At 38.9% G+C, this 63,216-nt stretch overlaps 2 protein-coding genes across 3 annotated transcripts in view; one reads left to right on the top strand and one right to left on the bottom strand.

The window, feature by feature from the left end:
* Nucleotides 1–5,217, bottom strand: part of XB17329844.L (hypothetical protein LOC100497492 L homeolog) — a 12,919-nt gene extending 7,702 nt beyond the window's left edge. Inside the window, exons 1-2 of the mRNA XM_018254904.2 lie at nt 5,121–5,217; nt 1,607–1,699 (exon numbers count right to left, since the gene is read on the bottom strand). Coding sequence (XP_018110393.1) covers nt 1,607–1,661 — 55 coding nt within the window. The 5' untranslated portion in view covers nt 1,662–1,699; nt 5,121–5,217. The remainder of the gene's footprint in view (nt 1–1,606; nt 1,700–5,120) is intronic.
* A 5,266-nt stretch (nt 5,218–10,483) lies between these two features.
* On the top strand, nt 10,484–62,163 carry palm.L (paralemmin L homeolog). 2 transcript variants are annotated; one of them, XM_041572108.1, is made up of 9 exons: nt 10,484–10,670; nt 48,615–48,660; nt 51,177–51,257; nt 51,973–52,103; nt 52,674–52,767; nt 57,617–57,638; nt 57,745–57,804; nt 58,578–58,709; nt 59,273–62,163. In XM_041572108.1, the coding sequence occupies exons 1-9, from the start codon at nt 10,666–10,668 to the stop codon at nt 59,791–59,793; spliced, it is 1,092 nt and encodes a 363-aa protein (XP_041428042.1). In that variant the 5' UTR covers nt 10,484–10,665; the 3' UTR covers nt 59,794–62,163.
* The last annotated feature ends 1,053 nt before the right edge of the window (nt 62,164–63,216 follow it).

Genomic DNA, 63,216 nt, shown 5'->3' with positions numbered 1-63,216 from the left:
TCGACCATTCGATAATCGAAGTACTGTCTCTTTGAAAAAACTTCAACTTCAATATTTCGCCAAATTAAACCTGCCAAAGTGCTATATTAGCCTATGGGGACCTTCTACAGCATTTTTCTAAGTCTTTAGAAGTCGAAGGAAAATCCTTTGATCAATCACTGAAATTGTTCCAATCGTTAAATTCGAACAATTTAATCGTAACAAATACTTTGACTTCATTATTCGAAGTCGAAGTATTTTAATTCGAGGGTCGAATTTCGAAGTAATAAATACTTCGAAATTTGACCCTCAAATTAAAATACTTCGACTTCGAATACCCTTGATAAATCTGCCCCTAGATTATTTCCATGATTTCATATTTATATCCCTTGTCCTGCTAGCTAGCTAAATTATTGTTCTAATTCCATGAGGCAAAACAGCTCGCTAATAAGGCCGTTTATGGCTGTAATTGCAGTGTGCAAAGTAAAACTTTGGACACAAATTGTCCTGTTCTTTCCAAATTATTCCAGTGTAATTGTGGTGACACGGGGAGTTGTGCCCAATGACATTGTTCCTGATGTGTAAAAACAAATGCTATTGTGCATGTGTATGTATCAAATTGGATACAGGTTGTGGATAACATTTTTACAGTTGGTATTGCATCAGTTCTGGTGCTCAGAGTTAAAAGGATTTCTGTGACTAATTTGGTGCATATACAGTATAAAATGGTCTCGCTGCCATCCTTTTCTAATATGCCCTGTAAAATGACTCAGGAGAGCTCTTAGTAGGGCAGCCTAAACCTGCTTATTTGGGTGGAAGAGTCTATAGGAGGCTAGAAGGTTGTCACAGTAAGGGTACCATGATTAAACTTAAAAGCACATCATTGTTGCAAATATTTATAATATAATGTGGTCTTACTTTTGAGCTTGGGTTTAAATTTCACTCAAATGTTCCCTTTTTTATCGTCCTTTTACACAGGACAAATTTACCTATGCAACAGTTTTCTGATATGAATTTCTCCTCAGCCTTCATCTTATGTCTTCTCTATTTTAACACCCTGACTATTTCAGCACTGCTGAATCCAGTATACACCCTCTTTACATGAGGAGATTCAACTAAGATTTAGAGCATTACTACTTCCACCTTGTTCTGCTATATCTGTTATCTCCAGCTCTCCCTATCTACAACTACTGCTCTGCAAGGTTCAAATATGTGTATAGCCAGTTGACTCTAAGGGCTAGTCCACACGGGGAGATAGCGACGCGTTTGCGGTCGCGGCGACAAAGCGCCGCGACAGTCGCCGCGACCGGCGCAGACGACAGTTTTGTATGGGCGCCTATGTAAAAACGCCTGTGCTAACCACACGAGGCGATGCGCTTTTCAACAGTCGCCTGAAAAAGCCTGGCGAGGCATTTTCAGGCGACTGTTGAAAAGCGCATCGCCTCGTGTGGTTAGCACAGGCGTTTTTACATAGGCGCCCATACAAAACTGTCGCCTGCGCCGGTCGCGGCGACTGTCGCGGCGCTTTGTCGCCGCGACCGCAAACGCGTCGCTATCTCCCCGTGTGGAATAGCCCTAAAGAGCATGTTGTGTGCAGTAATAAAGCATAAAAATAGCATAAAAATACCTGAGAATGGTAGAATGAATAGTACTGCAGTCAAGAGAACCAGATGTATCATCATGTTGTAAGTGCTCCACTAAGTCTTTTCTTCTGTGTTATCTGTTTAGAAATCAGAGTTTGGTATATACTCTATGTAATTTAAAGTGTTGTATAGGCGTGTGACTTTAAGTTCCTCATGTTTTAAACCCTAATATATTGCCCCATGGGAAATGGGATTCAAGAGCTTCCTCTTAAAAAGAATAAAAACAAGCCTTATATGGAAGAAACTTTACTTGGTAACAGTGAAACTTGCACTGTTTTTTTGCACTTTAACCAAAGTTAAAATTAACACCACTAAAGTTAGGCCCATAAATATTTGGACAGACAACTTTTTTTCTAATTTTGGTTCTGTACATTACCATAATGAATTTTAAATGAAACAACGATGCAGTTGAACTGCAGACTTTCAGCTTTAATTCAGTGGGTTGAACAAAAAGATTGCATAAAAATGTGAGGAACTAAAGCCCTTTTTTAAACACAATCACTTCATTTCAGGAGCTCAAAAGTAGTTAGACAAATTAATAAACGTAAAATAAAATGTTAATTTCTAATACTTGGTTGAAAACCCTTTGCTGCCAATGACAGCCTGAATCTTGAACTCATGTACACCAGATTCTTGGTTTCCTCCTTTTTAATGCTATGCTAGGCCTTTACTGCAATCGCTTTCATTTGCTGTTTGTTTGTGGGCCTTTCGTTTAGTCTTCAACAAGTGAAATGCATGCTCAATTGGGTTCAGATCAGGTGACTGACTTGGCCATTCAAGAATATTCCACTTCTTTGCTTTAATAAACTCCTGGGTTACTTTGGCTGTATGTTTTGGGTCATTATGAAATGCCTCCCAATCAATTAAAGGGCACCTATCACAGCCAAAATCAAACACATATTAACAATCTGACCAGTACAAGCTAAACACGTCTAATCAAACTACATATATCGTTTTTTGAAAAAACCGCAGGTTTTAAAAAAATCCCTTACTTTGTCAAGTTCTTTCACTGAGGGAGGCCATACTGTGACTATAACAGAGACTCTAATATGCAAATTTCAGGAGCATGCTCAGATTGTAACACTGCTTTGAGTATTCTACCCAGAATGCCTTGTTTAAGTAAACTCCTCCACTACAATTATCAGGATATTTCCCTATGTTGTCCCCTGCTGGTAAAGTCATTATGCAAATGAAGGGCACACACTAACTTCCAGCAGGTGGCAGCACTACTGAACAGCAGCTAACACAGAGGTTTGGCTGATTTGAAACTAGCTTAGAAGGGTTGATAAACAAGCAAGGAATTTCAACTGAGCATGTGCGAGATTTCAGAGCTACAGTTGGCTGGGAAGATATAGGTAGGAGGAGCCAGTGAAATCCAAGATGCCTGCCTCAGCTAGAACTGCAGGGGAGATAGGGGAGATCTTGCAGACGGTATAGTGAGCTGTTTATACAAACAATTCTTACTGTTTTAAAAATCTGATTTCTTGAACTTTCACATAGTGTATTTACTAAGTAAATGATTTTGGTCATGATTGGTGCCCTTTAAGGATCACTTGTTTCACCTACATGGAGAGCTCCTTTGACTGCATGTTGTCTGTTCACAGCAGAATCTTCCACATACAAGCACCCCCCTCAAATCAACTCCAGGGCTTTTATCTGCTTCATTGATAATGAAATTAAGAAGGAATTGCCCACACCTGCCCATGAAATAGACTTTGAGTCAATGGTCCAATTATTTTTTCGCCACTGAAATGAAGTAATTGTGCTTAAAAAAAAGGGCTTTTAGTTCCTCACATCTTTATGCAATCTTTTTATTCAACCCACTGAATTAAAGCTGAAAGTCTGCAGTTCAACAGCATCTGAGTTTTCATTTAAAATTCATTGTGTTAATGTACAGAACAAAAATTAGAAAAAAAGTTGTCTCCGATCAAAGATTTATGGTCCTAACTGTATGTAGTTATTCTATATTTTGCTGGTGTAACTATGGAATCTCAAACCCAGAACTAACTCCAAGGTTCCGGTCTAAGCCCACTCTTCTGCCGGTAGCAGCAGCCTTTGGCTTCAGGTGGAGCCCTCCACTACTCAGATACCACCAGGTCTTAATGCAGGAGAACAGGGAGAGAGTTCTGGGCAAGCAAGGGAACCGTACGTGCAAACAGGAACAAAGAATAGAAGTGTGGTCAAGAAAAGGCTGGGTCAATACCAATACAGGAAGTGCAGTAGAAAATCTGAGGCGGAGGTCGTAGTTGGGGTCACAGGCAAAGTTTGTACACGAAATGGCAGACAAAACGGAATCCAGTAGAATATAGTTACATAGTTAAATCGGGTTGAAAAAAGACAAAGTCCATCAAGTTTAATCCCTGCAAATGAAAACCCAGCATCCATACACAAACCCCTCCATACTTTCACATAAATTATAAATATACCCATATCTATACTAACCATAGAGTTTAGTATCACTATATCCTTTAATTCCACTGGTGCAGTGATCCTCTTTATGGGTAAAAAGGTCTCCTGCTATTTGTCTATAATGTCTTCTAATGCATACCTCCCAACTGTACCGTTTTTAGAGGGAAAGTCCCTCTTTTGACAGCTCATCCTGCAGTACCTCATTTGTACTGGGAAGTCCAGTTTTTCTCTCCACTGAACAGCCAGAAAAAGAAACAAAGTATCTAACTTAATTGGCTTTTGTCAGAGAACCCAGAATAGCCACAACAGAAGATACATTTGTAACAATTCAAATGTATCTAGAAAAGCAATCTAGATAAGCAAATAAGTAATTGTAACAATATAAGATAACAGGTCCCTTAAAAAAGTTAGACTCACAGCTTAAAGGGCAATTCAACTTCATTAGCAAAACTGTAATAACTGAAATATATTCAAACTTTTATAACCTGCAACATTTTGTAAAATTAACATGGCAATTCGGGGGTGTGGCCACAAAACAGGCGTGGTCAAAACATTTTGCCACACTACGCACGGCAACATTTTTGGCCTTCTTTATTTCCAAAATGTTGGGAGCTATGTTAATGTACTTGTAAAGTATAATCATGTCCCCTCGCAAGTGCCTTTTTTGGAGAAAACAACCCCAACTGTGACAGTCTACCCTTGAAAAAGTGCCCAGTGTGGTCTGAAACATTGTCTGCCTTACAATTGGAAGGCTAAATAAAATTTGTTCACCGCTTTGCAATGATTAGTGTGCCGCTAATTCTTCAGATTGTCTATGAATACGTCTCCGGTTGCAGGCTACTATACCTGCATGGGTAAGAGCACTCTAATTCTGAGTTATATTACCCTCATAAATTAAATCTTCCATCCCTCTAAACAGTTTAGTTGCACGTCTCTGCACTCTCTCCAGCTCATTTATATCCCTCTTAAAGGAGAATTCAACCCTTTACCAAAACAAACCCTACCCCCCCACCCCACATAGACCCACCTCCCTCCTCCCCCCACAGCCTAGCTGCCCCCCGGGGGAAATGCACCTAACTTTTTACTTACCCCTCAGTGCAGATTAAGGGATTGCAGTTGACCGCAGCCATATTCCAGGTCTTTGTGTCTAAGTAAATCACATCCACTGCCATCCCAGAATCGAGGTCCCTCACCTTCTCATAAAAACAAATAAAGTTAGTCTGGCAAGATCTATTACACATAAAACCATGCTGCCACAAACTCTTAGTATTATGATTTGTTATGATGTCCAGTATATTATCCTTTATTAACCATTTGAAAAGCTTTCCTAACACTGACGTCAGACTAACTGGCCTATAGTTTTGAGACTGAGAACGGGATCACTTTTTGCGGCACCCTATTAGCAATTCACCAGAATTGCCTCTACAACAGAATCTTAAAGGAGACCATGTTATGATCACTATTCCCTAAAATGCTCACCCACACAAATGTTAGAGATGAGTTCAGTATTGAATAAGCTGGAATAAAAAGTTGTCATTGAGCATATTTACAAACCTACTAACTTTTTATGTCTTGGCAACCCCATTACCCCAGTCATTGGAGTATATTTATCAAAAAGTGAAGTTAGAGATTGTCACAGTCCTCTAGAGTGAAATTCCACCACTCTCCATTCATTTCTATGGGATTTTTAAAAGAGTATTTATCAATGGGTGAAACTTCATCCTTTCTTAAATACGCCTTTCAAAACTCCATAGAAATGGAGAGTGGCGCAATTTCACTCTAGAGGACTGTGGCGATCTCTAACTTGACTTTTTGAAAAATTGACCCCAATGTCTGGATAATTGAAGTCACCCATAGTAATAACTTGACCTAGTTGTGAAATCGCTTCTATTTGTAAAAGTAGCTGGGCTTTATTCTCGTCATTTGTATGAGTATATATGCTATATACTCATGGTTTATAGCATACACCAACGATAATTTTCTTTGTAACTTGCCCAGTAAAAATCTCTACCCGGAGGGATTCCACTCCCTCACCAGTGCCAGCTATGGCTATTTCTTTAGTGCATGGCTTTAATTCCGGCTTTACATGTAAACACATTCCTCCACCCTTTTTAATCCCTCTGTCCCTCCTAAAAAGGGTGTAACTATTTAGTCACAGTCCAGCATGCATCGTCGTGTTGTGTTGCATCAGATCAACGCTGCAACTTCATCCAACAATGCATTCACTGTCCTTATTTCCATTGCATGCGATTTGTCACTGGCGTTTTGTCGCATCGCCGCCGAAAACATCCACGTAGTACTTCCCAAACAGGAAAAAGTGTTGAAGCAAAAGACAGAACTCTATCTGTTAATTGGTTTATGTGACCTAACAAGTATGGTTTGTTTGTATGTTTGTGTGCACAGTGAATCCTACGATCCCATGGGGCGTTTAGCAATGGTGGAAACTGAAAAAAGGCTATATGGCACCGGTTAAATAATGGATAACAGACACCATTATGTTCTACAGAGCTTATCTGCCTTTTCTCATTTGAATGGCTGCACTGATGGCTACACAGCAGCTAATTTACGGTATGAACAATAGTAGTGATTCTAAAGCAAACACACCAGTTTTACCACTGCAGGGCAACACTGCATTATATTTTTATTACTTTAAAACACTTTCATTTTTTGACGTTACTGTTCATTTAATCTTAGATCCTAGATCCCTGAACTCACTCTTTAAGGTCTTCCATCTACCATTTATTTTGTCATTAGTACCAATATGTACTAAGTCAGTTGGGTCATGTCCAGCCCCACCCAATAATTTGTCTACCCAATCAAACACATGTCGAACCCTGGCACCAGGAAGACAGCAAACTGGTTGTAGTGATCCAGACGACAGATTACCCTATCCAATTAATAATTGAATCCCCTACAACCACAATCTGCTTAGGCCTGACTCTACTCTGCTCTCCTCCCCACCACTACTAGAGTAACTGGTCTCCCGGTTGTTAGAGAGATCAGCCCAATCTAGAATTGCCAATCCAGAGTTCACACAGCCATTTTCTTCATACAATCTGGCAAATCTGTTGGGCTGGATAAACCCCAGATCAGCCTCCATTTTCCTTTTACCCACCTTAGATTTTCTAACTGTCACCAAACTAGCTGCCTCAACTTCCTGCTGCTATTCGGTTCCTACCCAAACTATCTGACCCTGCTAGGTCCTACTCAGTGAGCCTCCTTTCAAGATTGTCAATTGACCGCAGTGTTGCTATTTGTTGCTCTAGTGCTCTAACTCAAGTCTCCAAAGTGGCAATTTGCTCACAACCACCACAGAGGTAAGCAGTTTGGATCTCTTATTCCAAATCTGCATACATATGGCAGTCTGTGCACTAGGTGAGACCTTCAATCTTGCTAGTGCTCATTATCCCAATTACAGATCAAAACAGGAATAAAAAATGAGGGTTTAGAACAAACTTTTCACATAATTTGAACCTCCTTTAGTTTGAAGCTCCTGTAGCTCCACGCCTCACCACCACTGGACCACAAGGGTTTAAGCCAGGTACTGTGACAGCTGGCTTCTTTAGAGATAGTCCTTCTATAAAGATATTACCTTAAACTTCCGCAATTGCTATACTTATTCCTATAGTTTTGGTCAAGCTGTCAAGGGAAGTGCTTTAGGAAAAAGAATTCAGGATAAAGTAGTCAGTCCTTTATCTACATCTCTGTTTCTACTTGGGTATACTTGGGAACTATAAATTTCAGCACGATAACCCTTGATTTTATATAAAAAATAAAAAAATATAGGAATTGTAGTCCTGCAACATCTAGGGACTCAATGTTAATACATGGTGCTCTAAATGCACCTTGGCTTGTAGCAGGAATGTGAGAGTTCTATCTGCCTCAAACAACTCCAGCTTGTGGGCCAGTGCAAATGAATTGCATTAAAATGTCATACAAGATACACGAAAAGAGGAAGACTTATAAAATGTGCCTATGGTAGAGTTGTGTATCATTCAAAATACGGCACAATGCATTTATAAAAAACGAAAAAGATATATAGATAACTTTCAAACAGCAATATGACTGTGCTAAATATGTTGACAGAAAAGAATGCATTTGACCATGACATCTGTAGTTAATCAGCATACATAAAACAGGTATGGGATCCATTATCTGGAAACCCATTATCTAGAAAGTTCCAAATTAAAGAAAGACCATCTCCCATAGACTCCATTTTATCCAAATTTTGAAAAATAATTTATTTTTTCACTGTCATAAAAAAAGAGTACCTTGTACTTGATGCCAACTAAGATATAATTAATCCTTATTGGAAGCAAAACCCGCCTATTGGGTTTAATTCATACTTACATTATTTTCTAGTAGAAGATTTTCTAATGAAGATCCAAATTATGTAAATATCTGTTATCCAGAAAACCCCAGGTCTCAAGCATTCTGAATAACAGGTCCCATTCACTAAATTGGTCTTGTGTGTCATAGGCCTAAATACTAGTACTGATCTGATACCTTATACTTAGCTTGAATGTTACCAAGGACAGACTGGCCTACCAGGTGACCAAAGGATTTCTTTATGGCCCCAGGCCCTATGGGGCCCCAGCCAGGGACATTTTCCATTAGCCCTTTCTTATTTAGAACAAAGGCCTATGTAACACATAAAAGTAGTATCAGGTGGATATCTGGTGGGCCACAGGAGGCTCAGACTTTATTTGTTTAAATGCACCCCATCTGAAGTTTATGACTTAGTGTTCAAGTCTTTCTAAAGTCATTGTTGAAGACAGTGAGCATGTTTTCTACCCAAGTATAAATCTTTTCCTCCCCAAGTATAAATGTTTTTCACCGGTTAAGTGCCCTAATTGCTAAAGCATTTGGTATTGATTTTGAGCAATGTCAAATGCTTTAGCAAAATCCAAATATATAACCACAATATCCTTGCTCTAATCCAATGGAGCAGAAGTTCATCTGGTGTTGTTTCTCAGCCTACTGACACAGGGGACCTCTGGAGCTACTGCCTGGTCAGGAGGTTGCTGTTGCTATAATTGGTACAACAGAGTTTGACTTGGAATGTGAGGCAAGAAAAACTGAGCAACACCAAGTACAACTATATGGAAGTGCAAAGAGTGCAATTTTGGGAGCACAACTGCAGTCATAAATGGCCCCTTATATCTGATTTTTACTCTCATAGGGTCACAGTTTTTCAGGCCTGATACAGTAAACCCTATGCACTAGTTATATAGTCTAATGCCTTGTCAGGTTTTAGTTTTACTTTTAAGGGGTAGCATATTATACCTCCTTGATTAACATTAGGGCTTGCGCTAAACATACTTTTTGCCTAGTGTTTTAATTATCTATTGTTTTTATTATTGCTTGAGCGAAACAGAGAAACTCCATGATTGGTCCTTGCGAGGTAGATGATTTGATAATTCCAACAGCTGGAATGCTAAAATGTCACTTTTCAAGTGTAAAGGTGTCAGAAACATGTAAAATAAGGGGATCATTTACTTATTTGTTTGTGTTTTTCTTGTCTTGGTGATGCTAAAGTGAGCAGAACAATTAAAGGTGGGCAATGTTTGCTACAATTTATGGCAGCACCCAGTGGCATAACTAGATGCTACAGGGCCCCACAGCAGATTCAATTTAGGGTCCCAAAATGTTGATAATTTGGCCTAGCCTACCAAAGATATTTTAAAATTGCTCATTAATTAGGGCCTCACTGGGGCCCCTACACTCCTGGGCCACCCTGCAACTGCCGGGTCTGTTTCCTCTGTAGTTACGCCCCTGGCAGCACCACATATTTTCTGTGGTTTCTGAGATATCATGCCACCTGCATAGCATACCAGAGAATGATGTTCTGAGACAATTTCCAATTGGTTTTCATTTTCATTATTTTTGTGTTTTTTTAGTTTTTTATTCAGCAGCTCTCCAGTTTTCAATTTCAGCTTTCTGGTTGCTAAGGTCCAAATTACCCTAGCAACCATGCACTGATTTGAATAAGGGACTGGAATATGAATAGGAGAGGCCTGAATAGAAAGATAAGTCATATAAAGTAGCACTAACAATAAATTTGTAGCCTTACAGAGCATTTGTTTTTAGATTGGGCCAGTGACCCCCATTTGAAATCTGGAGTCAGAAGAAAAAGGCAAATAATCAAACTATAAAAAAGACCAGTTGTAAAGTTGCTTAGAATTAGCCATCCCATAACATACTAAAAGTAAACCACTAGTAAATCACTTAACAATGAAAAAAAATGGTAAAAGTCCTTATTGGAGCACTTCATTTGTTGTTTTAGATGCCCTTTTAAATGACACCTTATCATGAAATAATCCAGTAGGTGTGCCTGTGGATAAAACCCAGAGCTGAGAGCATTCTGAATATGCACTATCATTTGTGAGCAGCAGGTGGCGCTGGTGCTGCCGGGCGGCTGTTCGTCAGATGTACAGCAGAGACCGCGCTCTGTGCAAGTAAATATTGAGCAAAGGGTACGATTGTAACGGTGCCTCCCTCCTGTCACACTCCCTGGAAGGCTCTCTCTCTCTCTCTCTCTCTCTCTCTCTCACACACACATATACACACACACAGGGCCGGACCGGGCTCTGCCGCATGCACATTACCCCGAGCTGAGTGAGGAGCCTGCGCCATGGAGTAAGTACGACCCTTCCCATCTGATACGCTCTAGCCTCTTTACATCCTCAAATCACTGCTCTTCTTTGCACTGTGGTATTTTCCTGCATCCTTTGCCCGTCGATACTTCATTCCTGTATCACCTAGTCCCTCGCTGTATCTATTCCCCCTCTCCCCTGACTTGCCTGTATAGATGCTCCCATAATACCCCTCCATTTTCCCATGCACCCCATCCTGTGACTGAACTTAGACTGCAGCCAGTGTAACAGGCAAGCCAACTGCATAGTGTCCCCTCGCCTCATTCTCATCCTGCACTATCCTTCCCTGTGCACCCAATAATTTCTCCCCCATCACAATATTTTCTCTTTGCGTTTTCTCCCATCTCTCAGTATGAGCTTGCACCACTCCCATCTCCCTCACTGTTTCCCTGCATTTTTCTGCTGGGCAGTGTATCCTCAAATTCCTGATCTTCCTGCAGTCTTATCTACTCCCAGTCCCTTCATCCCTGCTGCTGCTGCCCAGTCACTCCCCTCACTATCTCTCCCCATTTGCTGCCCCTGCTTGTCTCTGCTTTCCTCTATCGATCTCTTGGTTGTCTCCATTTGCTGCTCCTGCAGTCTCTACCTCTCCATCAATTCCCCTGTGTGTCCTTATCAAAGGTCCCAGATTCCTGACATCGCAGATATGCAACCTGTGGCCCTCTAATAGTTACTGCTGTACAACTTCCAAAATTCCCTAAGAGGAAAGCTGCAAGGGGATGCTGGAAGTTGCAGCTAAACGGATAGAGGACCACAGGTTGGGAATACCGGCCCTTAGATCACTAAGCTGCCCCCACCTGTGTCCTTGCTATAGGATGTTTGTCATTGAAAGGAAATGTCCTTTGCTTCTAGATTTTATGCTGTGTGTGTACCTTGTACGGCAGCAGGGTGCTTCCCATTCCTCTGCCCTTTTTCCAAAATGTTTATTTGCTACTTATTGGCATTACTAGAGTAGTTTCTTGATAGCTGGTCTGTGATGCCCATCAGTGTGGTGCATGAGCAGGTTTATGTACAGGAATGTGTGTGGGTTCCCCAGAGTGCCATTTGAAAGCACTACCTGCTCTGCTCGGTGGGGGATTGGCTGTGGATCTGAGGCCTGCTTACCAGGTGTCAGGGGCAATGGAGGAGGAAGCAATAACAGAGCAAGGAGAGGGGGAGGACAAGAACCAAATGAAAACTGTAAGAATAGAAGGGACATTGGGCTGCAGCAGGGAGAGTTGGAATCACAGAGTCTAAAACAGCCAGCAATCTCTAGGGGTGGGGTCCGTAAACAGTGTTCAGAGAGATGAAAGAACTCATTTTAGAATCACATGATATAATCAGGGGAATCAACAGAGGGATAGGAAATCTTAAAGTGCAAAATTCTGTTCAGTATTATAAACCAGTGTGTGTGTTCTTTTGCAGAACTGATAGTATTAGTTGCTTTGCACGCTCATATTGGGCGGGCTTCTAATAAATGACAGTTGTGCAGCTCCGGGCATAGCTATAGCAGATGACCCTGAGACTACTGGCGGACCCAAGAGGCATAGGACACCCAGTGGGACATTGATTAATAGCCAGCTTATATATGTTAATGAAATAAGCTTATTTTCAAAATTTAGAGGTGCTGAATTGAGTAACTTCTGGTTAGGCCACTGGTACAGCTGCTTTCACGGGATCTTGATAAATATCAGAGGATATCAGAACTGACCCACAGTCTCACTGTGCTAGATCTGGCTTCGTAGAAGAGACTTACAGTAGGTTTGGGTTCTGTTTGTTGCACTTCTGCTCCAGACATCCTGCCTGAGACTTCCATGGGAAATGGATGCGTCTTTTATTTGTTGCACACGTAAAGGATTGGCATAGCATGAAGTTCCTTCCACAGCTGTATCCTGCTGCCCCATGCCTTAAACACCATATTTACTTTTTGTGTGTAACAAACAAGGGACATATAATAAAACAGGAAATAATTCTATACTGTACCAGGTAAATCATATGCATTATAAATACAAATATGGGATCTATTATCCGGAATAATAGATTGTTTTTGGCATCAGTATGGATTTATGGTACCTTAGTTACAATCCAGTAAAAAGTAATGTGTGGATTTTTGGGTAACAAATTTTCCAAATTTGTGAATTTGTGCAATCAAGCATGCAAGATATTTTTTCACCCGAAGTGAACATATGTACCCAGAAACATGTTTTATCCAAATAATCCAATTTTTTTTAATGATTTCATTTTTCTATGTAATTATAAAACAGTACCTTGTACTTGAAGATATAATTAATTCTTATTGGAAGCTAAGCCAAACTATTGGGTTTATTTTCTAGTAGGTATGAAGATCCAAATTACAGAAAGATCTGTTATCCAGAAAACCTCATTCTGGATAACAGATCCTATACCTGTAGTGTTTCTTTGGCAAAACATTCCACTTATTTTCCCTGCTAATAATTAGCAGGACATTAGTTTATCTGAGAAAGTTGTTCTGTCCCAGTTATCCGTTGGCAGGTATATACTGATTTCTTTTCCAAACATAGAATCTAGGAATATGCCAAAATCTGATTTTACTAGAAGATTCCACTGCAAGCTCCTTTCCTTCCCATTTCTGCTGATCTGCACCACTAGTTCATGGGCAAGAAATATTCTTCATAAAATAGTTTGGGTTAGTTGTGTGCTAAATAGCTTGCAGTCTGTTACACTGGTATCTTAAAGGTGTAAAAATGGCTAATTCCAAACAACTTTTCAATTGGTCTTCATTTTTTCTTTTTTATAGTTTTTTATAGTTTTTGAATTACTTGCCTTCTTCAGCTTTCATCCATCTAAAAACAAATGCTCTCTAAGGCTACATCTATATTGTTATTGCTATTTTGTATTACTCATGTTTCTATTCAGGCCCTATCTTATTCATATTGCAGTCACTTATTTCAATGCATGGTTACTAGGGTAATTTGGACCCTAGCAACCAGATTGTTGAAATTTCAAACTGGGTAGTAGCTGACTAAAAAGCTAAATAACCATAAATAATAAAGAATGAAAACCAATTGCAAATTGTCTCAGAATATCACTCTCTACATCATACTAAAAAACTATTATACTAAGGTGAACATCTCCTTTAAGTATGGCAACCATAGAGATGGATGATTGCTTGTGACTATTACTACTGGTTTAGTTTTTATTCTCAGAGCTGTATAATTGTTTTTCTTTATATACATATATTTATTTTTGTTTGTGCTTATATACATTGTGCCTATGTATAGTAGCAGTGTCATTTATATCAGTGGTACAATTTGTCATTTATATGAAGGGTATGCTATATATAGTAAAGGACATAGGGAATCATGCAGTACACAAAGGGATCTATAATATACGGAAGCAATTTGAACAACACAGACAGTGGTAATGATGCATGCAGCTCAAGATCTTAAGCATTGTGGAAGAGGCAGCTTAATGTCTTGCTGAGTGGGAGCCAATGGAGTAGGGTTATCCTTCAGTAATTTGACCCTCATACATCAATGGAATTCCAAAGGAAATCCCTGGAGGTAGGGGGCCTCCGAGCAGGAAGAACCCCACATTAACAGGTCGCATCTGGGAGCCAGATGTTAGAATTATCACAAGGTACCCCGGCACCACTACCGAATAAATTCACTGCAAGCACCCACAATATTTCTGATTACTCCTTGCAGTGTGTAGCAGGCTGGAAGGGTACTTGAATAATAGAACAGTTCAATTAGCCAAATATATGGACATGCTCCCTGCTTTTATGTAGTATGGGATCACTTTACTGGAAATACTGCTTTTTATAAGAGATCAAAAAAATTGTTGCTCATAGGAAATACAATCCAAAGAATTTATTATTACAATGGATGTTTCCAATGTTTAATATGCAAGTGAAATTGAGATTTGATAATGACCCTTTTGGACGTTTAGTAATAGTTAAAATATATGTTCATGCGATTTGCACTTTTCTTACCACTTTGCACACTATTACCTGAATTTAGGGAGATAAAGGAACCCCTAATTGAAATTATTGGTGGGTACCCTACATATCCTGCTATGAGCAGAAGTTAAGGTGGCCATAGACACACAGATCCTATGGTATGAATTGAGGATTCGTACGATTTTCGGATCGTGTGTGGCGTGTGGCGACATCTTTCGTCCAACGGAGATCGGTCGTTTGGTCGATCGGTCAGGTTTGATTTTGACCCGACCGATCCCGCCGGAGCCCATGGCACATCGTAATTGGATCGTTCGGCCATATGGCCGAACAATCAGATTACCCCCGATATAGCCATACTCGTTAATGGCATATCGGGGAAAGATCCGCTCGTTTGGCGATGTTGCCAAACGAGCGGATATTTGCATCTATGGCGACCTTAAATCAATCAGATTGGCAGATATCTTCACTGACCCCCTGTGTCCATTTATATGGAGTTAATATCCCGCAGCAGCACTATTTACCCTGATTTGTTATACAACACTGCATGTTATTGCTTTACAAATACACACTTGTAATTATAATTAGGGATGGGCGAATTTTTCCGCCTCGTTTCGCCGAAAAAATGACGCCCATAGACTCGTATTGCAGCGTGTGTCAAAACAAAAAGACGCGCGTCAAAACAGTTTCGCCGCGCGACAAAATTTTTTTGACGCCCATAGACTTTAATGGGCGTCTGCGACATTTCGCCGGCGGCGAATTTTTGGCGAAACGGGTCAAATTCGCCCATCCCTAATTATAATGTAGTGGGATATCTTAGCAGGTTATGTTTGGCGGGTGACATATGGACAGGGCTGAACATTGCTAGGAGTTACTCAATAAAATGTCACCTTGGGAAACAGAAGATTATTGACTTTTTGTTTCTAAAATTCCCAATTGTATTTAATGGAGTGATATGAAGTAATTCCCATTGGAGATTGTGGATGTGTCTGTTAGGTCTATGGCTTGCTAGACCTACTCAAAGGGATTTTTTAAACATGTCCTCGGGGCTTTCATAAGGCCACATTCACATAATTAGATTTATATTTCACTATTTACTCATATAGGATCGTTTTCATAAATAATTTCACCCGTGACAGCTAGGAATTTCAGTCATGCATGCAGTCAAAAAAACACATTTTCTTATATGCTTTCATTTCCTACAAGCAAATATGCACCAAATTCAGTTTTGGAGTCTAACACTATACATATTTAGGCATCTTAAACATATTCAATCATCCATGCTTGATGTACCCAATGTAGAGAGCTGTTTTTTAGTACAATGTGATTGCCTTTAGCTCCTGCTCATTGGCTGCTAAACTTCTGGGTGTGTCTGTAGGCTCCGGCTGGTTTCATTCATGTATCTAAAAGGTTGGGAACCACTGCTCTTATCTATCAATGTTGTTCATAATTCAGCTTGCTACATATTTTTGTGAAGTGTTTGAGGCCCCTGCCTTCTGCAGGCCCCATTTTGCCTAGTACTGGCCCCATGGATTGTAATTGGAATTTGCATAGTGCCAAGCAGACTGTTTTGGAGGCAACAAGTGTTTCTAGGAAAGAACTATTCCTTGTTATAAGCACAAAACTGGCTCCTTCGTGTAATCCATTCTGCAGTCAAAGCTTTGAGTACCCCTCAGAGACCTGAATTGACTGTGCGGTGACCATTTTCACTATTTTCTGTTAGTTTAAAGTGTACTGCAAGCTTGAAGTTTTATGGACAGTGCAAAACGTTATTTCTTTCGCTTTATCCAACAGGCTTCTGCGTTAGTCACTTCACAGGGTTTATTTTTATAAGTGAATTTTACTATCCCCTCGTGGAGACAGCTGTGTGCTGGCAGGCCCCATGTACTTGTTCAGTTTGCTTTTAACATATTGCTTAGTTAGAGGTGATCATTCCATTTAAAGGGCCCCCAAAGTACTTTGTTTATGCACACTTGACCTAAAAAAAACCCGGGGGATTATACATTTTGAGGCTGTAGCATGACAGAGAGTGAGGAAATTCTGATTTACATATAGACCGCAGATACTTCCATTGACTTTCCTACAGGAGAGCAAGAGACCTGCACATGTTTATAGGGCCAGCAACAGCTCCCACTAGTCTGAGGTTTCTCATAATGTCACTGAGATTAACCTGGATGTGGCTGTTAAACACTATAATGATCCCTGGCACTATAAGGCTTTATTATAATGTAAGGCTTTATTGTAATGTACAGCTTTATTTTGTGCCGCTGAGCTGTGCATTTAACCCTATACAACCACTTCTGCTTTTCTTGAAATTCTAGCAGTTTGTTATTAAAAAAAAGTGCCCAGATAAGTACTTATGTCTTCTTTATTCTATTCTTTGTCTAAGTACCTTATTGCCTCTTACCCAAGGGACATCTGAAATATTCCTTCCAAACTAAGTAGTTTCTCATTCTCATTAAAAATACAGTATTGACCCTCCCCACTCACTTTATTTCAGACGATGTAGCCCTATCATTAAAATGGACCCCACCCTAGTATTCAGTTTTATGCCTCATCCCTGAACAGCACTCAGTCTAGGACCCCCAGCACTCAGACTATATTCCCCCTCCTCTGTGACTCAGCATATCCGGATCACTTATCTGCCTCCTGCTTTTATCTCTGAGCCACTGGCAACTACAATTCAACACAAGCACAGAAATCTTTCTCCATTATACTACAATCAATGAGTATTTGTTTATCAATCCATCAGTCAGTCTGTCTATGCGTCTAACAACAGCATACCCATAATTTTTCGTATTTTTAGGAAATGAATTTTCAATTATGACTATATATTTGCAAATGTGCATGCTTGTATACATAAATGCAGGCACTAATGTCCTCCATAATGTAAACTATGAGAGTATGATAAGTAACCCAGGAGTCCCCTTGCCATATAAAGACATGAGGCCTCAGGCTGAGTGAATATATGTGACTGATGCTCATCCCTTATGCATATTGCACATAGTTTGCTTGTTTTATATATCTCCTTGCAATATATGGTACAGAAACTATATATTATCTTAGTTAGGTGGAGATATTACTTAAGTATTCTATTTCCAGTTTAAAATACTCTGTAAATGCCATATTTGTTTTACGTGTCTGCTTTTTACATGCTGGTCTCTTTCTCTTATGCATCTTTCTGGTCCCTTGATACTTCCTCGTCCTGGTTTCCATGGTGACGTTGCCACGGTACCCGCCTCCCTGTGGTTGTCTGCAATTAATCCCACACATCCCATCTTTCCCTTAGGGCCCCTCCAGAAGACGATGGGCGTATGTTATAGGTACTAGATTTAAAGAGATAGGTGGAGCATATTTTGGAGCTTCCAACTAGAGGAAAGAACATTTAAATGCATGTGGTCAGTTAGAAGGATGGGGAAAGGCAAAAGACAGTTTATTTACAGTTTTAGCACAAGGAACAGGTAAAAGGAAACAATTTTACAAAATGATCTTTGGACTTATAGGCCTGATTTTATTACAAACGCAACAGCTGACACTGATTTGCGTATAAAAGTCAGAAAATACATTTTTGAAAGCTCATTTTTTTGTGATTGTTTTAAAAACAATAGTCAAAAAGTATGTTTATCTTTAAACACTATTCATTGAACTTATTTTGAAAAGAGTTTTATACCATGCCTTTAGATGTTCTCCAGCAGACCACCTGTTAACCCCTCCTGGCAATTGCTGGAACTGGTAACAGCATACCCACTTCTGTTTATAATATATATAACAAAGGCTACAATAGGTGTGTGGAGGGTGTCATTGTATAACCTTCCCATTTGCTTTTGGTCTAGCCTTAGTTTTTGCAATAAATGAGTAGCACAGTTGATTTGTGTTGAAAAGTTCCCAAAAGTGCAGTCTTAGACTATTGTCAAGGCCTTCCTGTGTCAGCCATGGTCCCTATACTTTCTGCTTTGTGTCATTTAATGTATTTCCTATCAAAACGCAGGATTAGTGGCTGATTTGAAAGTTAGTGCAGTAATCAGAAAAATGACAGCCCATTCAGTTCAGACTAGTCAGTAAATAGTATGTCATATTAAATAAATAAGGTTTGCTTTTGGGCCCAATTCCCCAGTCCCAGCTTGATTTACTGATCCACCCACTTAAAGGGGTCACCTTTAAGTTAATTTTTCGTATGTTATAGAATCGCAAATTCTAAGCAATTTTTCCATTGACCATCATTATTTATTTTGTATAGTTTTTAAATGATTTGCCTTCTTCTTTTTCTCTTTTCATCTTCATCTTTCAAATGGGTGTCACTGACTCATCTAATAACAAATGCACTGTAAGGCTACCCATTTATTGTTATTGCTGCTTTTTATTCAGACCATCTCCCATTCAAATCCCAGTCTCTTATTTCACTCAGTGTATGGTTGCTAGGATAATTTGGACCCTAGCAACTAGATTGCCGAAATTGCAAACTGGAGAGCTGCTGAATAGAAAGCTAAATAACTCAAAAAAACATAAATAATAGAAATTGAAAACCAATTGCAGATTGGCCCAGAACTTCACTACATCATACTAAAAGTTAACTCAAAGGTGAACAACCCCTTATTTTAGAAAAATAATAATTTTTTGTGTACTTAGTTTGCAAAAAATTAAATGGAATATGAACTGATAAAAATGTTTAACCATGCTGTGGGGTTAAAGGAACAGTAACGCCTAAAAATTAAAATGTTTTAAAAGGATGGCATTAAAATGTACTGTTGCCCTGCACTGGTAAAACTAGTGGGTTTGCTTCAGAAAAACTATTTTAGTGTATATAAACAAGCTGCTGTGTAGCTATGGGGTAGCCATTCAAGCACAGGATGTACATTGGATCGCATATACGTTCTGAAGAATCCCATTGCATACTACAGCTCTTATCTGTTATCTCTTGAGTATCCTGTGCATTTTTCATCTTAAAAATGGCTGCTCCATTGCTACACAGCAGCTTGTTTGTATACACTAAAATAGTTTTTCTGAAGCAAACCCACCAGTTTTATCAGTGCAGGGCAACATGAACTATTGTAGAGTTTCTGCAGCAAACACACCAGTTGTACCAGTGCTGCACAATCAGTACATTATATTTTCATTACTTTAATGCACTTCCATTTTTTGGGGTGACTGTTCCTTTAAAGGGGACCCTGACCAAATGCGGAACCCAAAAGGCCTGTACATAGTAACTGAACTGAGCTTGGCAGATTCTTTTCACTGAGTCATAGGTAGTATATTATCTAAACCAGTAAATAGAAGTTGTTTTACTGATTGAGTCTGCAGCAGGAGTGTCCCACCCCTCTCGGTCACCAAACGGGTTAATCCAATTAGAAGTAGTGTGTTTTAACACCCACACAATGAGGTCTGCAGTGATCAGGGGCCTCGGTGAAGAGTAATTATTCACACCCCTTTTGCCACCTCCTCGTTTTTGTAGTCACCCAGAGTTCAGAAAAATACAGAGAAGAGCAGGTTTAGTCAGTGGAGGCGGAGAAGTGTGGAACGCAGGGAGAGAAGCCAACTGGTAGACTGATCTTGAGAAACTGATGATGCTAAGTGTATGTATCCAAAATTGTGCAGATACAGCCACTAAAGAAAAACACTGCTGTGGAGACCGGCAAGCATGAAAGTGGCAATAAGGCAATGAAAATGACAGCAAGATGCCAGTCACTTCTGAGATGTAACAAAGTCAGTAAGGCAGATATTGCATTACTGGAACAATATCAGTAATGTTCTTAAGAACTAGATTACTGGAAGAGGAATTATCAGTGCAACAGGAGCTGAAATCACAAATAGATTAAAGAAGTGCAGGATGGGATAATGCAAAGTCGGCTTGTTCATGTATTATAGAAACACAGGGCTATTTAATTGAAATTATTTAAACCAGAGAGGGTGTGCTTTTTAAGTGTACATATTGATTATTTAGGTTGTCAAATGAAAACTGAAAAAGTATGGCAGAGATAGCTGTATTCCTTATGCATTCCATTCTGTGTGTGAGCACGACAGCACAGCTGTGTCTCTGCTTTACATACATGTTCCCCCTTCTATCGTCAGCTTTCTCTGACCTTTTATTGTAATGGAAGGGTGGGGTGTCTCCTTCCCTTGTTATTGAAGGATGAGCTCATCTGTCCCCCACCCTTACCCCTGGGAGAGCCGGCAGTGATTGGCAGCTTCCTCCATCAATTAGAACATGGGACTCAGAGATCGCTTCTATGCAGGTCACTTGTCCCAAGGCATTATGGAAAAATGTATTTCTCAATAATACAGCTCCTGTGTGTAAAGTATGTGCTTATGTTTGTCTGTATTACTTCAGCATGAGAGACCACGTTCAGCCATGAGTGAGTGCATTTGTGCGAGGCACAGTCAGTCATGTGCTCGTTTCCATGAAAATTCCTGCATTCATTTTCTGTGTCCTCTAGGTCAAAAGCTGCAGCTGATCATAAACAAGAACTGTATGTGTCTGAAAATGCAGGGCCTTTACCAGAAGTGACATGAAACAGTACTTGGAATGCATACTTGAATTATGCAATTATTTTGAAGTAAATTATAAGCAATTCATGTATTGAACTTTTTTCACCTTTACCATTGTAAAAAAAAAAAACCGCAAGCTTGAATAGCACTTTCTTGTCTTGGAGTTTTCGGTATTGTTTTCTGTTAATAACCTTGATTTGATTACTATTGAATGGGTGGTTTAATAGTAAGTAAGTGGTTTAATTGCAAATTGTCTCAGAATATCACTCTCCACATCATACTAAAAGTTAACTTAAAGGTGAACAACCCCTTTAACTTTTGGTATGCTGTACCATAGGGTGCAAATAACTCTAGCAACCATGTATTGATTTGAATAAGAGACAATACATTTGTACCTTTACAGAGCATTTGTTTTTAGATGGGGTATTAAAAGCTGGAAAGGGTTAGAAAAAAAAGGCAATTAATTCAAAAATTTTAAAAAAGAAAAAAAAAATGAAGGCCTATTGAAAAGTTTCTTAGAATAAGCCATTCTATAACATACAGTACTAGAAGTTAACTTAAAGATGTTGACCCCTCACCCCCTTTAATGGCAAATAGTAATATGGAATGGTATTGAGAATGCTACTAGTGGCTTATTACCTCCCTGATGACATGGTATTAGTTCAGAACCGTGTCTGAGGTTTGGTGGTCATTCAGCACAAGACTTATCATAAGGCATGGGAAATATTTAGCTTTGTTTGTCAGGTGCAATGTCAGATGCTGTTTAAAAGAGAAGTGAGCTCTAAAACGCTGGGGGTGCTGAGATACCCTATTGTAACACAAGTCACTAACCTGTTCTCCCTGGGTGATGAGCCAGAGAGGCACCATCTTGCTAGCATTCTACTGTATATGCCAGTACTTCAGGGGATAGAGAGACGGACTTCACCGGACACCATGATAACCACGTGGAAACCAACTTAATAAAATTGAATATACTTTATTGAAACTCCATTTAAAATCACACGCGGTGATGCTTCTGATGAAGTGACATAGAGGTCACGAAACGCGTCAAGCACACATCCCCTGCCCGCGTGTGATTTTAAATGGAGTTTCAATAAAGTATATTCAATTTTATGAAGTTGTTTTCCACGTGGTTATCATGGTGTCCGGTGAAGTCCGTCTCTCTATCCCCTGAAGTACTTACAAGCCGCGGCCAGAGCGGTTCATTTTGGATACACCGGCGTGCGGATCTCCCGTATATGGGCTCACTTTTCCGGCTACAGACTGCTCCCAACCCCTACTGTATATGCCACCCTCAGCTCAGTGGATGCACAGAATGGCTTGATACTTGCACAGAACATCCCTGCACATATGGGATTTGTTACTTCTAAAGTTATACTCATGGCTGGGAGAGATGAGACCATATGATATATAACATATGCATTTGTGTTTTTTCTGTTTTTCAAAAACCTTCTGATCAGATCCAGCAGTTCATATTGCATGGCCAGTACATTACATAAGAAAACGAAAAGGTAGATCCACTAATTTATTGTAGTAATAAGCGTAAATAATCTGAGGTCTGACAGTTGTCAGAATAAATCAATTACAAGTGAATAAGAAGAGGAAAGAACCCCGCCTATAACTAGCAGTGATTTCAACTACTTACATAACTCACTTTTTGTACATGCGGAAATCTATGATCTATGATCTATCTACTTGTGAATATTATTGGTATATATGTAGATTTTACTGTTGGGGGCAGGTATGAAATTTTAAAACACAAATTACAGGTAATATTTTCTTAAAGGAGAACTAAAGCTTAACTAAAGAAGTAGGCTAGAAATGTACATTATGTGTTGGCCTTATGTACCAGCCCAAGGCAACCACAGCCCTTTAACAGGGAAGATCTGTGTCTCCAAAGATGCCCCAGTAGCTCCCCATCTTCTTTTCTGCAGATTCACTGCACATGCTCTGTGCTGCTGTCACTTACTGAGCTTAGGGACCCACTCACAATATACAGTACACATAGAATATAAATGTCACAATATAAGGCTGATTAGTAATTAATACTGATAATTACTACATAGCAGCACAGAAACCAGGGCAATTAGCATCAGAATTTAATAATCAGCCCTATGGCAGCAGCTTATATTACAGGCTTCTCAACAGATGCTCATAGCACTGAGCATGTGAGTGTTGCAGACACTTTCCAAGATGGTGACCCCTGTGACAAGTTTGAAGTCCTGGATCATTGCTGCTATTGAGAAGCTGAAACTTTAGGCTGGTGCAATAAGTTCAGTATAAAAAATATGACATTTTAGCCATATTCATTTTTAGGTTTTAGCTCTCCTTTAATTTGCAGGTTCAAAATTTATTTTTGAATCCCTTTTTAGAAAGTGTAAGAAGGTGGCCATAGACGTAGAGATCCGCTCGTTTGGCGATGTCACCAAACGAGTGGATCTCTCCCCAATATGCCCACATTGAGGTGGTTGATATCGGGCTCATACGATCGAGGGCCCACCGATCGGATCATAATGCATCCGGTATGGGCAGTCGGATCGTGGGACTGCATAAACACACAGATGCGGCTGCAATCCGGCTCTATTTTTTAACCTGCCTGATCGAGATCTGGCAGATTTTCGCCCAGATATTGATCAGGGAAGCTAGTTGGATGGCCCCAATAAGCTGCCAACTCGGTCTGTCGTCAGCTTTTATCGGCCGTGTATGGGTGCCTTAATAGTGTTATTTAAAAACAATTATGTAGGGCTTCCTTTTCCACATCAAGGCTAGTATTATAATCTGATTGTTTGCCATGGGTTTGTCATCCCAATACTTGCCTATCCAGACCCTCTGCATGTCCTGGCCTGGGGCACGACTCAATTCAGGCGGCCGCAGGCAGGAAGCCACAAGCAAGAGAAAGTAACTTGTGGTGGCAGACCCGGTGGGACATGCCAGTCCAGCACTACCGTTGTTTGGTTCTGGTTTTTGAAACATTGTAGCAAAAGTCAGTTCTGCTAATCTGGCTTCTGCAACACTGTTTCAGAAGTCAGAACCAGTAATACATGTTATTACAAAGTATACAAATATTGCTTTCCCTTGAGTGTGGGTGGGTTACACAAATATTCTGAACATATATTATCATAAACAGATACAAGACATAGGTCCACATAACTTGGCCTGTGTACATCCTATCTAGGGTGGGTTTTACCTCGACTGTTTCAGTTTCTCACAGTATGTATCTCCTGGACACTTACTTGTTGCCTTTAACCCTGGTTGTTGTGCATTGTGTCCACTTCCTGCAACCCACATGCGACATTGTTTGTAGGTGTTACTGGATATTTATAGGACATGATGAGGGAAGGGATACAATGTGCATTTCCCAAAGAATTGGGGGAGGTAGTCTTTTTAGGCTAACTTCCCTTCTGAGCCAATTATTCCTTTAAATATATTTTTCATAGCTGATGAGAAATGGTGCCACAAGCTGCCCATCTTTTTCTAACATAAGCCATTCTGCTAGTGATTATTTGCTAGAAGGGGAAAGCAGCACACAGTTTACTAGTGTAGTTTACTAGCTGCTGCAGCCAGTCCTGAATTAGGCTGTCAGAAATCTCCTTTTCAGCATGCCACAGCATTCTCCCCTCTAAAGCCATTTTCCTGGCCTAGTAAAAAACAACATATTGTCTAGTAAATCCTTTCCCACCTGCAGGGCTTTCCACTCATCTGTCCCATCTTATGCCACATCTGTGATGTCCGTCCTCACAGCATGAGGTCTTTGTTCTCTGAAGAGTGGCTCTCCAGCCCTCGTGGGCTAAGGAGTTAGAATAACTAAGCCCATATTATTTTTAACAAGCCCCTTTTGTATTTCAGGTATCATCTTAAAAGCATAGGCCTATACCACAAACGATATCAATGAGAGCTAATTTTCACTTTGCACACAAGGAGAATTTTGGCCAGAAAATTTAAATACAAAGGTTTTCAGGCCAAAATCTGCCCCTTGTCTTTAGAAACAGGCGGATCTGTATGTAGGCCTAATAGAACCAGCTCTTTTTTGAAGAGGACCTATATCTGTCATAACTGCACTTCTCTTTTATGATTTTCTGAACAAACAAGTATTTCACATTAGAGTGGCTAGCTATAATTAATTTGTTGTATTGCGGATGCAAAATGTAGAAAATGTAATGTATGTGGGACTAGTGGAGAGAAAAATCAGTGCTCTACCTGGTTAAAATCTTTTCAGGTGTCGTGCTAAAAGGTCAGTCTGTCCAGAATTAACTTTTAAAAAATGATGGCTCACAGAATCTTCCCATGAGTTATTTATGGGCTCACAGTGGTACAGGCAATGGTATGGACTCGCTTTATAAAGGCCCCTCTGAGGACCACTTCTGGGCTGCTGAATTATTTAAATAGGAACCAATAAAAAGCAACACGCAACTGTCAAGATTTTTGAAATACAGTACAAGAGAAGGAGCAGAGATGAATGAAATCTCTATAAATGTATATCTCTCTATCTATCCATCCATCCATCTACTGTATCTGTCTATCCATCTATCTATCTATGTGTGCCTGCACCTTTTCTTTACCAAGATAGCTTCTTTTTTTTGGCTGACAGGGTCAGGATTATACTTCACAGTTTATGCAAGGGTGATCGCTGATCATCTACTTTTAAGCACTCCATGACCAATCTTATGGCAATTAACTGACAACAGGGATATTTCTGCATCTTCAGCACTAATAGGACTTATTAGAAAAAGGGAGAACCTCCCTTCCAAGGAGGATGTTCAGGAAGCTTTTAAAGCTTTCTAAATGTTAGTTTGATTTTAACCACTTCACTACTGTGTTATCACAGAAATACCATACTGATTTTTTAATTAACATTTTACATGGTTAAAAAAACATTAAAATATCTATAACATGGATATAGGTGCGCCATGTTTAAATATCTGTAATACACATTTAAATATCTGTTATGTTTCTTCCCTGCTAATAACACATTCATCAATTAGTATGTGTACCAGCCATGGGTAGATTCAGACAACTAGTCCCTCCTATCCTCAAAATCCAGTCACAGTAAATACCCACACATTCAGCTTTTTGGTTTGAAAAACATGCACATGATTCATGATTAAAGGAATAATTGCATAATTTATTACTTGTCTTTTAAGCCAAAGAATATTTTTCTAATGCCAGTACTTTAGAGGCTTACCTTAATAATGTCAGTGCTGTAATCTTGCCAAACCTGTTTTTTCAGTCTCCCGTGGACTTGACACATGGGGGGGGAATGTACTACTTCTAGTGCTGCAGTTATAGGTTTTGCACTTCATCCTTCAGTTCCTTGGTGGATGTCAGTGCCAGGATGTGAAACAACTGGTAGGACAAGAGGCTCTGTACTATAACCCCTTTTTTCGTCAGCTCACTACCAAGTTGTAACAGATATTGGTGGCTGGGCAAACCAGATGGATCGCTTGTTTTCTCCATGTGTCCCAGCAGACAAGCACTTTCCCCAAATACAAGGAACTGAGTAATCATAAGGAGTGGGCAGCTCCATTCCCCTGAGAATAGGATTGGGAACACTTATATACAAACATTACAATATAACTGGTGGATTTGTACATAAATGGTTCCCTGGCGGGTTTTTTTTCTTCATATTACTATCATTGTATATGCCTGGTAATCAATGGATACAAAAGCTCACTATTGGTATTCCGGGAATGGGGCCTGACAGGCTTGTTATTGATAGGTGCAGAGTCAAGGTTGTCAATCCTTACTCCTGTGTACAGCCAACAGTGAGCTCCACTTACATTCACCTTTACCAGGGCAAGCTTTCAGGAGGGCATTCAAGTTCCTTTTTGAAACTATAGTGGTTCTGTTAAAACAAAAGGATATATATATATATATATATATATATATATATATATATATATATATATATATATATATATATATATATATATATATATATATATATATTGAGGTACAAGCAGTGACATAAAAATGGTGAGGGTCCGTCTTGGTACACAGACATTATAAAAGAATTAGGATCAAAGTTTATGAACATAAATTAGGTGTAAAATGGACAGAGGTAGTCCAGTGTCTCCTCAGATGTTTACAATTGTAAATTGGTACATCCATTGCCCTATTTATGTCCTCTCCTAACAATGAAATGTTCATGGGTTTATATTCCTATCCTCTTTTTCTATATTGAAAAATTCTCCTTTGGAGCCGAGATTTTGAAATCACATAAGATTTGCCTGGGACTATAAAAGTAATTTCCTGCAGCTTTGCCCAATTTCTCCTCTATATAAAGGAGAAGTACTAAAACAACTTACTAATAGCACAGATAAGCCCTCTGTATAATGAGCTACTCATGTGAAAAATAAGGCATTTTAACATGATTAGGCAAGTTTCCACTTATAAAGTGTTTTACATGCAGTTATTCCAATTCATGGCAATATAGTATATTAGGGCACGTTGTTACTGGTGGGAATAGCGAGAAAGGGCCCAGTCTGTGATCACCCTAAAATAGATGAACTTGTTTACAAGGGGAGGGTACGGCAGTTCAGCAAAAACAAACCACTTTTCAGTGTACATAGGTATATACTGCCCCTTTAATGCAATAGATTCCATATCTGTTTATCTGTTTTCTCAGTATACCATACATTGGCAGCCACATCAAACCAAAAGCTGCATGTAGAAATTAGGAACAAGGCACACAGCCTTTGCAAGGTCTCAAACAGGAAATATATGATGGGGAGATCAGGACATCCATAGGGAAGGCACTGCTTGAGCCACATGCAGGAGACCCCAGTATTCTTTATTCTATTGTGTGATGCTACTTCCACACGCAAAAGATGTGGCAGGTAGTTCACATTCCCAATGTAATTGTTTTCAGACACTACACCTGAAATACAGTTTTTTTTATTAGTTGCTGTTAGTGTGCAATGGCACACTATGGGGCATATTTATCATGCTTAATGCCTACAAAAAGCAGGTGGAGAGAAGTGGACCATACACATAGGGGCCTATTTACCTTCCTGCCCCTAATTTTTATATGCAAATTAGGATTTGGTTCGGCCTGGCAGAAGGATCAGGCCGAATCCGAATGCTGCTGAAAAAGGCCGAAAAAAAGGCCGAATCCCGAACCGAATCCTGGATTTGGTGCATCCCTAAAACAAACAAACAAATGCCTCGGCTTTAACATGTAGTAAAATGTACGTCTGAAGGAACAACTCATACCAGATCTGCCCTGACTCATGGTATGGTTAAGGTGTTCAAACAAGGACCCCAAGATTGAGGTAATGGAGCCCCATATTACTGGCAGATCTCCTCTAAAGTTGCCCATAGACCTTAGGCAAGGTCACCAAATGAGCAGATTTTTGTCCAATCCAGCTGATCTGATTGTTTGGTATCGTCTTTGCTAACAAAATATTTTATACATATTATATGCCATTAACAGGAACACATGAAGAAAAAAAGCAACAGAAAGTGTAGTACCTAATAACTAGAAAACCAAGATTATAAGTGAATGTGTTTCTTCCCCACTGCCACAGGCTTTAAAAGAAGATAAGATAGGAGCAATCAATCTTGGATTCAGGCAGTTGGAATACTAATTTTGCTGACTTGGCTTTTGGCTGCTGATAGAAACATGATACTTAATACATCAGTGGGATCGTTTGCTTTTTCATGTTAGGGTAATGGCACATTGTATGCTATCGTCGCCGACACTTAATCTATTTCAGTGCAGGTGACAAAACTTCTGAAAATACCTTTAGCATTGGTGTCAGTGTGAATGATTCCTGTAGCCACTGCTAAATGCAAGAGAAGGCAGTTTCTGGTGGTTACACAATTAAAATGTTTTACTGGCAGCATTTCACATTAAGACCAATGCAAATGTCTTTTTGGAGGCTTTGTCGCCTGTACTGGAGGAGATTAAGTGCAGGGCAACAAAATATACCACGTGCCATTTCCCTTATAGTTGTGTGGACATACACGGGAATACCTGGGCAGTGGGCACTCTCTCGGACAGTATGGGAATTTGGCTGTTAGAGTTCAGCACTACATGTCTCCTAGTCTGTAATTTTTCCTAATCTGATCAATCAATTGTGTTGCACATGTAAATGGATTTAGTTTGTGATGCCATTTGGTCAAAGAAGTCTGAATTATCTGATACTGTGCCTCACAGCATGATAAAGAATCCAGTCTTCTTTGTATGTTTTACCTTATCATCACCTTGCTTTGTTTTGTAGAGATTATTTTATTGTTTTTATTTTCTGAATACACAAGTTTGTCCATTATGGTGACATATCAGTACAGTACAGCTCCCTTATTATCTTTTCTCTCCCTTGTTGTAACACCTTGTCAATTGGATGCAAACAGAAAAACAATAGTATGTGAGTTACTTACAGTAGAGGTAAAAAACAATAAGCAGATGCATGTCTAAAAGAGTGGCATGTGTCTGGGGCTGGGTGAGATAAGGCTAATTCTATAATGTGAGTGCCATTCTGCTTTTACCTGTAGAAGGAATTGGCATGTGTGGTTAATGTATCCTTTGTAAATTCAGGCAAGATAGCCTTCAAATCGAAATGGTTTCAGTGAGAAAATAGTGCTTTTTAGGGGCATAACAACTCAATAGACATTAGAGGAAGCAGATCCTGCAGCGGGAGGACAGTGGGGAACAGACCACGGGGTCCAGGGCTGGTCCTATCAAATGTGGGGCCCAATTTGGGACCATGTTGGCGGGGCCCCTAGACAAAGTGTTGCTGGCTACTGACACACCAAGTATTTAGGAAAATAAGGGCATACAGGCACAAAATAGAAAGGAAAGGGGCAGACAAGGTAAGAGAGTGAGAGGGATGAAATAGGGGCACATAATAGGGGCACACAGGGTAAGAGAGAGAGGGAGGAAATAGGAGAGTGGACTGGGCCAATTAGTTTGGGGCTGGGCCGATTCAGCTTGGGAGCAGGCTCGGTTGGATTAGGGGCAGGCAAGACCTATCAAGGTTGGAGGAAAGCTGGGCCTATGAGAGTTGGGGGCAGGCTATACCTATGGATTTGGGGATGGGCTGGACTCTCAAAGTTGGGGGCAGGCCGGCCCTGACGGGGTCTGCATCCTCAATCCTTGTAGAAAGCCCTGCTCCCTGCCAGCTCTCAGGTAATAGAGTCCCCTACAACACAAAGTGAGTACAAACCCTACTGGCCCCCTTCCCCCCATCTGCACGTGTTCTATACAATTGCTAATAAATCACAGTTTACTCTCTTACCTGAAAGCTGGCGGGAATTTCTACAACGATTAAAGAAGCAGAACCTGTGGTCTTGGACCTTCTGTGACCTCCCTGTGACCCCCCCCCGAGTCTGATTTCTCTATTGCTACGCATATTGTGAATGTGTGTGTGTGTGTGTGTGTATATATATATATATATATATATATATATATATATATATATATATATATATATATATATATATATATATATATACACACACACACATACATACATACACCAGGACCAGTGATTCCAGAAAGCTCTCCATTGAATAAATATGCAAAGTGCACAAATCCTTCAGTAAATTTTACAGCATATTTTACTTAGCATAAAAACAAACATCAGCTGCCAAGCAGATAAAAGTATAGGCTGAAGCCTTATTCTATTGCTAAAAATGACAAGGAATTTGTGACAAATAACAGTTAGTGCCATTCTACAGCAAAGAGACTGTCAGTTCACAGACATCAGCCAAACACATTTATCCCAGTCAGGCTCAATGGAGCATAAGGCTTCCTGCTCACTCGACATACTGCCAGAAGTAATATCATGCTACACCCCCATGTATCAAATCATATCACTGTGTGTACAACTGGTATAGTAGAGTGAATCAAGAAACCATTGTAAATCTACACCAACTGCATAACACACTGACCATTAAAGGAACAATAACATCAAAAAATTAAAGTGTTTTAAAATATAATGCAGTGGTGCCCTGAACTGGTATAAATAAGCTGCTGTGTAGCAATGGGGGCAGCCATTCAAAGGAGAAATGGCTCATGTTACACAGCAGATAACAGAAAAGCTCTGTGAAGAGTGATGTGCGGGTCGGTCAGGTTCGGGCAGACCTTGCATAGCCATTTGCAGGTGGCCACCTTACACTGCCGGCTTCTGACTTCTGGTTCCACTTTTATAGCCGCCTACACAGCAGCTTGTTTATATGAACTATAGTAGTGGTTCTGAAGCAAACAGATCAATTTTATCAGTGCAGGGCAACAGTACATGATATTTTCATTACTTTAAAACACTTTAATTTTTTGGTGTTACAGTTACAAAGACATCATATTATCATGTAAAATAATGTGTTTCAGTTTTCATAGTTTCACTGGGTGTACCAGACAAAGTGCTTTGTTGAAACAGTAATTGTTTTAGTGGCAGTTATTTTTATAAATATATTTATAAAGTGAAAGGGCTTCTTTACTAGTCCAAGATAACCATAGCATTTTAGCAGTAAAGATCCTGAGGATGCCATTGCAAAAAGGGGAAGTTCTCCTCACCACAAAACCATTTAAACCATTAGACAGGGGTGCAATGAGGGTGTGACCACAAAATACACACACAGACAAGAAAACATCTGCACTCACCGATTATCAATATATGGAGGACATTAGGACATTTTGTGCATTATGCTACTAAAACACTTTTGCTACTTTCAACAAAACAGGGACTGTTTGTCCATATATTGCAACAAATCATGACCTCATTATTAAAGGAGTGGTTCATCTTTAAGTTGACTTTTAGTATGTTATAGAATGGCAATTTTAAACAACTTTTCAGTTGGTCTTCATTATCTATTTTGTTATCTGTTTTTTTTAAATTTAATTATGTGCCTTCTTCGTCCTACTCTTTCCAACTTTCGAAGAAGGGAATCACTGACCCCATCTAAAAACAAATGCTCTGTAAAGCTATAAATAAAGCTACAGGCACATTTTGACTACTGATGCTTTCCAGCAGGCAGCAGCAGTCCAAATACCTGGTGTTCCATTAGTTTAAGAATACGTATTGGGGATGTGCACAGCATATATGTTGAATGTAAAAATACATGTTAATAATAATAAAAATAATGTGCAGATTGTAGGCAGAGATGGCAGGCATAGGGACCATGCAACCACTTATGACAGGTCTGCTGATGTGAGCAAACCAGGTGACATTCCCAAAATATCACATTTAATCTGCGCTGCCATTCATGGGGTTTATCCTTTAGGTCTGTGTGCAATATACAGCAGCAATATGCACTAATAACCCCTGGAGAAAAACAACTTCAAATATATATTGATGGGTTTGTGCTGTTTGCCAATTCACCCCCTCCCCTTTATCGTCAGTACAGTTTCCCAGCCTCCCATCCCCCAGCGGTGCAGCTTTAAATGCATCTTCCTTTAAGTGCATTAGGATCAGCAGAGCACATAGTGATTTCCACACATGCTTGGGTTCCATCGTGCCACAATAACTGTGAGACCTACATCGGTTGAGGAGAGGGTTAGAGAGGTGAAGGCTAATTCATTGACGAATTTCAGTCTGAAATCACACGTTAACAACTCACTCTCCCCACATCACATGTAGCCTACATCAGCTAGCTCTAACCTTTTCATCCTTTCCAATCTTCCATAGTCAATCTACTCCTCAGATCACTGCTCTTCCTTTTCTAAGGCCTGTTTCCATTTTGCATTTATGTAAGAGCAATTTCTTCATTCCTTTATTCTCCAACCCTTCCCCCCTCAGCTATCCATTTTAACCATTTTATTACATTGCCTTTCTGTTCGTCCATTCCCTTTCAAGGCCATGTCTCTGCAAGGTCTCAAGATCACATCACAAGAATCCTGACTCAGCCAGTGCTTAGTTAGAATGTACCATCTGTTAATTGCAAACCTGTTATCCAGAAAGCTCCGAGTCAATTTCAATCAAATAATTCACATTTTTTTTAAAAAATAATTCTCTCTTTCTCTGTAAGAACAAAATAGTATCTTGTACTCAATACTAACGAAGATATAATTAATTCATGTTAGAGGCAAAAAATCATATTGGATTTATTTAAGGTTTAGGTTTTAGTAAAAGTATGGTGAACCAGGTTAGAAAAAGATCCCTTATCTGAGCATTCTGGATAACAGGTCCCATACCTGTACATGCTTCTCTATACTATTTTTACATTAACCATATAATATTAAGTACACTTGGCCTATGTTTGTAGATGAGCATTAACAGTAGATCACCTGTTTGTACCCCATTCACATACACAGATACACTCTTTCAGAATCCAATAACTAGAATTATGTAACACCGGATCTTTTTACAGGTGGATAATGGATATGGTTATCAGCTAGCTACCTATTTCTTTTAAATACAATCTATTTAATGAAAATTTTCACAAACATATCTTTTAAATAATGACGATGTGGTGCTATTGTACCTGATTAAGGGAGGAATTTGTAGGAAATAGGGCTAAAGAATGTAAGATAAAAAGAACAGTAACAAAAAGTTCTCATGGTTGGTACAGGTATGGGAATGCTCAGGACCTGAGGTTACCTTGATTTGCTAAAAATCATTTAAACATTAAATAAACCCAAAAGGATTGTTTTCCCACCAATCAGGATTAATTCTATCTTAGTTGGGATCAAGTACAAAATACCGTTTTTATAATAGGTTTTACAATTTTGAATTATTTAATTATAATGGAGTCTATGGGAGACGATAATTTCCCATAAATTGGAGCTTTCTGGATAACGCGTTTCCCGATAAGGGATCCCCTACCTGTACTCTTGTTTCCTGCTTGAACAACACCTCACACCGAATGATTTAACAGATGGAATAGTATCTAGATGAAAAAATGTGCAATTTTATGTGTATACAGGGAATAGCTTAGTGCAGATCTGTAATTGTGCACACAGTTGTGCATCAGAAGTTTGTGTGTCAGGGAGGAACTCCACGGGCTATTTCGACGTGCTGCACAAAAACGTAGGCGTCACATCGGATGCGACGGAAATAAGGTAAGAGATGGAAATGTCGATAAAGTTGCATCGTTCATCCGTCGCGACACGACTGTCGGATGCAGACGCAGCGTCGCATCAACGCTGCGACACCATCCGACAATGCTATTACTTACCTTATTTCCATCGCATCCGACGCAATGCCTGCGTTTTTGCGCAGTGCGTCAAATCGTGCCGAAATAACCAGTGGAGTTCCTCCCTGACACATGTAAGTCAGTGTCCAATGTGTGGCTGTAGGAATCTGTGTTGGCATTGTGTTTGTGTCTATTGTATGTATGTGAGGGGTGCACTGGTACAGTTTATGTAAGTGACAATGTGTGTATTTATGTGCTGAAATGACTGAGAAAAATAATAATGAAGTGTGACTGGACTGTATACTTTATAGTTAAATAAGTGATGCTAACCCGTAGATTATTATTTAAATGAATAACAATATACAGGTATGGGATCCGTTATTCGGAAACCCGTTATCCAGAAAGCTCTGAATTATGGAAAGGCCACCTTCCATAGACTCCATTTTATCCCAATGATCCAAAGTTATTCAATTAAAACAGAGTACAACAATATACCAACCAACCTTAAAATAATTCAGTAGCAATATTGCTCAGACCAATTACAATCAGTAGTACACAGAAGTTATGTTTGGTTTTACAGAAGTTATTTGCAATTAGTAGATGACCTGGCAAAACCACTGCTAGAAAAAATATGCGATTGTGGTTTTGGGGCCAATCTGTTTTCTGTACTTGGTGCCAAATGTACCATGCATGTACTGTGTCAGTGTTGTCCAGGCTACACCTACAAATGGCACTGCCTTCATAATGGAACTCTGGATGAGAGTGCCACCCATAGTTCATTGAAGGCTGCTTTGTATGCAGGAGACATTGCTGGGAAGAGCTGTGCTAGGCCGGGCTGATTTATTTCATACATCAAGTTTGATTTATTACTTACTTGTGCATTTCTGTAGCCTTAATATTGATGTGTGTTATTTAAAGTAACATGATTTGTTACTTTGTAAGAAAACAGAATCCCACAGGAAAGTACGACAAATATATAATAAAACTAGTTAAAGTGTAGAGGTTTATATTGTAGAAAAGGTAACACAACAGGGATGCATTCATATCTTGTGCTGCCCCAGTGCCTTAAATAAATGATGCCTATAGTATTAAATATCTTAAAAATATTCCCATCAACACTATATTAATGCCATTCTAGCCCAAAATCACACACATATTGCACACAACTGCTGGAATACAGGACATATACCCCCATATGAAATAAAAGGCATTAAGTTTGCCCAGGAGAAGTAACCCACAGCAAACAATAATATGTTTGCTTTTAAACAGGTGACCAGTAAATGCTACCTGCTAGTTGCTATGGGTTACTGCTCCAAGGCAAACTTAGTTCCTTTTATTACATAACCCCCATAGTATATCCCCTAAACTTTCACTTTTTAAGCCATAGGCCACAGTAGCAATCAATTTGGCCCACCAGCCAGTTGTTCAGAAATTGTGATGGGATGAAAAATATAATCATGTAAAACAGCACATTTAAGCTGGGCTCATGTAACAATTTGGTTGGTAAGAATGAACACTAGAATTATTTGGTAATGTTATATCTGGTCAATGGATTAATTTACTGGATGCTGAAGTGGTCAGACATTTTACTGAAAAGATAGAAAGATAACAGCACTTTAATGCTGAGCATGTAAAGAGTTATATATTGCTTTTCATTTTTTAAATGCAGCTAAGTATGTTGTTTTTTTTAGTTCAAAATCTAACCCTCTATTTTATTGATTTCTGAACGCACATCAAGACAATGCAGCATGTTGCATCTAAAAGACTGTGACTAAATGGAGGAAAGCGCATCTCTGAACGTTCATGAGTACAACCAAGCAGAATATAATGGAATCAATTAGCTAATGTGTTTAGGTGCACTCAAACCTGCATTTCTCAAACCTGCATCAGCTGCATAAAAAAAGCCTGTGTGTAAGGGCTCTTACACATGAGCGTTCCGACCTGCGCTCCCCTGCGTTCCGTTTTTTGGCGTTCAGCCGCAGGGGAGCGCAGGAATAGACGCAAGTCATTATTTGAAATGGGGCTGTACTCACTCAGGCGCGTGTAGGCGCCGAACGCAGGAAAAATGCAGCATGTTGCGTCTGAACCTGCGTTCGGCGCCTACACGCGCCTGAGTGAGTACAGCCCCATTTCAAATAATGACTTGCGTCTATTCCTGCGCTCCCCTGCGGCTGAACGCCAAAAAACGGAACGCAGGGGAGCGCAGGTCGGAATGCTCATGTGTAAGAGCCCTAAGAGTAACCACTCTCAAACAGTGGGTTGACAGGCATCTTTCAAACCTACATATACATACCTACCTAAAGGGCTCTTACAGACGAGCGTTTTTACCTGTGCTCCCCTGCGTTCCGTTTTTCTGCGTTCAGCCGCAGGGGAGCACAGGAATAGACACATTACATATTTTCCAATGGGGCTGTACTCACACAGGCGCGTGTAGGTGCTGAACGCAGGTTGAGACACAACATGCTGCATTTTTCCTGCGTTCGGCGCCTACACGCGGCTGTGTGAGTACAGCCCCATTGGAAAATATGTAATGCGTCTATTCCTGCGCTCCCCTGCGGCTGAACGCAGAAAAACGGAACGCAGGGGAGCGCAGGTAAAAACGCTTGTCTGTAAGAGCCCATAAGGTAATGGAAAGACTCGTTTAGTTTGTCCAATCAGATTTTCAGTTTTAAAACAGTATGGTTATCTCAGTGTTTTTGCTTGCTTACATAATCTTATATAATCTGCTAGTTGATCAAAACATTGTTACTTTTAATTCTAATGTCACAGATGTCGGATAAACGCAGGTCGAGAATCCGCCCCTATGATCCTAAAAGCATTTTGATGTGCTTGCACCCAAAAACATTGCATTGGCCCAGGTGCAGGCACACGTGGGCAGGTTTTGGAACCAAAATGCAACGTGCAATCAATTCCAAGGCAATAGAAATATAGGAGCAGATTAACGGCCTGTGTTTATCTGCAGGCCAAGATACCAGGAAAGAAATGTGTTCAAAGCACTGTAATATGTTAACTAGACATGTTCCATATTTTCTTTGACACTTCCTGTAGGTTTAATGGGAGGGCTTTTGGGAGAGCTAATTAATATGTGTTATCTAAGGCTCCAGTGAATTCACTAGACAGCACAAGAGATAATAAAAAAATAAAGCTTACTGATAGCAAACAACTGCAATAAAAACAGGACTTTACTTGTTCAAAGAACTGTGCAGCAGATAAATATCTTTACATTTTCTGTGTCCTTTGGGTTTTATATGTGTAATCAGAGGGGAAGGGTGGACCATAGGGTCTGCTGTATGCTAGTACTTATCTCCAGCCCCTTCTTCTTTAAAGGAACAGTAACAGCAAAAAATAAAGTTTTAAAGTAGTGAAATATCATGTAGTGTTGCCCTGCACTGTTAAAAACTGATCTGTTTGCTTCAGAAACACTACTATAGTTCATATAAACAAGCTGCTGTGTTGCAATGGTGGAAATTGAAAAAAGACTATATGGCACAGGTTAAATAGTGGATAACAGATAACACCATTATGTTCTATAGAGCTTATTTGTTATCTGCTGTGTAACCTGAGCCTTTTCTCCTTTGAATGGCTGCCCCCATTGCTACACAGCAGCTTATTTATATAAACAACAGTAGTGTTTCTGAAGCAAACAAAGCAGATTTACCAGTGCAGGACAACACTACATTATATTTGTATTACTTTAAAACACTTTCATTTTTTTGATGTAACTGGTCCTTTAATTTTTACAGCCCACCACAAGCAGAGGGGTGAATGCCACTGCTTTCCTTAAATGACTAACTAGCAGCACATATAATATTATAAGTTGCAAATGATATTATGTTGTATTAACTGTTGCACTTCTTATTCAGGGTCAGTGTTCCTCCAGTGTCTCAGTATCTACCTTGTGTGATTTTTCTATCACACCTCTTGCACTGCTGACCAAGTGCCTGACTGTAGGGATGGGAACACATGAGGAGTGTACAAAATACAAAGGGATGAAGTATAGTCAAGGCCCTGAAAATGCTAGCCCAAATATAAAACCATGGGGGCTCTTTGAGGTCTTGGCTCTGTACACATTTACTTAAATATAATTTTCACTTCTCTCTGCATGTGTTCTGGGGTTTTTACAGTGTAGCTTCAGGGTGTATTGTATATTAAACAGAAAGAGATATCCCCTCTTGCTTTTTTTGGAGCCTTGATTCATTTCATAATTAAAATAAACCCACTTGATATTTAAAAGATGAAACAGAATGGGAAAGAAGGGGAGAGGGAGAAAGTATTCTTCACATATTTGTACTATAAAAATATACAGTACATTAGCAGGCAGTCTTTACATTCACAATATGCGTCATTTCAAAGCATGGCTACATTTTCTAGGATTACAGCTGTGACCTAGGATAGTTTAGCCATACTGATTGATGTTTATTTTACCTTCAGTCACTAGATATGAAGGTTTTAAGGATCTTGAAATTTCCTTAGCAATGGCTTTCTTTGCTTGCAGTCTATGAGAGTATATTTTACATCAACATCACTGTACATAGTCAGCAATGTTAATAACGTAAATACCGTACCTTAATTAGCCAATAAGAGTCATGTTACACTGACTCACAACATGTAAAAGTGTCTTTATTCACCTGAAAAAAAAAAATATATATAGATAGATCTCATAGCAATTGTTTGTTTGATCACCACAGTTTGTGTTATAAAATTGCACTTGATCTGATCAGTCTCTGTTCAAACCAACCAAGGGAATTGCTTAATGCATGGCCATTAAAGATCTGAGGTGGTCAAAATGCCCCATGGACAGACACTATAACTTTCAGGCAGTTTACAGACATTTGCTAGCTTTGTTTGTTTCTTATTATTATGCTTTATATAGTGCTAACATGTTGTACAGTGCTTGGCAGAGATTCACATCAGCCCCTGCCCCACTTCAACTTACAGTTTTCCCTTTTGCATTCACACACACTACAGCCAATCAAGTGTCATTCAAGAAGAAAGAGTAAAGCTGGCCACAGATGTTGTCCTTATGTTCAACGACTGAGCTACAATTAACGATTCAGATTAAATAAAGTAGTAAAAACAACAAATCAGACGATGTTCTGGCTATTCATTGACACACAGCAATTGTACGAAAGTTATGTCCGTCAAATACTAGTGACAGTCACCCATTGATATCATCAGATAGGCAATACATGCAGAGATATTATCGTTAGCCGTCTTAAATCTTCTAACCTGTCCAGTCTGAACCTTCGTTATGTAAGACTTTATCTTTGCATCTGTGGGCAGCTTTTGGTTTAGTCCACACAAACCAATTGGAACTTTTGGGCTTTATTTTTATGGGTAATGGCACGTGAGACGTTTTGTCAACCCGTTCTAAATTTCCTTCAGCGAGGGGGATATAATGTCCTATAATGCCTTTTTATTGAGGTCAGTCTATATCTTTACCAATAAAACATTTGAATCACGCAACCAAGCTAATTTGAAGACGGGGGTTCAGATTAACTTCAGTGCAAAGGTATTTTTGGACACTTTGTCTCTCACACTGGTAAAGATTTGGCGCAGGCCAACTATCTGCCTAATGTGAGGAAAGAAACTAGTTCAAATGATGGTACTATCAGGCTAGGTTCAGATGGCATTTAACCCACATTTAATTAGTTTGATTACACATGTTAATTAGAGTTCTGCTCATCCCTCCTGCCCTTAAATTAATTACCATGCCCCAGGCAGAGAGGTGTCGTTGTGCATTTATTTAGTGCTCTTTGTTGGCTGGTCAGCATTGCACCCAGAGGCCTTAGTATAATCACTGTGAAGTGTTTTCAGACACACAAATGGTAGACTAAAAGGGAGTGATGCAGTCAACCTAATGCGGATATATGTATTAACTTAATGCAGCTGTGGGCATGTTGAAAATGAGTTTCCAAGTGCTCAGACTGTAATCCTACATGAATAGCCTTATTCAGTTACTGTATAAAGTAGTTGTGGCAAGTGAAACCCCAATATGCACAGCCATTGTTGATTCACATGAAGAAAGTAGCAGTCTAACAATCTTATTTTTCCATTTTCACTGCCTGGTAGCCCAAATAGAAAGCTGCCTTTGAAAGAAACATTATGGGGTAATTTAATGAATGACTGATTGTACAGATCTGGGCAGGCTGAGTTGGTTATCACACAACATTCTGTATCACAGACACCCAGCACAATAGCCATATTCTTTAGAAATTCTAAAGCACGAACTGTAAACAAGTCGCACAATGTTAGAAAGCATATGATCCCCGGTGACCAGCCCTTTTGCCGAGTGATTGGTTCTCAGTGGGATTTTTCTTTCATCATACATCGCTCTGTAGGGGTGCAGTCCATTTGTCCCACATGGACAACGTCTTGTAACTGGCAGATTGTCACAGAAAGACATCTTTTGTTTATTTACTTCAATCAGTAAAACATATGTATGTATACGAGGAAACGACTAAAACAGGCTTTAGAATCCGAAAGTGCCACTTACAGGTACAGTATATACAGTAATATTTAAACTCCTGCAGAAAGAGCCTAGAATTTACACCCATTGGTTCTGGCTTTAATACTTTTGATAAAGTTGTAGCATGTGTCCTATAGCCTGAATGGTTGGACATTTTATAAAGTGAAAAACGAGCTTGCACTGATCAGCTTGTTTGCCATTAATATGTAATTAAGATGTAGGCCCTGTTACATTATGCTTGTCTGATGCTGCTCACACTCACTAAAGCATTGGTAAACTGCTGAGATAGGAATACCTCCCAACCGTCCAGTTTCTGATCTCTTTCACTTGAACAGCCAGAAAAAGATACGTTTCTGAAATTGAATTAAATAAGAGGCTATTGGCAGAGAGCCCAGAACACTCAGTACCTGTACTTGATACATTAGTAACAATTTAAGATAAGCAAAGATACAATTGTAACTATTTAAGAAAAATATAGCAGCCACATAGGGCCCTGTAAAATGCTGATCCATTAGGAATAAGTCTGTGATCTGATCATATCTACATTATGGCCAAATAGGACAACTGAAAGTGGTCTACAGTCTATATTAAGGTATTCGAATATAAACTAAGGAAGAGAGCACAGTTTAGACTGTAAACCCTTTTTATACCACACCCCTTAAATACCATGTCCAGTTTACAAAGTTTGGCAGGTTATGGAAAGCTTTTCTGGGAGTTTTAGGGCCATGTTTTATGCGTTATAACAGTTTTGCTAATGAAGGTGAATAGCCCTTTAAGCCGTTCATTAGCAAAACTGTTATATATTATCAGATGCAAGGAACTGTTAAATGATTATTTACAGACAGTCTAATCATCCCTACTAGGAAGCAGTCAGTCTAGCCACATGATAGACATGATCACACAAGACAGAGTCTGCTTGTTCCTGTTTCTTTGTGACTTTTGAGTGAGTAGCAGTAGCTTTTGGAGACCAGCTTTGAAAAATAACTGCAACTTCACAGTGCTTTTTAAAGGGGTGGTTAATCTTCAAGTTAACTTTTAGTATGTTATTGAATGGCTATTTCTAAGAATCTTTTCAATTGGTCTTTATTATTTATTTTGTTTAGTTTTGTAATTATTTGCCTTCTTCTTCTGACTTTTCCAAGTTTTCAAGTAGGGGTCACTAGCCCCATCTAAAGTCAAATGCTTTTTAGGGTAAGGCACATGGGCAGATTCAGGGATTCACGGCGACAAATCTCCTCTTCTTTGGGCGAAAATCTCCCCGAACTGCCTTCCCCTACCTGAAAAATCGCCAGCGGGATGGCACTCGGATCACTTTGTTTCCGAAGTTGCCTCACAAGGAAACTTTGGGCGACTTCGGAAAAGTGATTTTTCATTCTAGCCGGTGGGAAGGTAGGGGAAGGCAGTTCAAGGAGATTGTCGCCCCGAAGAAGAGGAGATTTGTCACCGGAAGATTTGTTGCCGAATCTGCCTGTGTGCCCTTACCCTTAAAGCTACACATTTATTGTTACTGCTACTTTGTATTACTCATCTTTCTATTCAGGCTCTCTCCTATTCATATTCCAGTCTCCCTTCAATACATGGTTGCTAGGGAAATTTGGACCATAACAACCAGATTGCTGAAAGTGCAAACTGGAGAGCTGCTGAATTAAAAACTAATTAAATCTAAAACAACAAATAATAAAAATGAAAGTCAATTGCAAATTGTCTCAGAATATCACTCTCTACATCATATTAAAATTTAATCTAAAGGTGAACAACCACTTTATTCCTAAACCTGCCACATATGATAACATAATACAATTTTATAAGGGTGGATTTTATTTTTATGTCATTACATTATTATTTTTTGTAATCATTAATTTTAAGTGGTTGTTGTTTGTCTTACAATAGCACTACTAGCATGCCTCACGATGATCATTAGTTGCATCATTTTAGTAAGAATATGAATACTGTCTAGATTACAGAACATAACCAAACTAAACTCATCTTGTGATTATTTTATCATTCTGAAAAAATCCATATACACAGCCATAGGTGTGTACATTGTATGAACATATATATATATTCTTTTCTCATATATTCTTTTATATAGGATACTTAATTATACTTAGCTTCATGGAGGTATTATACAAGAGCTTATCTACAGCCAATTATATTTTATTGTCTTTAATGATATTCTTTGACCTATGATTTGAGTAAGCTCTTATGTGCAGGGCATTCTAAAGACATGTTTATTATGTAACCCTTGTTGTTCAATTATTGTAAGATCCCTTGTTATACATTAAAGGAATTGTTCAGTGTAAAAATAAAAACTGGTTAAACTGTGCAAAATAAAAAAAAAATTCTAATATAGTCAGTTAGGCAAAAATTTAATGTATAAAGGCTGGAGTGACTGGATGTCTAACATAACAGAACACTACTTCCTGCTTTTCAGCTATATTGGTTTACACTGACTGGTTACCCTGGTTTCTAGGCAGTAACCAATCAGTGACTTGAGGGGGCCACATGGGTCATAACTGTTGCTTTTGAATCTGAGCTGAATGCTAAGGTCAATGCAAATTCACTGAACAGTTATGTCCCATGTGGCCACTGACTGACTCAGAGTTATAAAGCTAACAAGCAAGTAGAGTTCTGGCTATTATGTTAGAAATCCAGTCACTCCAGCCTTTATACATTACATTTTGCACAGTCTATCTATTTACCCAGTTTTTATTTTTACACTGAACAATTTTATACAGAAACTTGCTGGTTCTGTATAAATAAGTGATGATGGTAGTGATACATTGATATTTTCCTATATGTGTTGAACCTCCAAAAAAGTTCAGCAACCAGCTGGTCTAGGGACAGCCAAAGCACTATTTGTAAAGGGTGATATTTACCCTTATGTAACCTGGCATGGGATATTGAGCCATAGGACATATTCATAAAGAGGCCACAGCTTGCCAAAGAGACATTTATCAACTCCCTATTCATTTATAGAGAATTTGTAGAGGTGTATTTTATTAAATGTGAACTTCACCTTTATCCATTGATAAATATGACCATAAAAATCCAGTAGTAGTACATAGAAAGCTGTAATATTTCCGTCTGGCAAACTTTGGCAAGTCCTTACTCTGCCAAGGTTTCATGTGTTCAACATAGAATTAAAAAAAACATACTTAAAATTAAATGCCAGACAAAAAAAACCCATAAAAATATGTGTGGAAAATGTTTAGTTTCAGATATCACTTCCCAGGTTCACACTGCTGTACATTTTATACTGTCCCCGTCAGCGTTTGCTGGGCATGGTTTTTGGGAGTGATATATAAGTTCAGAAAAAGTCAGGCAACCTTATTAGAGTTGTAAACCTCGACAACTGTTCAGTCCCTTAAACCATCAAGATTGTACAATGTTCACTGATTGCCTACAGCAGCCTTCACAGAAATGTGCAGCTTCCATGGAATAAGTACATGTTTTCTTTACTAACCCCAACAGCTGCTGCATTTGTTACGTATGAAAATGTTTTCTGTAAATGTCAGATTCACAGATTTCTAGATAAATATGGCCATGTGAGTGACAACGTTTTGTTGTGTTACTGAATGTTACTGAATTTATTGGGTTTTTTTCTACTGCAGGGCGCTTGCATTTGAAAAGGCACCTGCTAGAGCAGGGATCCCCAACCTTTTGAACCCGTGAGCAACATTCAGACATAAAAGGAGTTGGGGAGCAACACTAGAATGAAAAAAATTCTTGGGGTGCCAAATAAGGGCTGTGATTGGCCATTTGGTAGCCCCTGTGTGGATTGTCAACCTACATTGAGACTCTGTTTGGCAGTGCAGCTGGTTTTTATGAAACAAAAACTTGCCTCCAATCCTGGAATTCAAGAATAAGCACCTGCTTTGAGGCCACTGGGAGCAACATACAAGGGGTTGGAGAGCAACATGTTGCTCGCGAGCTACTGGTTGGGGATCACTGTGCTAGAGTAAGGACACCATATACAAGTATAGGATCTTTTATCAACCGGTTATCCAGAAAGAGCCAAACTACAAAAAGCCATTGTACTTATACAATTATTACCTTTTTCTCTGCAATCATAAAACAGTAACTTGTACTTGATCCAAACAAAGATATAATTAATCCTTATTGGAGGCAAAACCAGCCTATTGGGTTTATTTAATTTAATTACATGATTTTCTTGTAGACTTAAAGTATGAAGATCCAAATTACAGAAATATTCATTATCTGAAAACCAACAGGTCCCAAGAATTCTGGATAACAGATCCCATACATCTATATGGTACAGCACCAACACAGTTTACCCCCAAACAGTATTTCTGCGTTTTCAAGTGTATGGGTTGATCTATGGTACACTACATGCACATTCTTTATGCTAGGTAGTATTTAGAGTCGGAAATGTTATAGGTGGACAGAAAGTTGGCAAGAGCCTACAGTATTGTAGATGGTATAAGTTCCTGCAGCACCTTTGTTCATGACCTCTTAAAAAGCCATTAGTGTCATGGATAACCAGGTGCTGACTAGAAGTAAACTGTCTACCGTCATAACAGAGGGTAGCCACCTTCATCCCTTTCATACTGTATACATTTTGAATCAGCAAGCTGCATGACTAATTAGTAAGATCAAGTAACACACACATTGCTGAGCAGTGTAATGCATAAAAACCACACCACACTACATACACTGCATTTAAAAGAATCAATGGGGGTCACTTATAAACAATGGGCAAATTTGCACCTGGGCAGTTACCCATAGCAACCAATCAGATGATTGCTTTCACCGTTCAGCCTGCAGCTGGCTGAGAAAAGCTAATCACTGATTGGTAGCTATGAGTTACTGCCCAGTGTTTATAATAGGGCTCTTACTCATGAGCGTTTTTACCTGCGCTCCCCTGCGTTCCGTTTTTCGGCGTTCAGCCGCAGGGGAGCGCAGGAATAGACGCATTTCATTATTTCAAATGTTGCTGTACTCACACAGGCGCATGTAGGCGCCGAACGCAGGTTGAGACGCAACATGCTGCAGTTTTCCTGCGTTCGGCGCCTACGCGCGCCTGTGTGAGTACAGCCCCATTTTAAATAATGAAATGCGTCTATTCCTGCGCTCCCCTGCGGCTGAACGCCGAAAAACGGAACGCAGGGGAGCGCAGGTAAAAACGCTCATGAGTAAGAGCCAATAAGTATTCTTTATACAGTTTCAACTAACTAATGTTCCATTATATTTAAGAATTTCCCCTAATCAGGGGTAAAATTCTGTTTTGCCCCCAATAAGGATTAATTATATCTTAGCTGGGATCAAATACAAGGTAGTGTTTTATTGTTTACAGAGAAAAAAGAAATAATTTTTTAACATTTGCATCATTTGATTAAAATGGAGTTTATGGGAGATGAGCTTCCCGTAATTTGAATCCTTCTGTATAAAGAATTTCCAGATAATGGATCCCATACATAAAGTGGAATCTGTGTCTCAACACTGCTTGTATCTAAATACTCTTCATTTTCCTTTGGTTTTACTGTAACATTCCTCTGTTTAACTCAGAATATATAATAGCTACTTTTTATTTCTATGATTTTAAATCAAATTCCAGCTATTAACCAGAAACCGCATGATTTCCTATTGTCTCATATCTGGGAAATACCTATAATTTTTTTATTGCACAGTTATGTAGATTTTTGTAATGTAGAAGTGTTGCTGTTTTCTTCTTAGCAGTAAATAGCATGTTATACATATTCATTACAATAATATCCTTTAATCACTTAATTTGTGTATTCATATAATGCAATGAAATCAGTTTCCTTAATAATAATAACTCTTTATACTTCAAATTTCTTTCTGATCTCTTTTGAACTCATTCTTTACTTAACCTCAGATTAAGATTTAAATCACATTGACACTCTCCATGGTATATTCTAGTGGTCAAAAAGCTTTTATTATTTTTTTGGACAGGAATTGTTGTTTATTATTTGTACTGCTATGCCACACTCATTTTTCTGTAAAATGAGTCATTTAGCTGTAAAGTTCAATTTCATAGTCCATGAAAAAGGCTTCTTAGGCTTCCATTACCTGTAGATGTAAGTTTCTCAGTTCAACCCCCCACCCCTTACTATTCACAGTGCCCCTATAGCTCAAAACAAGGATAATATAAGTGTATCAGTCATTCAGCCATAGTCCTGAGGATATGTAGAATTACTAATTATTGTTTGTTGCAAAGTTTACCCTCAGACCCAAATGATCATACATGGAAGTGTGCAGAGTTCAATAGATTACCCTAACCAGTCATCATGCTCCTCTTCCAGCATGCAAACCTCTTCACTTGTTGAAGTCTAAATATGCTGCTGCCCACACAGTTCTGCACATAATTTCAAAAAGAGCCTTGCAGTCTGTTTCTCCCCCACCCCCACACTCATTAGTGCAAGGCACCTCCCAAGGTTCTCCAATCCCACAGAATTCCCTATTACATTCCATTAGATTCCCTGCCTTTAGAGATTTCAACTTTCTTTGAAGACCCACATTTTTCAAGGAGGCCTATCAGACATCTCTTGGCTGCTGCTAATACAATGCAGACCACATCCGTGTCAGGTTCCTTTTATGGTGATCTTTGTAAAAAAATTTGGAAAGCCATACGCCTACATATACTTAAAATAGGAAATAATGGCTGACTGTCAGTCAGCCAGTCTGCGCAGCCAACATCACCCCACAAACTGCCAGTCTGGCAACTCTTACATAGGGTACTAAAATATAGAGGTAAAGCTGTTTCTCTTTACATACCTCTAGTGCATTTTAATTATTACTCATTTGAGTTACAGCTCATTCTCCTTACATTTTAGCATCTCTTAAAGGATAACTATACCCTCCCCCCCAAACAATGTAGGTCTGTATAAAAAGATATTGAATAAAACATATATGTAAAACCCTGCTTTATGTAAATAAACCATTTTCATAATAATATACTTTTTTAGTAGTATGTGCCATTAGGTAATCATAAATAGAAAATTTCCCATTTTAAAAAATTAGGGCCGCCCCTTGGGATCCTAGGATTCACGGTGCATACAAACAAACTATACTTGTTAGGTCACATGAGCCAATTAACAGACAGAGTTCAGTCTTTTGCTTCCACACTTCTTCCTGTTACAGTTAGAGTTGTAGTATTTCTGGTCAGGTGATCTCTGAGGCAGCACACAACAAAATTGGTGGTTCAGAGCAAGAGATGTAAAAGTGCAATATTTACATCTAAATCCTTTTCATCATATATATAGATATATATATATATATATATATATATATATATATATATATATAAGTGGGCGCACCACTATGGTCTGCTTTATTACAGGGATTGTATGTGATGTTAGTGCAACTGAGGAGAATCATTCAGGAATGTCGCTGAGGATGTGCAGGTGTCGGCCTGGAGGGGTTTTTTCTGTGGTGGACCCAGCCTAATAACATTATGTCACTGAGTGGGAGCATATGTGGGAGCTGTCATACTACAAGGTCTAATGAGCTGTAATACAACACTTCTTCCACTCCATGGCTACATAGCAGATGAGGTTGAAAAATGACACATCTATAAAGAAAAACTTATTGTAAATCCTATTGGCTACCTGCTTGGCCACAGTTTCCCAATTGCTTCTAAGTATGGTTTGCTCCTCTTTCCTTGTGATAGATAGGGGCATAAGAATAGGAACAGCAGATCCAGCACCTTTTGGGTATCTATTTCTAGCTGTAATATTTTTACTCAGTTCTCTTCCAGCTTTTCCATCATATGACAAAAAAAACACACATTTGTGGAAAAAGTCATAAGATTAAACTGAGCATTGTGATATCAGGTTTGGGTTTCAAAGCAAATGGAAGTACTATGTTGTTTGCAGTCACAATAATTACTGGGTTTGACTTTAAAAGAAATGAATTAGGATGTGAATTCCTATTTAAAGATATGTATTATGTATTATTTTTTGTGGAGCTTTGTGGAGACTTTGATAACATTTCCTGTTTTACAGGATCAACGACTCAGTAAACCAGCAGGATAGACTGCAGGTCATAGCGGTGAGTATGCATGAATCTGCTTACATAGCTACAGGGTTGTGAAGGAATCGTCATGTTCACATGAGACATTTCTGTTTGCAGGTGGCTTATCTATGCTTACGTTGCTTTCCACATCCTTAGATTTTGGGCCAAAAATATGTTATAAACATATCAACAAACGTTCGAACTTTCAGTGTCTTCAATACAGTTTTCAGTCACATAGACAAAAACAGATTTTTCCATGTTCCCTAGTAATATACAGCTGCTAAAGCAGGTCCCTACTTTTCTTATTGGAATGACATGGAAACTACCGTAATGGTGCTTCCATGCTCAAATTTGAATATGATTTTAATTTTGCTATTTATTAAGCTACCTGAGGACAGAATTAAAGGGGACCCGTCACCCAAAAAAAATATTCAAAATCCGATTTTATCACATTAGTCAAGCAAAATGAACTTTAATTACACTGTATAAATTATTTGAATCTTGTTTCCTTCCATTTGGGAATTCAAAATGATAGCAAGAAGGCAGGAGCCATTTTGTGGACACTGTTTTTAAGGAAAGCCTTGCATCATCTCAAAATCTTGTTTGTGCACCAGAATGGGGGGCCTGATGTCCATCCCCATGCTCTGGCTACACAATTAAATGGTAAAGAGAATGGGGGAATGTGTGGAGAGCAGTGACATCTAGGAAGTGCTGAATGGAAAGTGAAAGTAATTGTCTGCCCCGCCTCTATGCCCATGGCATAGAGGAGGAGCAGACAATATTTGATTGACAGCTGAGATGTTTAAATGAGCTTACAACAGCTATGAATGCTTTAATAAAAAATAGAAATTGGATTTCATGTTTAATTTGAAAAGGACTTTTATTATACAGATTTTTTGTGTCTGGGTGACAGGTCCTCTTTAATAACAAGAAGGTGTAAGTTACCTAAGGACAGAATTAATAACCACAATGTCTTTTGGTATTGAAACCCTCTTACCGGCAGCCACGCAGTCACAAGGCTGCTAGAGAATATTTATAGGTTATATTTATTTCTATTGTAAATGTTTCTGGAAGCCCTATCTGTATTTAAGGAGGTGGAATATATTTTAAGTGTAAATAGGTAGGCAATATGCAAGTCAGCCAGCAGGTGGCACCAACCTCTAAGGTTGGCCTGTAGGGGAATTCCACTTCAGGAGCTTATAAAAGAATGCACAAGCTAGGCCAGTGATCCCCAACTTTTTTTTTTTTTTACTTGTGAGCCACGTTCAAATGTAAAAAGAGTTGGGGAGCAACACAAGCATTAAAAAAGTTCCTGGGATGTCTTATGTGGGTTGGCAGCCTACAGGAGGCTCTTTTTGGCTATATACCTGTTTTTTATGCAACCAAAAAATAAGAACCTGCTTTGAGTATTCACTATATAACTGATAACTCAACAATGAATTTAGTGATCAGGTCTACCCCTGTTTAATATATGAAAGGCTGTATAATAAAGTATGCCTTGGTTTATCACATCGACATGTGACATGCCTAATTTTTGCAGCAAAGGCCTACCCTATCTGTTCTGTGACTGCTAGTCAAAGCAGATACAGAACAGAAAGAAGTATGGTGTCTATAGTAGGCTTAGAATAGCTATAAAATATCACTGCTCTTGTGCCATCAGCAAGTGCATACAAAAGGCAGAATTCATAAAGGTTCTAAAAGGTGCCTTTGCCAATTCAATATTCAAAATGATGTCATGTACCAATAGCGGCATTCAACGAGAAATATTCATTGTTGGTGTGGTTTGGAGTGTAACACATTTTTCCTATAATAACATATCTTTTTTTTCGGTTGAAAAAAGACACATCCATCAAGTTCAACCTTTAAACTCTTTTTTAACCTGCCTCTTTTTTAACCAACTTGCTAGCTGATCCAGAGGAAGGCAAAAAAAAAGGGGGGAAAAATCCTTCCTGACTCAAAAATGGCAATCAGACCTGTCCCTATCAGTTTAGGACAGTCTAAATTCAGACACCCAAATGGGTTTAGGGTTCAACACAATGTTCCCTTTAATTCCTTCTTGACAATGTGCAAGAAAAAAAAAACTTTTAAACTCTTTTAAAATTTTTTTAAAACTGTGGGCTCAGGTCAGAATTAATAAAAAAAAAATTGTGTTCAATTTGTTGTGTGCGTTTGCCGTAATATCTGCGCGCGCTCTTGGAGAAAGAGGTAGTTAGGTAGCCAGCAAGGACTGCTTGTGTCCCTCAAGTACTTCCTCCTTTTCGGGACACAAGCAGTCCTTGCTGGCTACCTAACTACCTCTTTCTCCAAGAGCGGTTGGTTCAACCCATGTAAAACTAACTGATTATGCTGTTGCAGTCTGTGGCAGACATTACTATTTTCCTATGTGACACATTCAGGAAAAAATACCCCCGACTATCCCCCAATCCAATAGAGGTAGAGGCCTTATGTACCATTAAAAGTAATGAAATAATTGGAAATGCTCATTTACACACAGTCTTGCATGCACCCAGGTGGTCATACAACTTTTATCCTGACATTAATTCTCATTTAAGGAGAAACGTAGGCGACAAGTGGAGATTGAGAATAAGAGACGTCAACTGGAAGATGACAGAAGACAGCTGCAACATCTTAAGGTAAATTACATATTTTTTACACCCATTTATTGCAGTTTACATTTTAAATAAAAAAAAGTGTATGATAAAATAATTCTAAATAAGAAAAAAATATCTGCATTATGTATAACCCTGGACTATTAACATTAATTAAACAAATAATATTCTGTAAATATTGATTTTCTTATATGAATGATGCAGCTGTCTGTAGACTTCCATACTGTAGCCTATATTTTGTGCACTATCTCTAACATTCCATTTACATGCCAGAGCTCTTCAGCAATGTACAATCAGTGCTGTACAGTCCACATTTCTTGTTTCCTGTTAATCAATGTGACCTGCAATCCCACTTGATGGAATTTGACTGGCACACAAAAGATTAAGAGGCAGATTTATCAAGGGTCGAATTGAAAATTCAAATTTGAATTTTTCTGTTTTTTTTATGGCCAAAACTGTCAAATTTGACATTTGAATTGTTCAAATTTGATTTGAGTTTTTTTAAAAATTTAAATTAAATTTTAAAGATTTATCATACTCTGGCCCTTACAGAACTTAAACTCGACTATTCATCACCTAAAACCTGCTGTATTCAGTTTAGGAAATTAGATTTTTAAAATAAATTTTGATAGACTTTGTATAGACTTTGTCTCCTAATTATTTGTTTTTATATTTAATTATCTATGTGCACAGTACTTTCCAGCACTGAAAACTTTTTTGTCCCTTTTTTTTTATATAGTCCAAAGCTTTACGAGAAAGATGGCTCCTGGAGGGTGCTCCAGCTTCCACCCCTGAGGAGGATGAGGCAACAAGGAGACAAATGCAAGAAGATGAGCTAAGGACCCGAGAACTGGAAGACAACATTCAAAGGTACACAGTGTTGAGTAGAGATGTAAAGGATTTAGGTTACAATATAGAAATTACTAGGGTCATAAATTGAATGAGTCTTATAGGAAATATACAAGAACTGACAACATTGAGCAGTTGCATTTTTCATTCCTCTGGTGGTTAGAGGTCAGTAGCAGCACTAAACTTCTACTGATCTGGAGAATCCCTGAACTTTTTTAACACATTCATTCAAAGTTGGTAATTTTATTTAAAAAAAAATCTGTAAAGCTATTAAGGATAATGATTTGCAAATATGAATTTATTTCTTTTTTTACAATTTTACAAGCAGGAACAGCTATTACCACTCTCAAAAAGGAACAATGGTTGATAAATTAGCCTTTGTGTTTGCTAATGTTGCTTTCTGATAAATATTTCCTCTATCCAGCTTCCACCATACTTTTAACACTGCCCTATGCCCTAATTTTTATTTCCTATTGCCACAATTTCTCCTCTGGAAACTGGTTTCCCCATATTATTGAACATTTATCTCCCCTACTCCTTTGCCATGATTCCCCTTCTGCTCTCTCACTTTGCAATTTCCACTCTCTACAGACTGGAGACAGAGTTGGAGCTACTTGAGAGTGGCTTGTCAAGCACATCTACCAAAGAGAGCCTGGCAGAGGAAGAGATTCTGAAGAGCCACAAGGTCAGTATTTACCTACTACTACTACTACTACTACTACTCAAGTGTATGATGATTTAGTAGCTCTTGCCAGAATCTGTTAGTCTACATATGGTTTGAAATTGAATGTACAGGTTGGCTTTGAGGATGAAAGGATGTTGGAACACACAGAAAATGTTTTAACAGCACTCAATTATTTTTAACGTCAGGATTTACTAAACTTGTTTTTTTTACCTATACCACCAGTTTCCGTACCTCTGCCCAGGATTTCTATAATGCTGTATGTTTATGACTTATGGTAGCAGAATACACAAGAATTTTAAAGGGATACTGTCATGGGAAAAAATGTTTTTCAAAATGAATCAGTTAATAGTAATGTTCGAGCAGAATTCTGCACTGAAATCCATTTCTCAAAAGAGCAGATTTTGTTATATTCAATTCAATTGAAATCTGCCATGGGGCTAGACATATTGTCAATTTCCCAGCTGCCCCAAGTCATATTTCTTGTACTCTGATATGCTTCAATCACTCTTTACTGCTGTACTGCAAGTTGGAGTGATATCAACCCCCCTCCCATTTCCCCCCCACCAGCAGCCAAACAAAAGAACAATGGGAAGGTAACCAGATAGCAGCTACCTAACACAAGATAACAGCTGCCTGGTAGATCTAAGAACAACACTCAATAGTAAAAACCCATGTCTCACTAAGACACATTCAGTTACATTGAGAAGGAAAAACAGCAGCCTGCCAGAAAGCATTTCTCTCCTAAAGTGCAGGCACAAGTCACATGACCAGGGACAGCTGGGAAATTGACAAAATGTCTAGCCCCATGTCAGATTTCAAAATTGAATATATAAAGAAATCTGTTCTTTTGAGAAATGGATTTCAGTGCAGAATTCTGCTGGAGTAGCACTATTAACTGATGCATTTTGGGAAAAAAAATGTTTTCCGATGACAGAATCCCTTTAACACCTTGTTCCTATAAATGCTGTGCAGTTCCCTGCACATTTTCTATACCTCTAGTTCCCATGGGTGATGGACAATGTCAAAAGTATTTCTAGCCTATCAAATCATCAGACTACTACTCAAAAACATCCAGTAGGCTGCATACCCAGTGCATCCTTTGAACTAGTATGAGGACTGGGAGCCAGGGATTGAAGTGCTAGGCGGAGAGAATGAAGTCAGGTAAAACTAGGATAGGTGTTGATCACATGCCAGCTATGAAACTCTCTTTTGTAAATCCAAGAAAGCAATTTTACACAATGACTAGAGTATAATGAAGAGGCTCCACACTTTACTGAGTAAAAGATATAATAGATTTTGACTGAGCCGCCAATTACTCTAAGGCTAGGGCCACACGGCGCGATTTTGCCGCGATTCTGCGCTGGGCGAGTTGCGAGTCGCTGCGGTTTTTAAGCCGAAATAGCTTTGTTAACTTTGGCGCTGGCGTCAATGCAAATCGCGGCGAAATCGCTGCTCTAATTCACACGCGGCGATTCGTTTTCTATTGTCGCCCGAAGTTGCCTCGCTGGGCGTTTCCGGGCGACAGTAGAAAAAGAATCGCCGCGTGTGAATTAGCGCAGCGATTTCGCCGCGATTTGCATTGACGCCAGCGCCAAAGTTAACAAAGCTATTTCGGCTTAAAAACCGCAGCGACTCGCAACTCGCAACTCGCCCAGCGCAGAATCGCGGCGAAATCGCGCCGTTGTGGCCTTAGCCTAAGAAGAAATGTTATTTTTAAGTCTTGTAGGATAGTGGAAACTTTTCTGTTAACTGTCTGACAAATAGAGCAGCACCCATTCCCTCTTTAAATAAGCATGTAAAAAGGATATTGTGCAGACGTCATTCACCAATCAAAATTTCATGCAAGTTGAAAATGGCAGGTGTATTGATCAAGTACATTCAGGCTAATATTCAGCACTAAGTAAATTTGCACCTGGGCTGTAACCCGCAGTAGCCAATGAGTGATTAGCTTTTTTTCAGCCAGCTGCAGGTAGAAAATGGATGCAAATATTTTTTGGTTGCCATGGGTTATAGCCCGGGTTGAGAAACCCATTTTTGATAAATGACAAGTGAGCAACCCCAATTTAACCCAAATGTTATTCCTGCATAGGTATAGATGCACAATGTTTCAGTGGTAATTTTAGTTCTCCATGATGTAATTTAACTATGTTTATACAAACTTAAAATGTATACTGTATAATGTACTTTACTGGAGTACATTTGATGTATTCCATCTTGTAGATGGCTGCATTATTTGGCTAATTTTCTTTGGAATGTAATTGCCATGAATTTTGTCTTTTGAAACATTCACCAAATTATTGTGCCACAATGTGGGCATTAGTGCTCTGGGACTGCATTTGGAACCAGGTACCCATTCCTAAACAACTGCAATAAAGAACCATCCTCTTGTTTATATGGAAATTAATAGATGGCATGATTTGAAATCTTAATGATCACTAGGGAGTCTTAAAAATGGGGAAAAAAGCCAGGGTTGACTTAAACTATTCAGGATTATATACAGGCCATGTGTGACTGATAGAAATGACATTTACATTGCAGAAAAAGAGGCTGCGCAACACTTGCATTTATGTAGGGGGAATACATCATTTATTATGCAAGTATGTAACTGCACAATCAACATTTTGGGGACAAGGCTTCCCTATTGGGCAATGGGGATATTAAAAAGAGGATAGTAAAGAGAAGCTGTATACCCTACAAAATACACAGAAGTCTATCCTAGGATTTCCTTTTCTGTTATTGACATAATATTATAATATAATCCACTATTTACCCCAATTGTGTCCCAATCATTGGCTTAGTGAATCGTAACATAAATGTGAATTTTCTTTGCATGTATAAACAGCAGAGGAATTATAGAACACACATACAAAATGCAATGGTATGCCTTGTTGCAAGTTTTAACAGTGTGTTGTCCACAAAAAAAAAACTTACTGACTCTGCACCTTTAAAAGAAAACTATACCCCCAACAATGTAGGTCTCTATAAAAATAAATTGCATTAAACAGCTAGCTCATATGTAAAACCTTGCTTTATGTAAATAAACCATTTTCATAATAAAATACTTTTTTAGTAGTATGTGCCATTGGGTAATTATAAATAGAAAATTGCTATTTTAAAAAATAAGGGCCGCCCCCTGGGATCATAGGATTCACTGTGCACACAACCAAACAAACTATACAGGTTAGGTCACATGAGCCAATAACAGACTGAGTTCTGTCTTTTGCTTCCATACTTCTTCCTGTTACAGTTAGAGTTGTAGTATTTCTGGTCAGGTGATCTCTGAGACAGCACAGAGACCATCACAAAATGGTGGTTCAAGGCAAGAGATGTAAAACCGCAATAGTTACTTAAATATATACCAGTTTGGTAAGATTCTTTAATATGTCACTTAATTTTATATAAACTATCAGTATTTATTTTGGGGGTATAGTTTTCCTTGACAGCTTACCACTTGCCATGATCTCAGATCAAGGCCCACAAAGATGTGACTTGCTGCAGGGCATATCATTGCATTTTGTTTGTGGGTCCTGACAGAACAGAAACAGATATATGACAAATGGCAGCAGCAAATGCTAACCTAATATTTTCCTTATGTAAGGTCACCCCAATTTTTTTTTTGCCACTCTAATAAGATACCTACTCAGCAGAAGCAGGGAGATTAAACTGGGTACCAGCACCAGTATAGTTTACCATTATCATAACAAACTTTCACTTCAGTGTGGGGGATCTCCGATTGGCTCCAGACATCACGTGTCTTAGAATCCGGGTTCCTGGCTTAGGAAATTTCATCTACATTACACATGCGGATATATTCAACACGATTTCAAATTTAAAAAATATGTTACTTTATTGGTTCCATTAAAATTTGTTAGCTTCGGTACAGTGCATGACAATCACCACTGACGCGTTTCATGCCCTATGGCACGTCCTCTGAGGAAGTGCCATAGGGCATGAAACGCGTCAGTGGTGATTGTCATGCACTGTACCAAAGCTAACAAATTGTAATGGAACCAATAAGGTAACATATTTTTTAAATTTGAAATTGTGTTGAATATATCTGCATGTGTGATGTTTACCATTATCATGTTCATTTATTCATGTGGCATACTAGAGGCAATTATTATTATTATCATATATTTATAAAGTGACAACATATTCCACAGTGCTGTACAATAAATGGCTGCATATACAGAACATACAGATTAACCTTCAAAACCAATAACCAGTACGAGGTAAAGAGGGCCCTGCCCAAAAGAGCTTACAAGGCCATGGATTTATTTCCCATACACATTATGACTCCCTTTCATACTCCATTTGCCTATGTCATCTGTGGCATTAGCAGTTTCTTTGCCTATGGATGACTTGCGTGTGGTAGCAGTTGTGCGTGCATATATTTAAAGATGTGCAAGATACACACCCCCATATGTCAAACACAATGTGAAAAGCTTGTGCTAAGGAGTAGAATCACTACCCCACCTTGTGGCTACGAGGAATAATACAATAAATTTTAAAGGTGACATCCACCCAAACAATATTTATTTTCAAATAATAAAATAAATTTGTAAGCTGCCTTCAGTTGCGATTTAATTAAATATTTATTACGTTATTAAATATATTTAAAGCAGGATCTGTATTATTTTGCTAATTTATTTACTGCTTTCTTGCCGCAAGGCACTGTGGGAATTATAGTTGTGACTGGAGTAGAACTTGCTACTGATACAATATTACATCACCGGTGCCTCGAGCCAGAACCAGCCATTGAAGATATTGCATTAATGTATTTGACAAAAATGATTACAAGTTAAAGTTTATACTAGGATGGCAGTAATCTTCTTCTGTTTCTTTCCAGACCTCCCTGAACACAACCAAGGGTAAGTTCCCATCTGTTCTGACTGATTTTGTTTAGTATGAATGATTGCTCTTTGTGTTTATGGTGTGGCTTATGGTACTTATGATAATTTACTTTTACCTCCTCAGGTCAAGATATTTCAGTATCCCCAGGTCACAAGACAGAAAGCCCAGACATGATGAGAGCGGGTAAGGTGGCTAGTTAAGTGCAGCTTGCTCACTGCTAGGGGTGGGGATCTAATCCCATCTCACCCTGCACTGGGCATTGCTTGGCTTCTAAAGCATCAAGAAAAGAGGCATGGCTGTTCTGTCCCTGCTTATTTAATGACTCCTCAGCAGAAATACACTGAGCTAGATTTACAAATACTGTATAATTCCTCTGTGAATTTCACCTAGATAAATATCTGTTTGTGTTTGTTTTGCTGACTCACATTTAAAAATACAGTTATCTGTATTTTAGATTCTCTTTTTTGTTCTGTGAGCTTTATGTGTGTACCCTTGTGTACTTTTATATGTGAATCTCCTTTAGAATATTGAAAACATACAAAACATTTTGTGGTATTTAGTAAATCTAGGCCTATGCATAAAAGATGTTCTGTACCAGAAACGTTTTCGCATGTAGGCAAGGCCATTATCAGTGATATTGTGCAGAGCTGTGGAGTATTTGCACAAATAATATTCCCAGTATTGCAAGCACATCACAGTGGTATAACCTCAGACTGTTATTGCACAAAAGACAGTCTGACTCTTCCTCTTTTATGCCCTGTAATACTCTCAGCATGAACAATCGTCTCTCTCTCTCTAGAACAGAGGAGACTGAGGAAAGTAGCTGCCCGCTCCCTGCTAACTCCTTGCTTCACTCCCCTTCACACTGCCTGCACATGCTTGCTGCCGCTCTTTTGGGGCGGTGGGAGGGATTGAGCACCAAGAGGTTTAATGTCACTGTCATGTTTGTGTCCCAGCCATGTATTCTGTGGAGATTACAGTAGAGAAGGACAGAATCACAGGGGAGACTAAAATCCTCTCCAGCAACACTGTGCTCCCCAAAGAGTACCCCCCGCAGGGGGTCAAGGTTTATGAAGATGAACAGAAAGGTAGGGTCAGCTGGTGAGGTCAGGATTTCCTGTAGACAACTTACAAAACATGTAGCTATGGGTATTTTCACAAATGTGCACTGACCACGCAGTTGCCTTGGTTTTAAAACTACACTCGTCTGCTAACATCTAATTGTTCTGCTCTTCATTCAGTGAGGAGGAAAATCCAGTCTGCTGACTGATTGAGTTTTCTCTAACTTTCTAAAATCTTCAGTCAGACACACTGGTCTGTTCTTGCTGGATTCAGGAGTCACCCTGAGGGTGTTGCAAGGGATTTACAGCAATGTGTGTAGTTTTTTTTCATAGTCCTTATTATATCATTAATACATATATGATTGTTCACTCATTGTTCACTTACACACACTCATAATAAAGGTTTTCATTTTTTTCTGTTATTTTGTTACATATTGTTCAAGTGTTTTTTCGATATACTAATTCACTCACACATCTGACTTCTTTATTTTCATTCTACTTGCCATGCCCATACCATTTTTGTCAACCATTCTTCATTTTTTTAGTTGCTTGCTTCACTCTCACTCATGTTGTCTCTCTTCTCCCTGCAGTAGTGCATGCGGTGAGGTCGGAGGCTGATGCACCAAATAATGCCGTACATGCACTAAGCTTGGTGGAAGTTGAAGATCTCATCCATAAGGCAGAGGAGGCCACTCTCAGTGAGATTTCACTGATTTCTGATGACAAGCCTACCATTCAGCGTGCCTCTCCTCGGAAGGAGATTCCTGGAGTTCAGTCACGGCCTCCACAGACTCCTCCAGAGCCAGAGGCTCCAGTCACTATGATCTTCATGGGCTACCAGAATGTGGAGGATGAAAATGAAACTAAAAAGGTCTTGGGCATGGAGGAAGCCATCACGGCTGAACTGGTAGTCATCAGTGATGGGGACCCCCAAACTGCAACCGAAGACGTGGACCTTCCTGAAAAAATCCAGCATCCTCCTAATGGAGCCCCATCTGAAACCCCCACAAAGGTGGAAAAGCCAGAGGTCAATGACACAGCAGCTCCCAAAAGTGTGGAGCAAGATCTGACCATGAAGAAACAGAGGTGCAAATGCTGTAGTGTGATGTAAAGAGAGAGGTGGAGGAGAATGTTGCTATTTCTGCACCCACTCAAATATGAAGCCTGAAAGAAGGTTTTTCCTTTCACCAGAAACCTCATAGGAAGGGTTGCTCCTTCCTCCGCCTTTAGCAATTTGAAAGAGGACAGTACTCACACTTCCCATGAAAGCATTGCTGGAGTTCTCTAATCCACAAAAGAAGGTTAACTTCGATATATATATCTTTTTTAATGGAGGTCCCTTTGTCAGTCCCAAAGAAATTCAATAGGAATCAAACCACCCATGTCCCTCTCATAAGCAACTATCAGTCTTTCCTCCAGACTGCAAATGGTGCATCCATTCCCCAAATTAAGATAGGTAAACTTCTCAGCCTACACCTTAAATGTTAATTAAGTGGTCCCTTTTTCCTCCAGTTCCCTACCTGTGATATTATTCAGTGTTCTATTGTGATCCTCCCTACCATGATAAATATGCAGCTGTTTCAATTTATATCCAGAAAATAACTGCCATTGTAGAAAGTATTATCTCAAAAGATTACATTTCCTGAATTCCAACCCATGAACCTGCAACTCTTCCTCTGTCCAGGGCTTAAATAATCTTCCTTTAACCAAAGCCCTCACCTCAAGTTACCAACTTTAATTCAGAAAACATTTGCAATGCCTGTTTCATTCTATAAGATTGCTTTGTCAGAATTGTGCACAGTAGAAGGGTCATAGAACTGAGTATCTGGTCTATCAAAATTCATAGAATGTTGTGGTCATCTCAGTATTTGAATATCAAACAGCTTTTGCTCTAACACCCATGCTCTGTACAGCAATTCAATAATGGAGTTGGAAATGATTTTCTGATTCAAAAATGTTTTGGCAATGCTTGTTAAAACTGGCCATGTGAACTTTACAACTGGAAGAGGAACAATTTTAGCTGAATTCTACAACAGATGCAACCCAGAAAGTACCCCTACAAACTGTCATATTGAAAAGGACATGAGACGTATACCTGCTCTTTCGTTAAAAAAACCTGAAACAGTAGTAAAGAATGATTGGATTGACCGGTATTACTCAATACTGAAGCATATATGCAGCAAATATTATTGTATCCCTTGGTGTGTAACAATACAACTGTGCAGCCTGTGTTAGCGTGAATCTGTCACCGTGATCACCTTCAGATAATGTGAGGTCCTGTGCAAATAGTTATGTGCGTTAAATAGAGGCCACATATTCCATCAGCTGCATATCCTCCAATACAGTAGCACAATACATGGTTTAAGAATTTCACATAATTTGCACTGCAGTCACTTATTTCAATATGTCATGTGTGCAGGAGAGTAACTGTAAGAATGGGCTGTAAAGAAAAACCTAGTACAAATATCTATGTATTAATTCACCAACCAATACAATGTGCTTTTTGGATTTTTTTGATCAATTGTGAGTGACAGATTAACTTTAGCAATGCTACATGCCTTTATAGTAACATTATTTTGCATTCTGTAATACCCCAGTGTTATGTTTTGCATATTAACTAACATGGTATATTGTCTTTGGAGTGATATCAGTCACCTAAATATAGCTGGCGACTGCTAGGCAGAAGAAACTCAATTTATACTTTAGGAAAGACTTAACATGTGCTGTTCAGATTGTGAGGAATATATACACAAGCTAGGTACAGACTAGGCATAGATCCATGCATCATGGGCTTTAAAGAGGTCATCCAGCAATGCATGTGACCTGAAGAAAAAAATCTGTTGCAGTAGAGGGCAAAGCTTAAATGCAACGGGAAACGTTACCAGGTGTCTTAATGTGACATGAATTTGCAAGTTTCAGCTCCATTCCTGGCATACACCATCTATTGCTTAATGTGTGTAAAGTGTGTAATGAGTTATTTTCTTGTGTTCAGGCCATATGCTAGCTATTGGACTAGCATTATGTAGAAATCAAATTTCGCTGCCTACTAGTCGCTTGGGTGCTTTTGGGTGACAAGTTTACATTAACAAAATTTTATTGCAGCAAGTAGGTTGTGAGAGTGCCTTGTGGATGTCTTGTATTTTAAAATTCTTGGCTACTGGACGTGAATGCAGCATGCTGCAAAGCATTGTTATAATATGTGTGGAGCGGTCCTGTGGGTCTTTTTGGAGTTCTATTGACCCCTATATGCTGATGGCCCTCATGTGATGACTTGAAGCTGACCCGGGCTGACGTTCTGTCACTAAGAGTGAATATAATGCTGGAAGCTGTAGGGCTGCGAGGCCCAGGCTGGACATTCATATCTGTGCCTCTGGATTTCCCTGCCTGTTACTAACCCTCATTTGATCCTATTTCCAAGATTCAGACCAATTCATTGTAAAAAATATCTCAGTAAGTAAATAAACTGTGTCATTTAGTCCCATGACTGCAGCGTGCTCTATCTGCTGACCAAAACATATTAAATGAAAACAGACTGACACAAAAGGAGACTGAATGCAAATGGCTAGGGGTTTCTAGCCTAGATTAAGGTCTTTGACTGACATTATTAAAGCCCTTACTCAGAATTTTATCGCTGATATTTATGATTTATGGTGGCAAATTTAAATTAGATATTATATATATATTATATATATATATATATATATATATATATATATATATATATATATATATATATATATATATATATATATATATAAATGCAAGATAAGGAAACGTACTACTGGGAATTTCGCAAAATCACACTGTTTATTCCATGTTTGTTTATATATATATATATATATATATATATATATATATATATATATATTTTTTTTTTTTTTTTTTTTTTTGTCCAGGGAACATATCGGCACTCACGAAAAAAAAATCATTTGAATTCCCGGGTGCAAGTCACAAAACGTATTTATATGAACCACTGTTGTAAGAGACCGCACTCTCAGGACTTGTATAACAATTTTTAATAACTTATTAAAGGCAAAAAACAAACGTTTCGGCTGGGACACCAGCCTTTGAGAAAGACTGGTGTTCCAGCCGAAATGTACGTTTTTTGACTTTAATAAATTATTGAAAATTGGTATATATAGCAAGTCCTGAGAGTGCGGTCTCTTAGTGGTTAACCAAAACTATACTTTGTCATTGAAGATGCCCCCAGTAGCTTCCCTTCTTTTTTTCTGAAAATGGCCTGGGCTGCTGTCACTTACCTGATACCTACAGTATATACTATATGTTCAATATAAAACTCATGATACAAGGCTGATAAGTGAATAATACAAATTCTCATTACATGGTAGCTCAGAAACCAGTGCAATTTGCACCAAAATTAAGCTCTGTAGCATCAGCTTATATGACAGGCAAACCTAATTTTCTGCTTTATGATTTGCAACTATCCCTAAGCTTAGCAGGGTCATCGACTCTGTCCTGTGCACAGCCTTGAAGGCTTGGATCCTTAATGTTACAGAGATGCTAAACCGTAGGC

The sequence above is a fragment of the Xenopus laevis genome, chromosome 1L, assembly GCF_017654675.1.
Source record: "Xenopus laevis strain J_2021 chromosome 1L, Xenopus_laevis_v10.1, whole genome shotgun sequence".
NCBI lineage: Eukaryota > Metazoa > Chordata > Amphibia > Anura > Pipidae > Xenopus > Xenopus laevis.
The sequence above is the reverse complement of the archived record's forward strand: the minus strand, read 5'-3'. Positions and strand labels throughout refer to the sequence as shown.

What these genes read in the sequence shown, in the direction of transcription:
- palm.L (XM_041572108.1), top strand. An exon ending in ATAGACTGCAGGTCATAGCG is followed by an intron (nt 48,661 to 51,176) that starts GTGAGTATGCAT and finishes TTCTCATTTAAG; the next exon opens with GAGAAACGTAGGCGACAAGT. An exon ending in CTCCCTGAACACAACCAAGG is followed by an intron (nt 57,639 to 57,744) that starts GTAAGTTCCCAT and finishes TTACCTCCTCAG; the next exon opens with GTCAAGATATTTCAGTATCC.